The sequence below is a fragment of the Pongo abelii genome, chromosome 11, assembly GCF_028885655.2.
Source record: "Pongo abelii isolate AG06213 chromosome 11, NHGRI_mPonAbe1-v2.0_pri, whole genome shotgun sequence".
Lineage (NCBI taxonomy): Eukaryota > Metazoa > Chordata > Mammalia > Primates > Hominidae > Pongo > Pongo abelii.
The window spans coordinates 5,888,556-5,960,644 of record NC_071996.2 but is presented as its reverse complement, the minus strand read 5'-3'; positions in this window follow the sequence as shown (position 1 = coordinate 5,960,644).

Genomic DNA, 72,089 nt, shown 5'->3' with positions numbered 1-72,089 from the left:
AAGTAATGGAATCTAATGTGGAATGGAATGGAAGGGAATGTGGAAGGGAATGGAATGGAATGGAATGTGGAATTGAATGTGGAATTTAATGGAATGGAAAGTGAAAATGAAAGGCCTGGAATGTAGAACGGAATGGAATGGAATGTCGAATGAAATTGAATGCAATGTGGTATGGAATGTAATGGAATATAGAATGGAATGTGGAGTGGAATGTAGAATGGAATTGAGTGGAATGTGGAATGGAATCTAATGTAATGTAGAATGGAATTTGGAATGGAATATAATGCGGAATGGAATGGAACAGAAGGTGGAATGGAACGTGGAGTGGAAGTTGGAATGGAAAGGAATGGAACGTGGAGTGGAAAGTGGAACAGAACGTGGAATCGAAAGTGAAATGGAAAGGAATGCAATGTGGAATGTAATGAAATGGAAGGTGAAATGCAATGGAATGGAAGGTGGAATGTATAGAAATGGAATGTGGAAGTGAATGGAATGGAATGTGGAATGGAATGAGGAATGGAATGAAATGGAAAGTGGAATAGAGTGTGAAATGGAAAGGAATGGAACCGAGAATGGAATGTGGAATAGAAAGTGGAATGGCATGTGGAATGTAATTTGGAATTGGATGGAATGGAATGTGGAATGCAATGGAGTGGAATGTGGAATGGAATGGAATGGAGAGCAACGTGGAATGGAATGGAATGGAAAGTGGAATGGAATGTGGAATCGAATGTGGAATGCAACATCGAATGGAATGGAATGTAACGTGGAATGGAATGGAATGTAGTGTGGAATGGAATGCAAAGCAATGTGGAATGGAATGGAATGTAATTAAATGGAAATTGAAATGCAATTGAATGGAACGTAGAATCGAATGGAATGGAATGCGGAATGGAATGGAATAGAATGGAAAGTGGAAGGGAAGGGAATGGAATGTGGAACGGAATGTGGGATGGAATGCGGAATGCAAAGTAGAAATGAATGTAGTGGAATGTGGAATGGATTGTTGAATGGAATGGAGTGGAATGTGAAATAGTATGGAATGGAGAGGAATGTGGAAAGGAGTGGAACGGAATGCGGAATAGAATGTGGAATGGAATGGAATGGAATGTGAAATGGAATTAATGGAACGTGGAATGGAACCTGGAAAGGAATGTGGAATGGAATGTGTAATGAATGGAATGGAAAATGGAAACAAAGACGGATGGAATGGAATGGAATGTGGAATGGAATGGAATGGAGTGGAATGTGGAATGGAATGTAGAATGGAATGGAGTGGAATTTGAAATGGAATGTAGAAAGGAATGTGTTATGCAATGTGGAATGGAATGGAATGTGGAATGGATTGGAATGGAATGTGAAGTGGAATGCATTGGAATGTGAAGTGGAATGCATTGGAATGTGGAATGGAATGAAAGGGAATTTGGAACGCAATGGAATGGAAAGGAATGGAATGTGGAATGCAATGGATGGGAAAGTGAAATGGAAAATGGAATGGAATGGAATGGAATGTGGAATGGAAAGGAATGGAATATGGAATGGAATGGAATGTAATATGGAATGGAATCAAATGGAATGGAATGTGTTATGGAATGGAGAGGAATGGAATGCAATGTTGAAAGAAATCTAATTGAATGGAATAGAATGGAATGGAATGGAATGAAATGTGGAATGGAATGGAAAGGAATTTGAAATGCAATGGAATGGAATGTTGAATGGGATGGAATGGAATGCGGACTGGAATGGAATGAAGTCTAAGGTGTAATGGAATGGAATGGAATGTGGAATGGAATTTGTAATGGAATGTGGAATGCAATGAGGAATGGAAAGTGGAATGGAATACAGTGGAATGTGGAATGGAAGGGAAAGGAATGTGGAATGGAATGAAGTGGAATGTGAAACGGAATGTGGAATGGAATGGTGTGGAATGTGGAATGGATTGAAGTGGAACGTGGAATGGAATGTGGAATGCAGTTGAATGGAATGTGGAATGGAATCTGTAATGGAATGGAATGGAACGTGGAAAGAATGTGGAAAGGAATGGAATGGAACGTGGAATGGAACGTGGAATAGAATGTGGAATGGAATGTGGAATGGAGTGGAATGCAGTGTGGAATGGAATGTGGAATGGAATGGAATGGAACGTGGAATGCAAAGTGGAATGAATCGTGGAATGGAAAGCGGACTGGAAAGTGAAATGGAGTGGAATGGAACATGGAATGAAACGTGTAATGGAACGTGTAAAGGAACGTGGAATGGAACATGGAATGGAACCTGGAAGGGAATGTGGAATGGAATGTGGAATGGAATGGATAGGAAAGTGGAATGGAATGTGTAATGGAACGTAGAAGTGAACGTTAAATGGAACGTGGAGTGGAATGGAATGGAATGTAGCGTGGATTGGAAAGTTGAACGGAATGCAATGCAATGTGGAATGGAATGTCGAATAGCAAAGAATGTGAAATGGAATGTGTAATGGAATGGAATAGAATGGAATGTGCAATTGAATGGAATGGAAAAGAATAGAATGGAATGTGGAATGGAATGGAATGGAAAGGAGTGGAATGTTTAATGGAATGAAATGGAAGTTGGAAAGGAAAGGAATGGAATGGAATGTGAAATGGAATGCAATGGAATGTGGAATGAAATGTGGAATGGAAAGGAATGTGGAATGGAATATGGAATAGAATGGAATGGAATGGAAAGGAATGTGGAATGGAATGGAATGGAATGTGGAATGGAATGGAATGGAATACGGAATGGAATGAAATGGAATGGGGAATGGAATGGAATGGGATGTGGAATGGAAAGCAATTGAACGTGGAATGGAATGGAATGGAATTTGAAATGCAATCTGAAATGGATTTGAATGGAATGCGGAATGAAATGTGGAATGGAGTGGACTGCAATTTCGAATGGAAAGTGGAATGGAATGTGGAAAGCAATAGGGAATGGAATGGAAAGCAATGTGGAATGGAATGTGGAATGTAATCTGGAATGGAATGGAATGCAATGCGGTATGTAATGGAAAGTGGAATGGAATGGAATGGATTGTGGAATGGAACGTGGAAGGGAATAGAACGGAAAGTGGAATCTAATGGAATGGAAAGTGGACTGGAATGGAAAGGAATTGAAATGAATGAGAAACAGAATGTAATGTAATGCGGAATGGAATTGAATGGAATGTTGAATGTAATGTGGAATGTAAAGTAAAGAAATGGACGGAAATCGAATGAAGGGAATGTGGAATGGAATATGAAATGGAATGGAATGGAATGTGGAATGGAATGTGGAATGGAATGTGGAATGGAATGTGTAATGTAATGGAATGGAATGGATTGGAATGAAGGGAATGCGGAATTGAATGTGGAATGGAATGGATAGTAATGGCGAATGGAAAGGAATGCAATGTAATGTGGAATGGAATGGAATGGAACGTGGAATGGAATGTGGATTGGAATGGAATGTAATTTGAAAGGAATGAAATGGAATGTGGAATGGAATTGAATGGAATGTGGAATGGAATCTGGAATGGAATATGGAATGGAATGGAATGGAATGGAATGTGGAATCGAATGGAATGCAATGGAATGGAATGGAATGTGGAATGGAAAAGAAGGGTGTGCAGAATGGAAATTGGAATGGAATGGAACGGAATGTTAAATGGAATGGAATGGAAAGTGGAATTGAATGTAATGGAATGTGGAACGGAAATTGGGATGGAATGGAATGGTATTTGGAATTGAATGTGGAATGGAATGCATTGGAACGTGGAACGGATTGTCCAATGGAACCTGGAATGGAAAGTGGAAAGGAATCTGAAATTGAACATGGAATGGATCGTGGAATGGAATGTGGAATGGAATGTGCAATGGAATGGAATGGAATGTGGAATGGAAAGGAATGGAATGGAATGTGGAATGGAATGGAATGGAATGGAATGGAATGCGCAAGAGAATGGAATGAAATGTGGAAGGGAATGGATTGGAATTGAATATGAAATGGAATGGAATGGAATGGAATGTGGAATAGAATGGAATTGAAAGTGGAATGAAATGGAATGGAATTGAATGTGAAATGGATTGGAATGAAACGTGGAATTGAATGGATTGCAATGTGGAATAGAATGGAATGGAATGCATGTGGAAAGGAATGGAAAGGAATGTGTAATGGAATGTGGAATGGAATAGAATGGAAAGAGGAATGGAATGGAATGTGGAATGGAATGTGGAAAGGAATGTAGTGGAATATGGAATGGAGTGTGGAATGGAATGGAGTGGAGTGTACAACTGAATGGAAAGGAATGTGGACTGGAATGGAATGGAATGTGGAACGGAAAGTGGAAAGATATGGAGTAGATTGTGTAATGGAATGAGGAATGGAATGGAACGTGTAATGGAAAGTGGAGTGGAACGTAAAATGGAATGTGGAATGGAATGGAATGGAATGAGGAAGGAGAGGGATTGCATGTGGAATGGAATGGAATGGAATGAGGAATAGAATGGAATGGAACGTGGAATGGAACGTAGAATGGAACATGGAATGGAATGTGGAATGTAATGGAATGAAATGTGGAATGGAATGGAACGGAATGGAATGTGGAATGGAATGGAATGGAATGTGTGATGAAATTGAATGGAATGGAGCGGAATTTGAAAAGGAGTGCAAGGGAATTTGAAATGGAATGGAATGGAATGTGGAATGAAAGGGAATGGAATGTGAAGTGGAATGGAATGTGGAATGGAATGGAATGGAATGTTGAATTTAATGCAATGGAATGGAATGTGGAATGGAAAGTGGAATGTAATGGATTGAAATGTGGAACAGAATGAGGAAGGGAATGGAGTGGAACGTGGAATGGTACGTGGAATGGAACATGGAATGGAATGTGGAATGGAATTTAATGAAATGCAGAATGGAAGGGAATGGAATGGAATGGAATGTGGAATGGAATGTGGAATGGAATTGAATGGAATGGAATGGAATTTGAAATGGAATGGATTGGAATGTGGAATCGAAATGATAGGATTGTGGAATGGAAAGCACAGAAGTGGAGGGTGGAATGGAATGGAATGTGAAATGGAAGTACAATTGGAAGGTGGAAATCAATGTGTAATGGAATGTGGAAAGGATAGCAGTGGAAAGTGGAATGGAAGGGAAAGTAATTGAATGAGGAATGGAATGTGAAATGAATTGGAAGGGAATGTGGAATGGAATGTGGAATGGCACATGGAATGGATCGTATAATGGAACGTGGAATGGAATGAAATTGAATGGAAAGTTGAATGGAATGGATTGGAAAGTGCAATGGAATGGAATTTTAAATGGAATGCAATGGAATGTGGAATGGAATGGAATGGCATGTGGAATGGAATGGAATGGAATTTGGAATGGAATAGAATAGCGTAGAATGTGGAAGGGAATGGAAAGGAATTTGGAATGGAATGTGGAATAGAATGGAGTTCAAAGTGGAATGGAATGGAGAGGAATGTGGAATGTAATGGATTGGAATGTGGAATGGAATGTGGAATGCAATGGAAAGGAATGTAGAATGTGGAAATTAATGGAATGGAACGTTGAGTGGAACCTGAAAAAGAATGTGGAATGGAATGTGGAATGGAGTGGAATGCAATGTGGAATGGATTGTGGACTTGAATGGAATGGAACGTGGAATAGAACGTGCAATGGAATGGAACGGACGTGGAGTGGAAAGTGGAATGTAATGGAATGGTATGTGTAATGGACTGTGGAATAGAAAGAAATATGGAATGGAATGTGGAATGGAATGTGGAATGGAATGTTGAAAGGAATGGAATGGAATGGAATGTGGAATGGAATGGAGTGGAATGGAATGAAATGGAATGTCGAATGGAATGTAATGGAAAGAAATGGAATGCGTAATGCAATGAAATGGAATGTGGAAAGAAATCGAATGGAATGGAATGTGAAATGGAATGGAATGGAATGTGGAATGGAAAGTGGAATAGAAAGGAATGTGGAATGGAAAGTGGAATTGAATGGAATGAAATGCGGAATGGAATGGAATGGAATGCGGAAAGCAATGGAATGGAATGTAGAATGGAACGGAATGGAATGTGGAATGAAATGCAATTTAAGGTGTAATGGAATATAATGTAACGTGCAGTGGAATGTTGAATGAAACGTGGACTAGAACGTGGAATGGAAAGTGGAATGAAACGTGGAAAGGAATGGAATGCAATGTGTATTGGAAGGGAAGGGAAGGTGGAATGGAAAGGAATGGAATGGAATGTGGAATGCAATGTGGAATGGAACGGAATGTGGAATGGAAAGGAATGGATTGAAAAGGAATGTGGAATGGAATGAAATTGTATGTGGAATGGAATGGAACCGAATATGGACTGGAAGAGAATGGAAAGGAATGGAATGTGAAATGGACTGGAATGGAATGTGAAAAGAAATGCTGTGGAATGTGGATTGGAATAGAATGGAAAGTGAAAAGGAATGGAATGGAATGTGGAATGGAATGGAAAGGATTGTGGATTGGAAATTAGAATGGAATGTGGAATGGAATGTGAAATGGAATGGAATGCAATGTGTAATGGAATGTGGAAAGGAATGGAAAGGAACGTGGAATGGAACATTGAATGGAACGTGAAAAGGAACGTGGACTGGAACGTGGAATGGAATGGAATGAAATGAGGAATGGATTGGAATCGAAAGTGGAATGGAACGTGGAATGGTAAGTGGAATGGAACGTGGAATGGAACGTGGAATGAAACGTGGAATGGAATGGAATGTAACGTGTAGTGGAACATTGAATGAAACGTGGAATAGAACGTGGCATGGAATGTGGAATGGAATGGAATGCAATGTGAATTGGAATGGAATGCAAAGGAATGGAATGGAATGTGGAATGGAATGGAATGGATTGGAATGGAATGAGGAATGGAATGGAATGGTATGTGGAATGTAACGGAATGGAATATCGATTGGAATACGAAGGAATGGAATGGAATGTGAAATGGAATGTAATGTAATGTAGAATGCAATTCAATGGAATTTGGAAGGGAATGGAATGGAATGTGGAATGGAAAGCAAAGGAATGTGGAATGGAAAGTGGAATGGAATGGAACGGAACGTGGAATGGAGTGGAATGGACTGTGGAAAGCAATGGAATGGAATGTGCAATGGAATGGAATGGAAACCAATGAAATGGAATGTTGAATGGAATAGAATGGAATGTGGAAAGAAATGGAATGGAATGTGGAATATAATGGAATGGAATCGAATGGAATGTGGAATGGAATGGAATGGAATGTGGAATGAAATGCGCAATGGAATGGAAATGAATGGAATGGAAAGTGGAAAGGAATGGAACGTGTAATGGAAATGAAAGGAATGTGGAATGGAAAGGAATGGAATACAGAATGGAATGTGGAATGGAATGGAATGGAATACAGAATGGAATGTGGAATGGAATGGAATGGAATGGAGTGTAGAAAGGAATGTGGAATGGAATGGAATGGAATGTGGAATAGAATGTGACGTGGAATCGAAAGGAAATTGAAATGGAATGGAATGGATTGTGGAATGGAATGGAATGGAATGGAATATGGAATGGAATGGAATGGAATGGAATGTGGACTGGAATGGAATGGCATGGAATGTGGATTGCAATGGATTGGAATGGAATGGAATGGAATGGAAGGGAATGGAAGGGAAGGGAATGCGGAATGGAATGTGGAATGAATTGGAAAGCAAAGTGGAATGGAATAGAAAGGAATGGAATGTGGAATGGAATGGAATGGAATGTTGAATGGAATGTGGAATGGAATGGAATGGAATGTGAAAAGGAATGGAATGGAATGTGGTATGCAATGGAATGTGAAAAGGAATGGAATGGAATGTGGAATGGAATGGAATGGAATGGAACGTGGAATGGCTCGTGGAATGGAACGTGGAATGGAAAGTGTAAAGGAATGTGTAATCGATCGCGGAATGGACTGTGGAATGGAATGTGGAATGGAATGGAGTGGAATCGAATGGAACGTGGAATGGAATGGAATGGAATGGAATGTGGAATGAAATGTGGAATGGAATGGAATGGAATAATAAATGGAATGGAATGGAATGAGGAATGCAATGTGAAATGGAATGGAATGGAATGGAATGGAATGTGAAATGGAACCGAATGGAATGGAATGTGCAATGGAATGGAGTGCCAGTTGTAATGGAATGGAAAGGAATGGAGTGGAAAGTGGAATGGAATGGAATGGAATGTGGAATTGAATATAGAATGGAATGTGGAATGCAATGTGGAATGGAATGGAATGATATGTGGAATGGAAGGTGTAATGGAAAGGAATGGAATGTGAAATTGAATGGAATAGAATGGAATGTGGAATGGAATGAAATGTAATGTGGAACGGACTGGAATGGCATGTGAAACGGAATGGAATGCAATGGTAAGTGAAATGGAATGGAATGGAAGATGGAATGGAATGGAATGGAGCAGAAAGTGGAATCGAATTCAATGGAATGTGGAATGCAATGCACAATGGAATGGAATGGAAAGTTCAATGTAATGGAATGGAGTGTGGACAGGAATTAAACGGAATGGAATGGAAAGTGCAATGGATTGTAATGGAATGCTGAATGGAATTCAATGGAATTTGGAATGGAATGGAAAGGAATGTTGAACGGAAAGTGGAATGTAATGGAACGGAACGTGTATTGGAAGGGAATGGATTGTGGAATGGAAAGGAATGGAATGGAACGTGGAATGGAATGGAATGGAAAGGAATGGAAGGAGGACTGGAATGGAAAGAATGTGGAAAGGAATGTGGAATGGAATGGAATGGATTGTGGAAAACAATGGAATGGAACGTAATGAAATGTAATGGAATGTGGAATGGAATGGAATGTGGAAGGGAATGTGAAATGGAATGGAATGGAATGGAATGGAATGTGGAATGGAATGGAATGGAACATGGACTGGAAAGGAAAGGAATGGAATGGAATGTTAAACGGAATGGAAAGGAATGTGGAATGGAATTGAATGGAATGTAGAATGGAAAGAAATGGAATGTAGAATGGAATGTGGTAAGGAATGTGGAAAGGAATGTGGAATGGAAATGAATGGAATGTTTAATGGAATGGATTGGAATACAGAATGGAATGTGGAATGGAATGGAATGGAATGTGAAGTGCAATGTGGTATGTAATGGATAGGAAAGTGGAATGGAATGGAATGGATTGTGGAATGGAATGGAATGGAACGGAATGGAATATGGAAAGGAATGGAATGGAATGGAATGTGGAATGGAATGGAATGGAAAGGAGTGTGGAATGCAATGCATTGGAATGGAATGGAATGGAATCGTATCGAATGGAATGGAAGAGAATGTGGAATGGAATGTGGACTGGAATGGAAAGAATGTAGAACGGAATGGAAAGAATGGAATGTGGAAATGAATGGAATGTAATGTGGAATGGATTGTGAAATGGATTGGAATGGAATGTGAAAAGGAATTAAAAGGAATGTGGAATGGAATGGAATGGAATGTGAAAAGGAACAGACTGGAATGTGGAAAGGAATGGCATGGGATGTGGAATGGAATGGAATGGAAAGTGGAATGGAATGTGGAATTTAATGGAAAGGAACGTGGAATGGATCGTGGAATGGAACGTAGAATAGAAAGTGGAAAGGAACGTGGAATGGAACGTGGAATGGACTGTGGAATGGAATGTGGAATTGATTGGAATGGAATCGAATTGAATGTGGAATGGAATGGAAGGGAATGTGGAAAGGAATGGAATGGAATGTGAAATGGAAGGGAATTTAATGTGTAATGGAAAGTGGAATGGAAATGAATCGAATATGAAACGGAATGGAATGGAATGGGAAATGTAATGTGAAATGGAATGGAATGGAATCAAATGAAATGTGGAATGGAAATTGGAATGGAGTGTGGAATGGAATAGAAAGTAATGTGAAACGGAATGGAATGGAGTGGAATGGAATGTGGAATGGAATGGAATGGGATGTGAAATGGAATGGAATGGAAGGCGGAATGGAATGGAATAGAGTGGAAAGTCGAATGGTATGGAATGGAATGTGGAATTGAATGTAGAATGGAATGTGGAAAGGAATGTGGAATGGAAAGTGGAATGGAATGTGGAATGGAATGGAATGTGGTTTATAATGGAATGCAATGTGCACAGGTATGGAATGGAATGGGATGCAACGTGAAATGGAATTGAATGGAATGTGGAATGGAATTCATTGGAATTTGGAATGGAATGGAATCGAAGGGAATGTGGTATGAAATGGAAAGTAACGTGGATTGGAAAGTGGAATGGAATGTGGAATGGAATGGAATGGACTGAGAAATGGAATGGAATGCAATGGAATGTGGAGTGGAATGCAATGGAATGTGGAATGGAATGGAGTGGAAGTTGGATTGGAATGAAGTGGAAATTGGATTGGAACGGAATGGAATGGAATGGAATGGAATGGAGTGGAATGGAATGCGGAATGGAATGGAATGGAATGCAACGTGTAAAGGAATGTAATGGAAAACAATGGAATGGAATGGAATGTGGAATGAAATGGAATGGAAATTGGAATAGAATGCAACGGAATGTGGAACGGAATGAGGAATGGAAAGGAGTGGAATGCGGAATGGAAAGGAATATAATAGAATGTGGAATGGAATGGAATGGAATGTGCAATGGAAAGCAGAAGAGAATAGATTCGATCGGAAATGGAATGGAATGGAATGAGGAATGGAATGGAATTGGATGTGAAATTGAATGGAATGGGAGGTGGAATGGAATGGAATGGAGTGGAAAGTGCAATGGAATGGAATGGAATGTGGAATGTAATGTAGAATGGAATGTGGAATCGCAAGTGGAATGGAATGAAATGTGGAATGGAATGGAATGGAAAGGAATGGAATAGAATGTGGAATTGAATGGAATGGAAAGTGTAATGGAATGGAATGGAATGTGGAGTGGAATGGAATTTAATGAAATGTGCAATGGAATGGAATGGATTGGAATGTGGAATGGAATGAAATAAAATGGAATGTAGAATGGAGTGGAATGGAATGGAATGTGGAATTCAAAGGAATCGAATGGAGTGGAATGGAAGGGAATGCGGAATGTAATGTGGAATGGAATGGAAAGGAATATGTAATGTAATGGAATGGAAAGGAATGTGTAATGTAATGGAATTGAATGTGGAAAGGAATGGAATGGAATGTGGAATGGAATGGAATGTGAAATGGAATGTGGAATGGAAATTGGATTGGAATGTGGAAAGGAATGGAATGGAATGGAATGGAATGTGGAATGGAATGGAACGGAATGTGGAATGGAACGTGGAATGCAATGGAACAGAATGGAATGTGGAATGGAATGTGGAATGGAACGTGGAATGGAAATGAAAGCAATGGATCGTGGAATGGAATGCAACGGAATGGAATGTGGAATACAATGTAATGTAATGGAATATGGAATGGAATGGAATGGAATGGAATGGAAAGTGGAATGGAATGGAAAGGAATGTGGAATGGAAAATGGAATGGAATGGAACGGAACGTGGAATGGAATGGAGTGGAACTTGGAATGGAATGGAAGAGAACGTGTAATGAATTGGAATGGAATGTGGAATGTGATGGAATTGAAAGTGAAATCCAATGGAATGGAATGTGGAATGGAATGGAATGGCATGTAATGTGGAATGGAATGTGGAATGGAATGGCATGTAATGTGGAATGGAATGGAATGGAATGTGGAATGGAATGGAATGTTAAATGTCATGGAATGGAATGTAGAATGGTATGTTTAATGGAATGGAATGTGGAATGGAATAAAATGGAATTTGGAATGGAATGTGGAATGGAACGGAATGGAATATAGAATGGAATGGAATGTTGAATGGAATGGAATGGAACGTTGAATGGAATGTGGAATTTAATGTGGAATGGAACGTGAAATGAAAAGTGCAAAGGAATGCGGAATGGAATGTAATGGAATGTGTAATGGAATGTTTAATGTAGTGTGGATTGAAATGGAATGGAATGGAATGTGTAATGGAATGTGGAATGGAATGGAACGGAATGGAATGGAATGTGGAATGGAATGGAATGTAACATGGAATGGAAGGTGGAATTGAATGGAATGGAATGTGGAATGGAATGGAATATAACATGGAATGGAATGTGGAATTGAATGGAATGGAATGTGGAATGGAATGGGATATGGAATGGAATAGAATGAAATTTTCAATGGAATTGAATGGAAGGTGGAATGGAATAGAATGGAGCTTGGAATGGAATGTGGAATGGAATGGAATGGAATGGAATTTTGAATGGAATAGAATGGAACGTGTAATGGAAAATGTAATTTAACGTGGAATGGAACGTGAAATGGAACTGGCAATGGAATGCGGAATGGAATGGAATGGAAAGTTGAATGTAATTTGGAATGGAATGGAATGGAATAGAATGTTGAATTAAATGTGGAATGGAATGGAATGGAAAGGAATTTGAAATGAAATGGAATGGAATGCGGAATGGATTGGAACGGAAAGTGGAATGGAAAGGAATCTAATGGAATATGGAATGGATTGGAATTGAATGGGGAATGGAATGGAATGGAATGTGGAATGGAGGAATGGAATGGAATGTGTAATGGAGGAAAGAAATTTAATGTGGAATGGAATGAAAAATGGAGGAATGGAATGGAATGCAGAAACGAATGTGGAATGGAATGGAATGGAATGTGGAAAGAAATGTGGAATGGAATGAAATAGAATGAGGAATGGAAGATGAAATGGAATGGAAAGGAATCTGGAATGCAATGGAATGGAATAGAATGGAACGTGGAAGAGAATGTGGAATGTAATGGAATGGAATGGAATGGAATGCAGAGTCGAATGTGGAATGTAACGTGGAATGGAAGGGAACAGAAAGTGGGATGGAATGGAAAGGAAAGTGCAATGGAATATAATGGAATTTGGAATGGAACGGAATGCAGTGTGGAATGGAATGGAATGGAAAGTGAAATGTAATTGAGTAGAATGTGGACTGGAAAGTAATTGACTGTGGAATGGAGTATGCAATGGAATGTGGAATGGAACTGAATGGAATGTGGAATGCAATGTGGAATGGAATTGAATGTAATGAGGAATGGAATGGAATGGAAAGGAATGGAATATGGAATGGAATGGAATGGAAAGGACTGAAATGCAAAATGGATACGCGAATGGACAAGAATGCAACGCGGAATGGAATGTGGAATGCAATGTGGAATGGAATGCAATGGAATCTGGAATGCAAAGGAATGGTATGTGGAATGTAATGGAATGGAATGTGGAATGGAATGGAATAGAAAGGAATGTGGAAGGGAATGGTATCGAATGGAATGAGGAAAGGAATGCAATGGAATATGGAAAGAAACGTGAAATGGGATGGAATGGAATGCAAAGTGAAATGGAATGGAATGGAATGGAATGTGAAATGGAATCGAAAGGAATGTGGAATGGAAAGTGGAATGGAGTGGAATGGAAGATGGAATTGAATGGATCGGAACGCGGAATGGAATGGAATGGAATGGAATGTGTAATGGAACGGAATGGAAAAGAATGCAATGGAATGTGGAATGAAATGCAATGGAATGTGGAATGTATTTGAATGTAACGTGGAGTGGAATGGAATGGAATGTGGAAAGGAAAGGAATGGAAGAACTGGAATGTCGAATGGAAAGTGGAAAGGAAAAGAATGCAACGTCAAATGGAATGTGGAAAGGAATGCAATGGAATGTGGAATTGAAAGGAATGGAATGTGGAATTGTGTGGAATGGAATGTGGAACGGAATGGAATGGAATGGAATGTGGAATGGAATGGAATTGAATGGAATGAGGAATGGAATGGAATGGAGTGTGGAATCGAATACAATGCAATGTGGAATGGAATGTGAAATTGAATGGAATGGAATGGAATGTGAAATGGAATGGAATTAAATTGAATGTGGAATGGCATGGAATAGAATGTGGAATGGAACTTGGAATGGAATGTGGAATGGAATGAAACGGAAGGTGGAGTGTAAAGTGGAATGGAACGTGGAATGGAACGTGGAATGAAGTGGAATGCAATGTGGAATGGAATGGAATGAAAGGTGTAATGGAACAGAATGGAATGTGGGATGGAATGGATTGTAATTGATTGGAAAGTGGAATGTAATGGAATGGAATATTTAATGGAATGGAATGGAATTTGGAATGGAATGTGGAATGGAATGGAATGGAATGTGGAATGGAATGAAATGGAATGTGGAATGCAATGTGGAATGGAATGCAAAGGAAGGTGGTATGGAATGGAAAGGAATGCAGAATGGAATGGAATGGTATGTGGAATGGAATGTGGAATGGAATGGAATGTAATGTGGAATGGATTGTGGAATCAAATGGAATATGGAATGGATTGTGGAATGGAATGGAATGGATTGTAGAATGGAATGGAATGGAATGGAAAATGGAAGAGAATGGAATGGAATATGGAATGGAATGGAATGCAATGGAACGGAATGTGGAATTGAATGAAATTGAATGGAATGTGGAATGCAATGGAATGGAATGGAATGAAATGGAATGGAAGGGAATGGAGAATGGAATGAGGAATGGAGTGGAAAGGAATGTGGAATGGAATGGAATGGAAAGCAATGTGGAAAGGAATTGAATGGAATGGAATGTGGAATGGAATGGAATGGAATGTGGAATGGAATGTGAAATGGAATTGAGTGGAAGGTGAAAAGTAATGGAATAGAATGTGGAATGGAATGGAAAGGAATGTGATATGGAATGGAATGGAATACGGAATGGAATGGGGAATGGAATGGAATGGAAAGTGAAAAGGAACAGAATGGAAGGTGGAATGGAATGGAATTGAATGTGGAATGGAATGTAATGAAATATGGAATGGAATGGAATTAAATGAAGATTTTAACGTGGAATGGAATGGAATGGAATGTGAAATGCAATGTGGAATGGAATTGAATGGAATGTGGAATGGAATGGAATGGAATGTGGAATGGAATGTGAAATGGAATTTAGTGGAATGTGAAAAGGAATGGAATAGAATCTGGAATGGAATGGAAAGGAATTTGATGTGGAATGGAATGGAATATGGAATGGAATGTGGAATGTAATGGAATGGAAAGTGAAAAGGAATGGAATGGATGGTGGAATGGAATGGAACAGAATGTGGAATGGAATGTAATGAAATATGGAATGGAATGGAATTAAATGAAGATTTTAACGTGGAATGGAATGGAATGGAATGTGGAATGCACAGAAATTGAATGTAGAATGGAATATGCAAGAGAATGTAATGGAATGTGGAATGGAATGTGGTATGGAAAGGAATGGAAGATGAAATGGAATGGAATGGAATGTGGAATGGAATGCAACAGAATGTGGAAAGTAATGGAATGGAATTAAATGGAAATTGAAATAGAATGGAATGGAAATTCGAATGAAATGGAATGTAATGAAATGTGGAATGGAACGGAATGGAAAGTGGAATGGAATGTGGAAAGTAATGAAGTGGAATGTGGAATGGAATCGAGTGGAATGTGGAATGGTATGGAATGGAGAGGAATGTGGAAAGGAATGGAATCGAATGTGGAATGGAAGGTGGAATGTAATGGAACGGAATGTGCAATGGAATGGAATGGAATGTCGAGTGGAATGGAATTGAATGAGGATTCGAAAGTGGAATGGAATGAAATGGAATGTGGAAGGGCATGGAATGGAATGTAGAATTGAATGAGTAATGGAATGTGAAATGGAATTGAATGGAATGTGGATTGGAATGGAATGGAATGTAGATTGGAATGTGGAATGGAATGTGCAATGGAATTTAACGGAATGTGGAATGGAATGGAATGGAAAGTAGAATGGAATGTGCAATGGCATGGAAAGGAATGTGGAATGGAATGTGGTATGGAATGGAATGGAATGTGGAATGGAATGGAATGGAAGGGAATTCAGAATGCAATGTGGAATGGAATGTAACAGAATGTGGAATGGAATGCAATGGAATGGAATGTGAAAAGGAATGGAATGGAATGTGAAATGGAGTGGAATGGAATGTGGAATAGAATTGAATGGAATGTGGAATGGAATGGAATGGCATGTGGAATGGGATGGAATGGAAAATAGAATGGAACAGAACGCAATGGAATGGAATGTGGAGTGGAATGGAATGGAATGGAATGTGGAATGCAAAGTGGAATGGAATGGAAAGGATTGGAATGGAATGTGGTATGGAATGGAATGGAATGGAATAGTATGTGGAATGGTATGGAATGGGATGTGAAATTTAATGGAATGGAATTTGGAAAGCAATGGAATGGAGTGGAAAGTAAATGGAATTTAATAGAGTGTGGAATGGAATGCAAAAGGGAATGTGAAAAGGAATGTGGAATGGAATGAGGAATGTAATGGAATGGCAAGGAATGGAATGGATTTGAATGTGGAATGGAATGAAATGGATTGCAGAATGGAATGGAATTGAAAGGAATATGGAATGGAATGGAAAGGAATATTGAATGGAATGTGCAGAATGGAATGGAATGGAAAGGAATATTGAATGGAATGTGCAGAATGGAATGGAAAGGAATAGAATATGGAATGGAATGGAATGAAATGGAATGGAATGGAATGGAATGGTATGTGGAATGGTATTGAATGGAATGTGGAATGTAATGGAATGGACTGTAGAATGGGAACGTGGAATGAAATGTAATGGAATGTGGAAGGGAACTGAATGGAATCTAGAAAGTAACGTGGAATGGAATGTGGAATGGAACTGAATGGAATGTGGAATGGAATGTGGAATGGAATGGAATGGAATGTGGAATTTAATGAAATGGAATGTGTAATGCAATGTGGAATGGAATGCAAAGGAAGGTGGTATGGAATGGAAAGGAATGCAGAATGGCATGGAATGGAATGAGGAATGGAATGTGGAATGGAATGGAATGGAATTTCTAATGGATTGTGGATTGGAATGGAATATGGAATGGATTGTGGAATGGAATGGAATGGATTGTAGAATGGAATGGAATGGAATGGAAAATGGAAGAGAATGGAATGGAATATGGAATGGAATGGAATGCAATGGAACGGAATGTGGAATTGAATGAAATGGAATGGAATGTGGAATGCAATGGAATGGAATGCAATGGAATGAAATGGAAAGGAATGGAGAATGGAATGAGGAATGGAGTGGAAAGAAATGTGGAATGGAATGGAATGGAAAGCAATGTGGAATGGAATTGAATTTAATGGAATGTGGAATGGAAAGGAATGGAATGTGGAATGGAAAGGAATGGAATGTGGAATGGAATGGAATGGAATGTGGAATGGAATGTGAAATGGAATAGAGTGAAATGTGAAAAGGAATGGAATGGAATGTGGAATGGAATGGAAAGGAATGTGATATGGAATGGAATGGAATACGGAATGGAATGTGGAATGGAATGGAATGGAAAGTGAAAAGGAATGGAATGGAAGGTGGAATGGAATGGAATAGAATGTGGAATGGAATGTAATGAAATATGGAATGGAATGGAATTAAATGAAGATTTTAACGTGGAATGGAATGGAATGGAATGTGAAATGGAATGTGGAATGGAATTGAATGGAATGTGGAATGCAAAGAAATTGAATGTAGAATGGAATATGCAATAGAATGTAACGGAATGTGGAATGGAATGTGGTATGGAATGGAATGGAAAATGAAATGGAATGGAATGGAAAGTAGAATGGAATGCAACAGAATGTGGAAAGTAATGGAATGGAATTAAATGGCAATTGAAATAGAATGGAATGGAAATTGGAATGAAATGGAATGTAATGAAATGTGGAATGGAACGGAATGGAAAGTGGAATGGAATGTGGAAAGTAATGAAGTGGAATGTGGAAAGGAATCGAGTGGAATGTGGAATGGTATGGAATGGAGAGGAATGTGGAAAGGAATGGAATCGAATGTGGAATGGAAGGTGGAATGTAATGGAACGGAATGTGCAATGGAATGGAATGGAATGTCGAGTGGAATAGAATTGAATGAGGATTGGAAAGTGGAATGGAATGAAATGGAAAGTGGAAGGGCATGGAATGGAATGTAGAATCGAATGTGGAATGGAATGTGGAATGGAATTGAAAGGAATGTGGATTGGAATGGAATGGAATGTAGATTGTAATGTGGAATGGAATGTGCAATGGAATTTAACGGAATGTGGAATGGAATGGAATGGAAAGTAGAATGGAATGCGCAATGGCATGGAAAGGAATGTGGAATGGAATGTGATATGGAATGGAATGGAATGTGGAATGGAATGGAATGGAAGGGAATTCAGAATGCCATGTGGAATGGAATGTAACGGAATGTGGAATGGAATGCAATGGAATGCAATGTGGAAAGGAATGGAATGGAATGTGAAATGGAATGGAATGGAATGTGGAATCGAATTGAATGGAATGTGGAATGGAATGGAATGGCATGTGGAATGGGATGGAATGGAAAGTAGAATGGAATAGAATGCAATGGAATGGAATGTGGAATGGAATGGAATGGAAAGGAATGTGGAATGCAAAGTGGAATGGAATGGAATGGAAAGGAATGTGGAATGCAAAGTGGAATGGAATGGAATGGATTGGAATGGAATGTGGTATGGAAAGGAATGGAATGGAATGAAATAGTATGTGGAATGGTATGGAATGGGATGTGAAATTTAATGGAATGGAATTTGGAGAGCAATGGAATGGAGTGGAAAGTGAATGGAATTTAATGGAATGTGGAATGGAATGCAGAAGGGAATGTGAAAAGGAATGTGGAATGGAATGAGGAATGTAATGGAATGGCAAGGAATGAAATGGAATTGAATGTGGAATGGAATGGAATGGATTGCAGAATGGAATGGAATGGAAAGGAATATTGAATGGAATGTGCAGAATGGAATGGAAAGGAATAGAATATGGAATGGAATGGAATGAAATGGAATGGAATGGTATGTGGAATGGTACTGAATGGTATGTGGAATGCAATGGAATGGAATGTAGAATGGGAAAGTGGAATGAAATGGAATGGAATGTGGAACGGAACTGAATGGAATCTAGAAAGTAACGTGGAATGGAATGTGGAATGGAACTGAATGGAATGTGGAATGGAATCTGGAATGGAATGGAATGGAATGTGGAATGGAATGAAATGGAATGTGGAATGCAATGAGGAATGGAATGCAAAGGAAGTTGGTATGGAATGGAAAGGAATGCAGAATGGAATGGAATGGAATGTGGAATGGAATGTGGAATGAAATGGAATGGAATGTGGAATGGATTGTGGAATGGAATGGAATATGGAATGGATTGTGGAATGGAATGGAATGGATTGTAGAATGGAATGGAATGGAATGGAAAATGGAAGATAATTGAATGGAATAGGGAATTGAATGGAATGCAATGGAACGGAATGTGGAATTGAATGAAATGGAATGGAGTGTGGAATGCAATGGAATGGAATGGAATGGAATGGAATGGAAAGGAATGGAGAATGGAAAGAGGAATGGAGTGGAAAGGAATGTGGAATGGAATGGAATGGAAAGCAATGTGGAATGGAATTGAATTTAATGGAATGTGGAATGGAAAGGAATGGAATGTGGAATGGAAAGGAATGGAATGTGGAATGGAATGGAATGGAATGTGGAATGGAAAGTGAAATGGAATAGAGTGGAATGTGAAAAGGAATGGAATGGAATGTGGAATGGAATGGAAATGCATGTGATATGGAATGGAATGGAATACGGAATGGAATGTGGAATGGAATGGAATGGAAAGTGAAAAGGAATGGAATGGAAGGTGGAATGGAATGGAATAGAAGGTGGAATGGAATGTAATGAAATATGGAATGGAATGGAATTAAATGAAGATTTTCACGTGGAATGGAATGGAATGGAATGTGAAATGGAAGGTGGAATGGAATTGAATGGAATGTGGAATGCAAAGAAATTGAATGTAGAATGGAATATGTAATAGAATGTAATGGAATGTAGAATGGAATGTGGTATGGAATGGAATGGAAAATGAAATGGAATGGAATGGAATGTGGAATGGAATGCAACAGAATGTGGAAAGTAATGGAATGGAATTAAATGTCAATTGAAATAGAATGGAATGGAAATTGGAATGAAATGGAATGTAATGAAATGTGGAATGGAACGGAATGGAAAGTGGAATGGAATGTGGAAAGTAATGAAGTGGAATGTGGAATGGAAACGAGTGGAATGTGGAACGGTATGGAATGGAGAGGAATGTGGAAAGGAATGGAACTGAATGTGGAATGGAAGGTGGAATATAATGGAACGGAATGTGCAATGGAATGGAATGGAATGTCGAGTGGAATGGAATTGAAAGTGGATTGGAAAGTGGAATGGAATGAAATGGAATGTGGAAGGGCATGGAATGGAATGTAGAATCGAATGTGGAATGGAATGTGGAATGGAATTGAATGGAATGTGGATTGGAATGGAATGGAATGTAGATTGTAATGTGGAATGGAATGTGCAATGGAATTTAACGGAATGTGGAATGGAATGGAATGGAAAGTAGAATGGAATGTGCAATGGCATGGAAAGGAATGTGGAATGGAATGTGGTATGGAATGGAATGGAATGTGGAATGGAATGGAATGGAAGGGAATTCAGAATGCAATGTGGAATGCAATGTAACGTAATGTGGAATGGAATGTGAAAAGGAATGGAATGGAATTTGAAATGGAATGGAATGGAATGTGGAATCGAATTGAATGGAATGTGGAATGGAATGGAATGGCATGTGGAATGGGATGGAATGGAAAATAGAAAGGAATAGAATTCAATGGAATTGAATTTGGAATGGAATGGAATGGAATGGAATGTGGAATGCAAAGTGGAATGAAATGGAATGGATTGGAATGGAATGTGGTATGGAATGGAATGGAATGGAATGGAATACTATGTGGAATGGTATGGAATGGGATGTGAAATTTAATGGAATGGAATTTGGAAAGCAATGGAATGGAGTGGAAAGTGAATGGAATTTAACGGAATGTGGAATGGAATGCAAAAGGGAATGTGAAAAGGAATGTGGAATGGAATGAGGAATGTAATGGAATGGCAAGGAATGGAATGGAATTGAATGTGGAATGTAATTGAATGGATTGCAGAATGGAATGGAATGGAAAGGAATATTGAATGGAATGTGCAGAATGGAATGGAATGGAATGGAATATGGAATGGAATGGAATGAAATGGAACGGAATGAAATGGAATGGTATGTGGAATGGTATTGAATGGATTGTGGAATGTAATGGAATGGAATGTAGAATGGGAACGTGGAATGAAATGGAATGGAATGTGGAATGGAAGTCAATGGAATCTAGAAAGTAACGTGGAATGGAATGTGGAATGGAACTGAATGGAATGTGGAATGGAATGGAATTGAATGTAGAATGGAATCTGGAATGGAATGGAATGGACTGTGGAATGGAATGTGGTATGGAATGGAATGAAATGTGGAATGGAATGTGGTATGGAATGGAATGAAATGTCGAATGGATTGGAATGGAATGGAATGGAAGGGAGTGCACAATGGAATGTGGAGTGTAATTAAAAGGAATGTGGAATGGAATGGAATGGAATGTGGATAGGAATGCCATGTAACGTAGAATGGAATGAGGAATGGAATGTGGAATGGAATGGAATGGAACGTAAAAGGGAACGTGGAATGGAACGTGGAATGCAAAGTGGAATGGAAAGTGGAATGAAATGGAATGCAGCTTGGAATTGAATGTGGAATGAAACGTGGAGTGGAACGTGGAATAGAATGTGGAACGGAATGGAAAGAATGCGGAATGAAATGTAATGGAATGTGGAATGGAATTGAATGGAATGTGGAATGGAAATGAATGGAATGTTGAATGGAAGGGAATGGAATGTGAAATCGAATGGAATGGAAAGTGCAATGGAAAGGATTGGAATGTGGAATGGAATGGAATGTGGAATGGAATATGGAATGGAATATTGAATGTTATGTGGTACGGAATGCAATGGAATGTTCAATGGAATGTGGAATTGAAAGGAATGGAATTTGCAATGGAATGAAGTATGGAATGGAATGGGATGTGGAATGGCATAAAGAGGAATGTGGAATGGAAGGGAAGGTAATGGGAAATGGAATGAAATGGAATGTTTAATCGAATTTGGAAAGGAATGGAAGGGAATTTGGAGAGGAAAGTGGAACGGAATTGAATGGAATGTGGAATGGAATGTGGAATGGAATGGAATGGAATTTGGAATGGAATGTAGAAAGGAATGGAATGGAATGAGGAATGGAATGTGGAATAGAATGAAATTGAACGTGGAATGTAAAGTGGAATGCAACGTGGAATAGAATGTGGAATGAAATGTAATGCAATGTGGAATGGAATGGAATGGAATGAAAGGTGTAATGGAACGGAATGGAATGTGGAATGGAATGGAATGGAATGGCTTGGAACGTGGAATATAATGGAATGGAATCTGGAAGGGAATGGAATGGAATTTGGAATGGAATGTGGAATGGAATGGAAGGGAATGTGGAATGGAATGTGGAATGGGACATGGAATGAAATGGAATAGAATGAGGAATGCAATGGAATGGAATGTGGAGTTGAACGTGGAATGTAATTGTATAGAGTGTGGAATGGAATGTGGCATGCATGGAATGTGCAACGCAATGTAGAATGGAATGTGGAATGGTATGTGGAATGGAATGGAATGGAATGTGGAATGGAATGTTAAATGGAATGTGGAATGGAATGTGGAATGGAATGGAATGGAATGTGGAATGGATTGTAGAATATAATGGAAAGGAAAGTGTAATGGAATGGAATTGAATGGAATGTGGAATGGAATGGAATAGAATTTGGAATGGAATGTAGAATGGAATGGAATGGAATGAGGAATGGAATGTGGAATAGAATGAAATGGAACGTGGAGTGTAGAGTGGAATGCAACGTGGAATAGAATGTGGAATGAAATGGAATGCAATGTGGAATGGAATGGAATGAAAGGTGTAATGGAACGGAATGGAATGGAAAGGAATGTGGAATGGAAAGGAATGGAATGCAATGTGGACTGGAATGGAATGGAATTGAATATGGACTGGAATGAAGTTGAATTCAATGGACTGTGGAATGGAACGGAGTGTGGAATGGCAAGGAATGGGATATGGAATGGAATGGAATGTGGAATGGAAAGGAATGGTATGTTGAATGGAATGTGGAACGGAATGGAATATGGAATGGAATTTAAAATGCAATGGAATGGAATTCGGAATACAATGAAATGGAACTGAATGTGGACTGGAATGGAATGGAAAGTGGAATTCAACGGAATGCAATGGAATGTGGAATGGAAAGGCATGGAATGTGGAATGCATTGGAAAGGAAATTGGAATGGAATGGAATGGAATGGAATGTGGACTGGAATGGAATGGAGTGTGGAATGGAATTGAATGGAATGTGGAATGGCATGGAATGGAATGTAGAATGGAAAGTTGAATGGAATGCAATGGAATGGAATGTGGAATGGAATGGAATATGGAATGGAATGGAACGTGGAATGGAATTGAAAGGAATGTACAAAGTAATGTGGTATGGAGTGAAAGGGAATGTGGAATGGAATGGAATGGAAAGTGGAAAGGAATGCGGAGGGAAATGGAATGGAATGTGGAATGGAATGGAATTGAATGTGGAATGAAATGGAATGGAGCGTGGAATGGAACGTGGCATGGAACGTGCAATGGAACGTGGAATGAAAAGGATTGCGAAATGGAATGGAATGTGGATTGGAATGTGGAATGGAATGAAATGGAATGCAATATGGAATGGAATGTGGAATGTAATGTGGAACAGAATGGAATGTAATGTGGAATCGAATGGAATGGATTGTGGAATGGAATGTGTAATGGAATGGAATGGAATGTCGAATGGAATTTAATGGAATGTGGAATGGAATAGAATCGAATGTGTTATGGAATGGAAAGGAAAGGAATGTGGAATGGAAGGGAATTGATTGTGGAATGGAATGGAATGGAATGTGGAAAAGAACGTGTAAAGGAATGTGGAATGAACTGGAATGGAATAGAATTTGCTACAGAATGGAATGGAATGGAATTTAATGTGGAATTTAATGGAATGTAATGTGGATTGGAATTAAATGGAATGGAATAAAATGTGCAATGGAATGGAATGGAATGTGGAATGCAATGTGGAATGGAATGGAATGGAAAGTGGAATTGAATGTTGAATGGAATGGAATGGAATTTGGAATAGAATCTGGATTGGAATGCAATGGACAAAGGAATGGCATGTGGAATGCAATGGAATGGAATGTGGAATGGAATGCTGAATGGAATGGAATGGAAATTTGAATTTAATGTGGAATGGAATGGAATGGAATATGGAATGGAATGGAATGGAATGTGGAATAGAATGTGGAATTGAATGGAATGCGAAACAGAATGGAATGGAACGTGGAATTCAATGGAAAGGAACGTGGAATACAATGGAATGGAACGCGGAATGGAATGGAACGGAATGTGGACTGGAATGGAATGGAAACTGGAATGGAAAGGAAAGGAATGGAATGTGGAGTGGAATGATGTGTAATGTGGAATGGAATGTGGAATGGAATGCAGTGGAAAGTGAAAAGGAATGTGGAATGGGACGTGGAATGGAATGAAATGGAATGTGGAATGGATTGCGTATTGGAATGCAATGTAATGTGGAATGGAATGGAATGGAATATGGACTGGAATGAGGAATGCAATGGAATGGAAAATAGAATGGAACGGGAAATGGAACGTGGAATGGAAAATGGAGTGGAATGTTTAATGGAATGAAATGGAATGTGGAATGGAATGGAATAGAATGTGCAATGTAATGTAATGGAATGTGGAATGGAATGTTGAATTGAATGGAATGTGGAATGGAAAGTGGAATGCAACCTGGAAAGGAACATGGAACGGAAAGTGGAAGGGAACGTGGAATGGAATGTGGAATGGATCGTGGAGTGGAATGTAATGTGGAATGGAATGTGGAATGCAACGTGGAATGGAATGTGTAATGGAAAGTGGAAGGAAAACTGGAACGGAACGTGGAAAGTAAGGTGAAATGGAATGGAATGGAACGTGGAATGGAAGGGAATGGAATGGAATTTTATGTGTAATGGAATGTAGTGGAATGTGGAATGGAAGGCAATGGAATGGAATGGAATGTGTAATGGACTGGAATGGAATATGGAATGGAATGTGGAAAGGAATACAGAATGCAATGTGGAATGTAATGGAATGGAGTATGGAATGGAACCTGGAATTGAATAGAATGGAATTTGGAATGGAATGGAAGGGAATGTGGAATGGAACGTGGAATGGAATGGAATGGAACGTGGAATGGAATGGAATGCAATGTGGAATGGAATGGAATGGGATGTGGAATGGAATGGAATGGGATGCGGAATGAAATAGAATGGACCTTGGAGTGGAATGGAATGGAATGTGGAATGGAATGGAATGGAATGGAATGTGGAATGAAATGGAATCGAATCTGGAATGGAATTTGGAATGTAATGGAATGGAATGTGGAATGGAATGAGGAATGGAACGTGGAAAGGAAAGTGGAACAGAAGCTGGAATTAAATGGAATGGAAACTGGAATGGATTGCAATGGAACGTGCAATGGAATTGAACTAAATGTGGAAAGCAATGGAATCGAATGTGCAATGGAATGGAAGTGAATGTGGAATGGAATATTATCTGGAATGGAATGTGGAATGGAATGGAATGGAATGTGGAGTGGAATAGAATGGTATGTGGAATGGAATGTGGAAAGGAATGGAATGGAATGTGGAATGGAATGGAATGGAATGTGGAATGGAACGGAATGTGGAATGGAACGCGGAATGGAATGGAATGGAATGTTGAATGAAATGGAATGGAAAGTGGAATAGAACGTAATGGAATGTGGAGTGGAAAGGAATGGAACGTGGAAAGCAATATGGAACGGAATGGAATGGAATGTGGAATAAAATCTGGAATGGAGTGGAATGCAACGTATAATGGAACCTGGATTGGAACATGGAAGGCAATGTGCAATGGATTGGAATGGAATGTGGAATTGAATTTGAAACGCAATGGACTGGAACGGAATGGAATTGAATGGAATTGAATGGAATGGAATAGAATTGAGTGGAATGGAATGGAATTTGAAATGGAACATGGAATGGATTGGAATGGAATGTGGAATGAAATTGAATGGAATGGAATGTGGAATAGAAAGGAAAGAAGAGGAAATTGGAATGGAATGGAATGGAATGTGGAATGGAAAGTGGAATGGAATGGAATGGAATATGGAATAAAATGGAATGTAATGGAATTTCGAATGGAATGTGGAATGGATTGCAATAAAATCTGAAATGGAATGTGGAATGGAGCGTGGAAAGTAATGGAATGGAATGTGTAATGGAATTTGGAATAGAACGTGAAATTGAAACTGGAGTGGAAGGTGGAGTGGAATGGAATCGAATGAAAAGTGGAATGGAATGGAATGGAATGTGGAATGGAATGTGGAATGGAAAGTGGAATGGAACGTGGGAAGGAACATGGAATGGAACGTGGAATGGAACGTGGAACGGAATGTCGAATGGAATGTGTAATGGAATGCAATGGAATGTGGAATGGAATGTGGAATGGAAAGTGGAATGGAAGGGGGAAAGGAACATGGAATGGAACGTAGAATGCAACGTGGAATGGAATGTGGAATGGAATGCGGAATGGAATGCAATGAAATTTGAAATGGAATGTCGAATGGAATGGAAGGTGGAATGCAATGTAGAACGAAATATGCAATGGAATGTGGAATGTAATGGAACGGAATGTGGAAAGGAATACGGAATGGAATGTGGAATGGAATGGAATGGAATGTGCAATGCAATGTGGAGTATAATGGAATATGTAACGGACTGTAGAATGGAATGTGGAATGGAATGTGGAATGCAATGGAGTGGATTCTGGAATGGAATGTGGAATGCAATTGAATGGAATGTGGAATGGAATGGAATGGAATGTGCAATGGAATGTGGAATGGAATGAAATGGAATGTGGAATGGAATGTGGAATGGAATGGAATGGAATATGGAATTTTATGTGGAATGGAAACAAATGGAATGTGGAAAGGAATGCGGGATGGAATGGAATGGAATGTGGAATGGAATGGAATGGAATGTGGAATGGAATGTGGAAGGAATGAAATTTAATGTGGAACGGAATGGAATAGAATATGCAATGGAATGGGATGGAATGTGGAAAGGAATGTGGAATGGAATGAAGAATGGAATCGCATGGAATGTGGAATGGAATTGAATTGAATTTTGAATGGAATGTGGAATGAAAGGGAATGCAAAGTAAAGTGGAATGGAATGCAATGTGTAATGGAATAGAATGGAATGTGGAATGGATTGGAATGGAATCTGGAACGGAATGTGGAATGGATGGTAGGGATCTGGAATGGAATGTGGACTGGAATGGAATGTGCAATAGAATGAAACGTGGAATGGAATGGAATGGAAATGAGTTTGATATGGAAGGAAATGTAATGTGGAACGGAATGTGGAATGCAATGGAATGTGGAATACAATGTGGAATGGAAAGGAATGGAATGAAATGGAATGTGGAAAAGTATGGAATTTAATGGAGTGTGGAATGGAATGGAATGGAACGTGGAATGGAACGTTTAGTGGAAAGTGGAAAGGAATGTGGTATTGAATTGAATGGAATGGAATGTGGAAGTGAATGTAAGGAAAGTTAGAAAATATTGTGGAATGGAATGGAAGGGAATTTGGAATGGGATATGGAATGGAATGGAATGGAATGTGGAATGGAATGTAACTGAATTTGGATTGAAATAGAATGAAATTGAATGTGGAATTGAATGGAATGGAATGTGATTTGGAAGGTAATGGAATGTAATGGAATGTGGAATGGAATGGAGTGGAATGGAACTGATGTGGAATGGAATGGAATCGAATGGAATGGAATGTGGAATGAAATGTGGAATGGAATGTAAAATGGAATGGAGTGGAATGTCGAATGGAATGTGGAATGGAATGAAATGGAACATGGAAAGGAATGGAATGGAACGTGGAATGGAATGTGGAATGGAATGGAATGGAATGTGGAATGAAATGAGGAATGGAATGGAATGGAACGTGGAATGGAACCTAGAATGGAACAAAGAATGCAATATACAACGGAATGGAATGGAATGTGGAATGGAATTTGGAATGTAATGTAATCTAATGAAATGGAATCTGGAAAGCATTGGAATGGAATGTGGAACGGAATTGAATGGAATGGAATGGAATTTGAAATGGAATGTGGAATTGATTGGAATGGAATGTGGAATGGAATTGAACGGAATGGAATGGAAATTGAAATGGAATGGAATGGAATGTGGAATGGAATGGAATGATGAGGAGGGTGGAATGGAATGCAGTGGAATGTGGAATAGAATGTAGAATGGAATGGAGTGGAAAGTGGAATGGAACAGAATGGAAAGCAATTTCGTATGGAATGTGGAATGGATTGCATTGAATTGTGGAATGGATTGTGGAATGAAGCGTTGAATGGAATGGAATGGAATGTGTAATGGAACGTGGAATAGATAGTGGAATGGAACGTGGAATGGAAGGTGGAATGGAATGGAATAGAATGGAATGTGGCATGGAATGGAATGGAATGTGGAATAGAATTAAATGTGGAATGGAATAGAATATGAAATGGAATGGAATTCAATGTGGAATGGAATGGAGTGCCATGCGGAATGGAATGGAATTGAGTGGAATGTGGGATGGAATGGAATGGAATGTGGAAAGGAATGTAGAATGGAATATGGAATGGAATGGAGTGGAATGTGGACGGGAATGTGGAATGGAATGGAGTGGAATGAGGAATGGAATGTGGAATGGAATGTGGAATGAAATGAGGAATGGAATGGAATGGAACGTGGAAAGGAACCTAGAATGGAACAAGGAATGCAATATGCAACGGAATGGAATGGAATGTGAAATGGAATTTGGAATGTAACGTAATGAAATGGAATGGAATCTGGAATGGATTGGAATGGAATGCGGAACGGAATTGAATGGAATGGAATGGAATTTGAAATGGAATGTGGAATTGATTGGAATGGAATGTGGAATGGAATTGAACAGAATGGAATGGAAATTGAAATGGAATGGAATGGAAAGTGGAATGGAATGGAATGATGAGGAGAGTGTAATGGAATGCAATGGAATGTGGAATAGAATGTGGAATGGAACGTGGAATGGAATGGAGTGGAAAGTGGAATGGAATGGAATGGAATGTGGAAAGAAATGAGGAATGGAATATGGAATGGAATGGAGTGCAATGCAGACGGGAATGTGGAATGGAATGGAGTGGAATGTGGAATGGAATGTGGAATGGAATGGAATGGAATGTGGAATGCAATGCAATTTAACGTTTAATGGAATGTGGAATGGTATGGAATGGAACGTGGAATGGAACGTTTAATGTAAGGTGGAAAGGAAAGTGGAATTATGTGCAATGGAATGTGGAATGAAATGTCGAATGGCATGCAATGGAACATGGAATGGAGCGTGGAATGGAACGTGGAAAGGAACGTGGAATGGAAGGTGGAATGGAACGTGGAAAGGAATGTCCAATGAAATGTGGAATGGAATGCAATGGAATGTGGAATGGATTGTGGAATGGAATGGAATGTGGAATTGAAAGTAAAATGGAATATGGAATGGAATGTGCAATGGAATGGAATGGAATATGGAATGGAATCTGGATTCGAAGGTAATGTAGCATGGAATGTAGAATGGAATGTGGAATGGAATGTGGAACGGAATGTGGAATGGAATGGAATGGAATGTAGAATGGAATATGGAATGGAATGTGAAATGGAATGGAATGGAATGTGCAATGGAATGTTGAATGGAATGGAATGTGGAATGGATTGTTGAATGGAATGTGGAATGGAATGCGGAATGGAATGGAGTGTATTGTGGAATGGAATGTGCAATGCAATGGAATGGAATGTGGAATGGAATGGAATGGAATGCAATGTGGAATGGAATGTGGAATGGAATGGAATAGAATGTGGAATGCAATGCAATTTAACGTTTAATGGAATGTGGAATGGTATGGAATGGAACGTGGAAAGGGACGTTTAATGTAAGGTGGAAAGCAATGTGGAATTATGTGCAATGGAATGTGGAATGAAATGTCGAATGGCATGCAATGGAACATGGAATGGAGCGTGGAATGGAACGTGGAAAGGAACGTGGAATGTAAGGTTAAATGGAACGTGGAAAGGAATGTCGAATGCAATGTGGAATGGAATGCAATGGAATGTGGAATGGATTGTGGAATGGAATGGATTGTGGAATTGAAAGTAAAATTGAATATGGAATGGAATGTGCAATGGAATGGAACGGAATATGGAATGGAAACTGGATTCGAAGGTAATGTAGCATGGAATGTAGAATGGAATGTGGAATGGAATGTGCAACGGAATGTGGAATGGAATGGAATGGAATGTAGAATGGAACATGGAATGGAATGTGAAATGGAATGGAATGGAATGTGCAATGGAATGTTGAATGGAATGGAATGTGGAATGGATTGTTGCATGGAATGTGGAATGGAATGCGGAATGGAATGGAGTGTATTGTGGAATGTAATGTGCAATGCAATGGAATGGAATGTGGAATGGAATGTGGAATGGAATGGAATGGAATGCAATGTGGAATGGAATGTGGAATGGAATGGAACATAATGTGGAATGCAATGTGGAATGGAATGGAATGGAATGTTGAAAGGAATGTGGAATGAAGTGGAGTGGAATGTGGAACGGTATGTGGAATGCAATGGAATGGAATTTGTAAAGGAATCTGGAATGGAATGGAAAGGAATGTGGAATTGAATGGAATGGAATATGGAATGGAATGTGGAATGGAATGTGGAATGCAATGGAAAGAATGTGGAAAAGAATGTGGAATGCAATATGGAATGGAATGCGGAATGGAATGGAATGATATGTGGAATGAAAAGTGGAATTGAATGGAATGGAATGGAATGTGGAATGGATTGGAATGGAATGGAGTGTTGACTGGAATGGAATGGAAGGGAATGTGCAGTGAACTGCGGAATGGAATGGAATGGAAATTGGAATGGAATGTGAAATGGAATGGAAAAGAATGTGGAATGGAAGGTGGAATGGAATGGAGTGGAATATGGAATGGAATGGAATGGAATGTGGAATGGAATGTGGAATGGGATGTGGAATGGGATGTGGAATGGGATGTGGAATGGGATGTGTAAAGGAATGGAGTGGAATGTGGAATGGAATGTGGAATGGAATGAAATTGAACGTGGAAAGCAATGGAGTGGAATGTGGAATGGAATGTGGCATGGATTGGAATGGAATGTGGAAAGGAATGTGGAATGGAATGGAATGGAACGTGGATTGGAACGCGGAATGGAATGGAACGTGGATTGGAACGTGGAATGGAAAATGGAACGCAATGTGCAGTGGAATGGAATGGATTGTGGAATGGAATTTGGATTGGAATGGAATCGAATGGATTTTAATGGAATGCGGAATGGAATGAAACGGAATGTTGAATGGGATTGAATGGAATGGAACGGAATGTGGAATGGATTGGAATGAAATCTGGAATGGAATGTGAAATGTAATGGAATGGAATTTGGAATGGAATGTGGAATGGAATGTGGAATCGAATGTGGAAAGGAATGGAATGAAATGTGCAATGGAATGGAATGTGATTTGGAATGGAATGTGGAATTGAATGGAATGAAATGTGAAATGGAATGGAATGTGGACTGGAATGGAAAGGAATGGAATGGAATATGAAATGCAATGGATTGGAATGTGGAATGGAATAGAATTGAATGTGGAATGTAATGGAAAGGATTGTGGAATGGAATGCGGAATGGAATGGAATGTAGAATGATATGTGGAATGGAATGGAATGGAATGTGGAAAGGAATGTGGTATAGAATTGAATGGAATATGGAAAGGAATGGAATGGGTTGTAGAATGGAATGGAATGGAATAGAATAGAATATGAAATTTTATGGAATGGAATATGGAACGGAATGGAAAGGAATGGAATGTGGAATGGAATGGAATGGAAAGGAATGTGGCACGCAATGGAATCAAATGGAATGGAATGGAATGGAAAGAATGAGGAATGCAAAAGAATCGAATGTAATGGGACGGAATGGAAGGGAATGGAGAATGGAATGTGGAATGGATTCGAAAGAAATGCGGAATGGAATGGAATGGAATGGAATGTGGAATGGAATGGAATGGAATGTGGAATGAAAAGTGGAATGCATTGGAATGGAAAGTGAAAAGGAATGGAATGGAATGGATTGTGGAATTGAGTGGAATGGAATGGATTGGAATATGGAATGGAATGGAATGGAATGGAATGGAATGGATTGTTGCATGGAATGTAATGGAATGGAAAGAGTAATGCAATGGAATGGAATGGAATGGAAGGGAACGGAGAATGGAATGTGGAATGGAATGCAAAGGAATGTGGAATGGAATGGAATGTGGAATGGAATGTGGAGAGGAATGGAATGTGAAAAAGAATGGAATGAATTGTGGAAAGGAATGGAAAGAAATGTGGAATGGAATGGAATGTGGAATAGAATGTGGAATTTATTGCAATGGAAAGTGAAAATGAATGGCACGGAATGTGGAATGGAATGTGGAATGGAATGGAATGGAATTGAATGAGAATTGGAAAGTGGAATGCAATGGAATGGAATGTGGAATGGAATGGAATTTGGAATGGAAATGAATGCAATGTAGTATGGAATGGAATGAAATGTAGAATGGAATGTGGAATGGAATGTGGAATGCAATTGAATGGAATGTGGAATGGAATGTGGAATGGAATTTGGAATGGAAAGTGGAATGGAATGTGGAATGGAATTGGATGGAAGGTGGAATAGAATGGAATGGAATGTAGAATGGAATGTGGAATGGAATGGAATGGAATGTGGTATGGAATGGAATAGAATATGGAATGAATTGGAATGGATTTCAGAATGCAATGGAATGGAATAGAATGGAATATGGAATGGAATGGAGTGGAATATGCAATGGAATGGAATGGAATTAAATGTGGTGTGGAATGGAATGGAAATTAATGAGGAATGCAATGAAATCGAATGGAGAGGAAGCGAATGGATAATGAAATGGGGAATGGAATGCAAAGGAATGTGGAATGGAATGGAATGGAATGTGGAATGGAAAGTGGAATGAAGTGGAATGGAAAATGAAAAGGAATGGAATGGAATGTGGAATGGAATGGAATGGATTGCAGAAATTAATGGAATGGAATGGAAAGGAATATTGAATGGAATGAAATGGAATAGATTGTGGAATGGAATGGAATGGAATGGAATGTGTAATGCCATGTAATGGAATGGAATGGAATGGAATGGAAGGGAATGGAGAATGGAATGTGGAATGGAATGCAACGGATTGTAGAATGGAATGGAATGTGGAATGGAATGGAATGGAATGTGAAAAGTAATGGAATCTAATGTGGAATGGAATGGAAGGGAATGTGGAAGGGAATGGAATGGAATGGAATGTGGAATTGAATGTGGAATTTAATGGAATGGAAAGTGAAAATGAAAGGCCTGGAATGTAGAACGGAATGGAATGGAATGTCGAATGAAATTGAATGCAATGTGGTATGGAATGTAATGGAATATAGAATGGAATGTGGAGTGGAATGTAGAATGGAATTGAGTGGAATGTGGAATGGAATCTAATGTAATGTAGAATGGAATTTGGAATGGAATATAATGCGGAATGGAATGGAACAGAAGGTGGAATGGAACGTGGAGTGGAAGTTGGAATGGAAAGGAATGGAACGTGGAGTGGAAAGTGGAACAGAACGTGGAATCGAAAGTGAAATGGAAAGGAATGCAATGTGGAATGTAATGAAATGGAAGGTGAAATGCAATGGAATGGAAGGTGGAATGTATAGAAATGGAATGTGGAAGTGAATGGAATGGAATGTGGAATGGAATGAGGAATGGAATGAAATGGAAAGTGGAATAGAGTGTGAAATGGAAAGGAATGGAACCGAGAATGGAATGTGGAATAGAAAGTGGAATGGCATGTGGAATGTAATTTGGAATTGGATGGAATGGAATGTGGAATGCAATGGAGTGGAATGTGGAATGGAATGGAATGGAGAGCAACGTGGAATGGAATGGAATGGAAAGTGGAATGGAATGTGGAATCGAATGTGGAATGCAACATCGAATGGAATGGAATGTAACGTGGAATGGAATGGAATGTAGTGTGGAATGGAATGCAAAGCAATGTGGAATGGAATGGAATGTAATTAAATGGAAATTGAAATGCAATTGAATGGAACGTAGAATCGAATGGAATGGAATGCGGAATGGAATGGAATAGAATGGAAAGTGGAAGGGAAGGGAATGGAATGTGGAACGGAATGTGGGATGGAATGCGGAATGCAAAGTAGAAATGAATGTAGTGGAATGTGGAATGGATTGTTGAATGGAATGGAGTGGAATGTGAAATAGTATGGAATGGAGAGGAATGTGGAAAGGAGTGGAACGGAATGCGGAATAGAATGTGGAATGGAATGGAATGGAATGTGAAATGGAATTAATGGAACGTGGAATGGAACCTGGAAAGGAATGTGGAATGGAATGTGTAATGAATGGAATGGAAAATGGAAACAAAGACGGATGGAATGGAATGGAATGTGGAATGGAATGGAATGGAGTGGAATGTGGAATGGAATGTAGAATGGAATGGAGTGGAATTTGAAATGGAATGTAGAAAGGAATGTGTTATGCAATGTGGAATGGAATGGAATGTGGAATGGAAAGTGGAGTGGAATGCAATGGAATGGAATGGAATGTGGAATGGAATTTGGAATGGAATGTAATGGAACGGATTGGAATGGAATGTGGAATGGAATGGAATTTAAAGAAATGAAATGTGTAATGGAATGACACGGAATGTGGAAAAGAATAGAATGGAATAGAATGTGGAATTGAACGTAATGGAATGGAAAGTAATTCGGAATGGAATCGAATGTAATACGGAATGGAATGGAATGGAATATGGAATGGAATGTGAAAAGGAATAAAATGAGATGCGGAATGGAATGTTGAATGGAATGGAAAGGAATTTGGAATGGAATTTGGAACGGAATGCGGAATGGAATGTGGAATCGAATGTGGAAAGGAAATTAATGCCATGTCTAATATAATGTTGAATGGAGTGTGCAATGGATTAGAATGGAATGTGGAATGGAATGGAATGTAGGGTGAAATGGAATGGAATGGAATGTGCAATGGAATGTGAAATGGAATAGAATGTGGAACGGAATGGAATGTGGAATGGAATGGAATGGAATGTGAATTGCAATGGAAACGAATGGAATGGAATTTGAAATGGAATATGGAATGGAATATGGAATGGAGTTGAGTGGAATGTGGAATGGAAAGGAATGGAAAGTCGAATGGAATGTGGAATGGAATGGAATGGAATGTGGAAAGAAATGTGGCATGGAATGTAATGGAATGTGGAATGGAATGGAATGGATTGTGGAATGGAATGGAATGGAATGGAATGGAACGGAATAAGGAATGGAATAGAATGGAATGGAATATAATGTGGAATGGAAAGGAATGCAATCTAATGTGGAATTCAATGGAAAGGAAGGGAACGGAATGGAATGGAATGGAATGGAATTCAACGGACGGGAACATGGAATGGAATGTAAAGTTATGTGGAATTGAAAGTGGAATGGAATGCAAAGGAATGGGAAAACGAATGGAATTGAATGTGGAATGGAATAGAATGGAATGTGCAATGGAATGGAATGGAATGTGGAATGGAATGTAAAATGGAATAGAATGTGGAATGGAATGGAATGGAATGTGGAATGGAATGGAATGGAAAGTGGAAAGGAATGGAAACGAATGGATTGCAATTTGAAATGGAATGGAATGGAAGGGAATGGAATGTGGAATGGAATGGAGTGGATTGCAGAATATAATGGAAGGGAATGGAATCTGGAATGGAATGGAATGGAATTTAATGGAATGGAATCTGGAATGGAATCGAATGGAATTGAATGGAGTGGAATGGAATGTGGAATGGAATGGAATGGAATGGAATGTGGAATTTAATGTAATGGAATGGAATTGAATGCAACGTGGAATGGAATGGACTGGAATACGGAATGCAATGTGAAATGGAAAGCAATGGAACGTGGAATGGAATGGAAGGCAATGTGGAATGGAATGTGGAATGGAATGGAAAGGAATATGAAACGGAATGCAATCGAATGTGGAATGGAATGGAAGGAGGAATGGAAAGTAATGGAATGTGTAACGGAATGGAATGGAAAGGAATGCATTGGAATGTGGTATGGAATGGAATGGAATGTTGAATGGAATGGAAGGGAATTTGGAAAGGAATGGAATGGAAAGGAAGGGAATATGGAATGGAATGGAATGGAATGCAATGTGGAATGGAATGGAATGGAACAGAATGTGGAATGGAATGCAATGGAATGGAATTAAATGGAATATGGAATGGAATGTGGAATGGAATGGAATATGGAATGGAATGGAATATGGAATGGAATGGAATATAGAATGGAATGGAATGCACTGTGGAATCTAATGGAATGAAATGGAATGGAACGTGGAATGGAATGTGGAAAGGAATGGAATGGAATACAATGGTATGGAATGTGGAATGGAATGGAATGGAATATGGAATTGGATGGTATGGAATGTGGAATGGAATGGAATGGAATATGAAATGGACTGGAATGGATTGTGGAATCTAATGGAATGGAATGGAATGGAACTTGGAATGGAACGTGGAAAGGAATGGAATGAAATAGAATGGAATGGAATGTGGAATGGAATGGAATGGAATGTGGAATTGAATGTTATCTCTAATGGAAAGTGGAATGGAATGGAATGGAATGTGGAATGGAATGAAATGGAATTTAATGTGGAATGGAATGTGGAATGGAATAGAATAGAATGTGGAAAGGAATGTGGAATTGAATGGAATGGAATGTGGACTTTAAAGGAATGGATTGTGGAATGGAATGGAATGGAGTGTGGAATGGAAAGCAGAATTAAATGGAATGGAATGTGAAATCGAAAGGAATGTAATGTGGAATGGAACGTGGAAAGGAATGGAATGGAATGTGGAAGGGAAAGTGGAATGGAATGTGGAATGAGACGTGGAATGGAATGGAATATGGAAAGGAATTTGGAATGGAATGAGGAAAGGAATGGAATGGCAAGTAGAATGGAATGTGGAATGGAATGGAATGGAATGTGGAATGGAATGTGGAATTAAATGAGGAAAGGAAAGTGGTATGGAATTGAATGTGGAATGGAATGTAAATTGGAATGAAATGGAATGGTATGTGGAAAGGAATGGAATGGAATTTGGAATGGAATGGAATGGAATGGAATGTGGAATGGAATGGAAATTGGAAAGGAATGGAACGTGGAATGGAATGTGGAATGGAAGGGAATGGAATGTGGAATGAAATGTGGAATGGAATGAGGAATGGAAAGTGGAATAGACCGTTGAGTAGAACGTGGAATGGAACGTGGAATGGAATGTGGAATACAAAGGAAAGGAATATGGAACGGGATGGAATGGAATGTTATGTGAAATGAAATGGAATGGAAAGCAGATTTGAATGGAATGGAATGTGGAATGGAATGTAATGAAATGTGGAATAGAATGTCAACTGGAATGTGGAATGGAATGGAATGGAATGAAATGGAATGTGGAATGCAATGTGGAATGGAATGGAATGGAATGTGGCATGGAAAGGAATGGAAACTGGAATGGAATGGAATCGAATGGAATGTGGAATTGAATGGAATGGAATGGGAAAAGGAATGGAATGTGGAATGTAATGTAATGTTGAATGTAATGGAGTGGAATGTGAAATGCAATGGAATGGCATGTGCAATGCAATGGAATGGAAAGCGGAATGGAATGTGAAAGGAATGGAATGGAATGGAATAAAATGTGGAATGGAACGTGGAATTGAACGTGGAATGGAACGTGGAATGGAACGTGGAAAGGAATGTGGAATGGAAGGGAATTGAATGGAATGGAATGTGGAATGCAATGTGGAATGGAATGGGATTGAATGTGGAATGAAATGTGGAATGGAATTTGCAATGGAATGTAGAGTGGAAAGGAATGGAATATGTAATAGAATGTTGAATGGAATGTGTAATGGATCGTGGAGTGGATCATGGAATGGAATGTGGAATGGAATGGAATGGAATGTGAAATTTCATGGAATGCAATGTGGAATGGAACGTGGAACGGAATGGAATTTAATGGAATGTGGAATGGAATGGAAAGTAGAATGGAATGGAATGTGGAATGGAAGGGAATGGAATGTGGAATTTTATGTGGAAGGGAATGAGGAATGGAAAGTGGAATGGACCGTTGAGTAGAACGTTGAATGGAACATGTAATTGAATGTGGAATGGAAAGGAATGGAATATGGAATGGAATGGTAAGTGAAATTAAATGGAATGGAAAGTGTATTTGAATGGAATGCAATGTGGAATGGAATGGAATGATATGTGGAGTAGAATGTCGAATGGAATGGGAATGGAACAGAATGGAATGAAATGGAATGTGGAATGCAATATGGAATGGAATGGAATGGAATGTGGAATGGAAAGGAATGGAAACTTTAATGGAATGGAATCGAATGGAATGGAATGGGGAAAGGAATGGAATGTGGAATGTAATGTAATGTTGAATGCAATGGAATGGAATGTGAAATGGAGTGGAATGCAACGTGTAATGCAATGGAATGGAAAGAGGAATGGAATGTGAAAGGAATGGAATTGAATGGAATGAAATGTGGAAAGGAAAGGGGAATGGAACGTGGAATGGAAAGTGGAATGGAATGTGGAATGGATGGGAAAGGAATGGAATGGTATGTGGAATGGAATGTGGAATGGAATGGGATTGAATGTGGAATGGAATGTGGAACAGAATTTGCAATGGAATGTAGAGTGGAATGGAGTGGAATATGTAATCGAATGTGGAATGGAATGTGTAATGGATCGTGGAGTGGATCATGGAATGGAATGTGGAATGGAACGTGGAATGGAAAGTGGAATTGAATGCAATGGAACGTGGAATTAAACATTGAATAGAATATGAAATGGAATGGAATGGAATGTGGAATGGAATGGAAACGAAAGGACTGTGGATTGGAATGTAACGGAATGGAATGTGAAATAGAATGTGGACTTGAAAGGAATGGAATGGAATCGAAAGTGGAATTGAATGGAATCAAACGTGGAATTGAATGGAATGCAATTTGGACTTGAATGGAATGGAATAGAATGGAATGTGGAATTGAATGTAATCGAATGTGAAATTGAACGGAATGGAGTGTGGATTAGAACGGAATGGAATGTGGAATAGAATGTGGAATGGAATGTGCAAAGGAATGAAGTGTAAGGTGGAACTGAATGTGTAATGGAAATTAGTGGAATGAGGAATGCTATGGAATGGAGAAGAATACGGAAAGGAATGGAATGGAATGTGTAATGGAAAGTGGAATTTAATGGAATGGAATGTGGAATGGAATAGGGAATAGAATTTATTGGAGCTTGGAATGCAATGTGGAATGGAACGTGGAATGAAATGCGCAATGAATGAAATGGAATATGGAAAGAAATGTGGAATGGAATGGAATGGAATGGAATGTCCAACGGAATGGATTGGAGTGGAATGTGGAATGCAATGTAGAATGGAATGTGGAATGCAATGTGGAATCGAATGGAATCTGGAATGGAAAGTGGAGTAAAATGGAATGGAATGGAATGGAATGTGGAATGAAATTAGGAACAGAATAGAATGGAATGGAATGGAATGTGGAATGGAATGGAAAGGAAATGAATGGGATGGAAAGTGGAATGGAATGCAATGCAATGTGGAATGGAATGGAATGGACTGCAATGTGGAAAGGAAAGGAATTGAAAGGAATGCAAAGTGCAAAGGAATGGATTGTAATGTGGAAAATTATGTGGAATGGAATGGAATGGAATGTGGAAAGGAAATGAATGGAATGTGGAAAGGAATGGACTGGAATGTGGAATGGAACGTGGAATGGAATGGAATGGAATGTGGAAAGGAACAGAATGGATTGTGGAATGGAACGGAATGGAATGTTGAATGGAATGGAATGGAATGAGGAATGGAATGGAATTGAATGGAATGTGGACTGGAATGGAATGGAATGTGGTATGGAATGTGGAAAGCAATGGAAGGGAATGGAACGTGGAATGGAATGGAATGCATTGTGGAATGGAATGGAATGGAATGCGGAACAGAATGGAGTGGAATGTGCAATGGAACATGAAATGGAATGTAATGGCATGTATAAAGGAATGAAATGGAATGCGGACTGGAATGGAGTGGAATGTGGAATATAAAGAGGAATGGAATGGAAGGGAATATGGAATGGAATGGAATGGAATTGAATGGAATTTGGAATGGAATGTAATGGAGTGGAACGTGGAATGGAATGGAATGGAATGTGGAATGGAAGGTAGAATGGAATGTGGAACGCAATGTGGAATGTAATTTGGAATATAAAGCAATGGCATATGAAATATATTGGAATTGAATGTGAGTTGGAAAGGAATGGAATTTAATGGAAAGTGAAATGGAATGGAATGTGCAGCGGAATTCAATGGAATTTGGAATGCAATGGAATAGAACATGGAATGGAAAGGAAAGGAATGTAAAATGGAAAGGAATGTAAAGTGGAATAGTATGGAATCGACAGTGGAATGGAATGGAATGGATTACGGAATGTAATTGAATGGAATGGAATGTGGAATGGAATGCAATGGAAACGAATGGAATGGAATGCGGAATAAAATGCATTGGAATGTGGAATGGAATGGAATGGAACATGGTATGGAAAGAAATGGAATGTGGAAAGCAATGTGGAATGGAAAGGAATGGAACGTGGAATGGAATGTGGAATGGAATGTGGAATTAAATGGAATGGAATGTGGAATTAAATGGAATGGAATGTGGAATGCAAAGGAATGGAATGTGGAATGGATCAGAATGGACTATGGAAAGGAATGGAATGTGGAATGGAATGGGATGGAGTGGAATGTGGAAAGGAAAGTAATGTAATTGAATGGAATGGAATGGAATGTGGAATGGAATGGAATTGAATGTGGAAGGGAATAGAATGGAATTTGGAATGGAATGGAATGGAAAGGAATGGAATGTGAAATGGAATGTGGAATGGAAAGAAATGGAACGTGTAATGGAAAGTGGAATGGAATGTGAAATTGAATGGAATGGAATGTGGAATGCAAAGTGAAATAGAATGGAATGGAATGTCAGAAGGAATGGAATGGAATGTGGAATGGAAGGGAATGCAATGCAAAAAGGAATGGAATAGAATGTGGAAAGTTTGGAATGGAATAGAAAGTGGAATGGAATGGAACTCAGTCAGGAATGGAACGTGGAATGGAAAGGAAAGGAATGTAGAATGGAAATGAATGGAAAGTGGAAAGGAATGAAAGGGAATGTAGAATGGAATGTGGAATGGAATGTGGAATGGAATTGAATAGAATGTGGAATGGAATGGAACGAAATGTAGAATGGATTGTGGAATGGAATGTTGTATGGAATGGAATGGAATTTGGAATGGAATGGAATGCAATAGAATGTTTAATGGAATGGAAAGGAGTTTAATGGAATGGAAAGGAATAGAATGGAATGGAATGGAATGGAATGGAATGGAATGGAATGGAACGGAATGGAATGGAAGGGAATGCGGAATGGAAAGTGGAATGTAATGGAAATGAATGTGGAATGGAATGGAATGGAATGGAATGTGGAATGGAATGGAATTGAATGTGGAATGGAATGTGGAATGGAATGGAAGGGAATGTGAAAAGTAATGGAAGGGAATGTGGAATGGAAACTGGAATGGAATGGAATGGAACGTGTAAGAGAACATGGAATGGAATGTGGAATGGAATGGAATGGAATGGAATATGGAAAGTAATGTGGAATGGAATTGAAAGGAATGCGAAAAGGAATGGAATGGAAGGTGGAATGAAATGGAATGGAATGTGGAATGGAATGGAATGGAATTTAAAATGCAATGGAATGGAATGTGGAATGGAATGGAAAGGAACGTGGAATGGAACGGGGTATAAAACGTGGAATGGAATGGAAAGGAATGTGGAATGGAATGGAACGGAATGTGGAATGGAACGGAATGTTATGGAATGGACTTTGAAATGGAATGGAATGGAATGGAATGGAATGGAATGTGGAATGGAATGGAGTGCATTGATGAATGGAAGGGAAAGGAAGGGAATGTGGAATGGAAAGTAATGGAAAGGAATGGAAAGGAATTGAATGGAATGTGGAATGGAATGGAATGGAATGTGGAGTGGAATGTGGAATGGAATGGAATGGAATATGGAACGGATTTTGGAATATAATTGAATGGAATGTGAAACGGAATGGAAAGGAATATGGATTGCAATGAGAAATGGAAATGAATGGAATGTGGAATGGAATGCAATGCAAAGTGGAATGGAATGCGGAAAGGAATGGAGTGGAATATGAAATGGAGTGGAATGGAATGTGGAATGGAATGGTATGAAATGGAATGAGGAATGGAGAGGGATGGATTTTGGAAAGGAATGTAATGGAATGGAATGTGGAATGGAATGGTATGTAATGGAATTGATTGGAATGTGGTATGGACTGGAATTGAATGTGTAATGGAATGGAATGGAATTTGTAATGGAATGGAATGGAATGTGGATTTGAATGGAATGGAGTGGAATGGAATGTGGAATGGAATGGAAACGAATGTGGAATGTAAAATGGAAGGGAATGGAATGGTATGTGATATGGAATGGAAAGAAATCTGGAATGGAATGGAGTGTAATTGAATGTGGAATGGAATGCAATGGAATAAAATGTGGAATGGAATGGAAAGGAATGGAAAAGAATGGGATATGGAATGGAATGGAAGGGAATGTGAAATGGAATGGAATGGAATGTGGAATGGAATGGAATGGAATGTGGAATGGAATGGAATGGAATACGGAATGGAAATTGGAATGGAATGGAAAGGAATGAATGGAATTGAATGTGGAATTGAATGTAGAATGCAATGCAACGGAATGTGAAATGTCATGGAAAGGAATCTTGAATGGAATGGAATGGAATGGAATGTGGAGTGGAATGGAATGTAGTGGAAGGTGGAATAGAATGGAATGGAACTTGAAATGGAATGGAATGGAATGTGTAATGGAATTTGGAATGGAATGGAGTGGATTGAGGAATGGAACGGAATGGAATGGAATGTGGAATGGAATGGAAAGGAATGGAATGGAATGTAGAATGAAACGTGGAATCGAACGTGGAGTGGAACGTGGAAGGGAACGTGGAATGGACCGTGTAAAGGAATGTGGAATGCAACGTTGAAGGGAACGTGGAATGGAAAGAGGAATGGAACATAAAATTGAACATGGAATGGAATGTAATGGAACGTGGAGTGGAAAGTGGAATGGAACGTGGAGTGGAAAATGGAATGGAAAGTGGAATGGAACGTAGAATGGAATGGAATGGAATGTGGAATGGGATGGAATGGAAAGTGGAATGGAGTGGAATTGAATGTGTAATGTAATGGAATGGAATATGAAATGTAATGGAATGGAATATGGAATATAATGGAATGGAATGTGGAATGGAATGGAATGGAACTTGGAATGGAATGTGGAATGCAATGGCTTGAAATGTGGAATGGAATGTGGAATGGAATGGAATGGAAAGTGGAAGGTAATGTGTAATGAAACGTGGAATAGAATGGAATGGAAGGTGGAATAAAATGGAATGGAATATGGAATTCTATGCAACGGAATGTGGAACGGAATGGAAGGGAATGTTGTTTGGAATTGAATGGAGTGGAATCTGGAATGGAACGGAATGGAATGTGGCAAGGATTGTGGAATTGAATGTGGAAATGAATGAAGTGGAAGGTGGAATGGAATGTTGAATGCAATGGAGTGGAATGTGGAATGGTATGGAATGGAGAGTACTGTGGAAAGGAATGCAATGGAATGTGCAATGGAATGTGGAACGGAAAAGAATCGAATGTGGAGTGGAATGGAATGGAATGAGGAAAGGAACGTGGAATTGAATGAGGAATGGAATGGAATGGAATGTGGAATGGAATGGAAAGGAGGGCAATGTGGAATGGAAGGGTGTGGGATGTGGAATGGAATGGAATGGAATGGAATGTGGAATGGAATGGAATGGAGTGGAATGTGGAATGGAATTGAATGTAATGAGGAATGGAATGTGGAATGGAATGGAGTGGAATGCGGAATGGAATGTGGAATGGAAAGGAATGGAATGTGGAATTGAATAGAATGGAATGTGGAATGGAATGGAATGGAATGTGGAATGGATTGTGGAATAAAATGTGGAATGTAATGTGGAATGGAGTGGAGTGGAAAGGAATGGAATGGAATGAGTAAAGGATTGTGGAATGGAATGCAATGAAATATGGAATGGAATGTGAAATGGAATTAAATGGAATGCAATGGAATGTGTAATGGAATTGAATGGAATGTGGAATGGAATGGAATGAAATGGAACGGAATTGAATGTGGAATGGATTTTGGAATGGAATGTGGAATGGAATGTGTAATGGAATGGAGGGGAATGCAATGGAATGTGTCATGGAATGGAATGGAATGGAATGCAATGAAATGTGGAACGGATTTTGGAATGGAATGGAATGGAAACTGGAATGGAATGTGGAATGGAATGGAATGAAATGTAATATGGAATAAAAGGAAATGGAATTTGGAATGGAATGGAATGGAATTTGGTATGCAATGTGTAATGGAATGAGGAATGGAAAGTGGAATGGAACGTGAAATGGAAAGTGGAATGGAACAGAATGGAATGGAATGTGGAAAGGATTAGAATGGAATGGAAAGGAATGTGGAATGGAATGGAATGGAATGTGGAATGAATGAAATGGAATGGGGAATGGAATGGAATGAGGAATGGAATAGAATGGAATGTTGAATTAAATGTAATGCAATGTGGAATGGAATGGAATGGAACGTGGAATGGAACGTGTAATGGAATGTTATGGAATTTGGAATGAAATGTGGAATGGAATGGAATGGAACGTGCAATGGAATGTGGAATGGAAAGGATTGGAATTTGGACAGGAATGTAGAATGGAGTGTGGAATATAATAGAATGGAAAGTGGTATGGAATGTGGAATGGAATGTGGAATGGAATGGAATGGAATGTGGAATGGAAGGGAATGGAATGGAATGGAGTGTGGAATGGAACGTGAAATGGAATGGAATCGAACATGCATTGGAATGGAATGGAATGGAATCGAACATGCATTGGAATGGAATGGAATGGAATGGAATGTGGAATTGAATGGAATTGAATGTGAAAAGGAATGGAATGGAAAGCAACGGAATGTAGAATGGAATGTGGAATGGAATGTGGAATGGAAAGGAATGGAATGGAATGCAATGCAGAATGGAATGGATTGGAACGGAATGTGAAATGGAATGGAATGGAATGTAATGGAATGGAATGGAATGGAATATGGAATGTAAAGCAATGGAATGTGGAGTGGAATGGATTGGAATGTGGAATGGAATGGAATGGAATGGAATGTGAAATGTAAAGGAAAGGAAGGTGGACTGGAATGGAATGGAATATAGACTGGAATGGAATTGAATGGAATGTGAAATGGAATGGAATGTGGAATGGAATTGAATGGAATAAGGAATGCAACGGAATGGAATGCAGAATGGAATGTCAAAAGGAATGGAGAGGAATGTGTAATGGAATTTGGATTGGAATGTGGAATGGAATGGAAAGAAACGTGGAATGGAACGTGGAATGGAACGTGGAATGGAATGGAATGGAATGTGGAATGGAATGGAATGGAAGGGAATGTGGAATGGAAGGGAATTGAACGTGGAATGGAATGTAATGGAATGTAATGGAAAGTGGAATGGAATGTGCATTGGAATGGAATGGAATGGAACGTGAAATGGAATATGAAATTGAACAGAATGAAATGTGGAATGGAACGTGGAAAGGAACGTGGAAAGGATCGTGGAAAGAAATGTGGAATGGAACGTGGAAAGGAATGGAATACAATGTGGCATGAAATGGAATGCAATGTGGAACAGAATGGAATGGAATGTGGAATGGAACGGATTGGAATGTGAAATGGAATGTGGAGTGGAATGGAATGGAACGTGGAATGGAACGTGGAATGGAAAGTGGAAAGGAATGGAATGTAATGAGGAATGAATGCAATGCAATATGGAATAGAATTTAATGGAATGTGGAAAGGAATGGAATGGAATATGAAATGGAATGTAGAATGGAATGGAATGGAATTTGTAATGGAATGAGTAATGGAATGGAATGGGAAGTTAAAAGGAATGGAATGGAATGTGGAATGGAATGGAATGGAAGGTGGAATGGAATGTGGAATGGAATTTGTGATGAAATTGAATGGAACGTGGGATGGAATGGAATGCAACGTGGAATGGAATGTGTAATGGAATGCTAAGGAATTTGGAATGTAATGTGTGATGGAATTGAATGGAATGTGGAATGGAATAGAATGGAATTTGAAATGTTATGTGTGATGGAAGGCAATGGAATGTGGAATAGAATGGAACGGAAAGTGGAATGGAATGGAATGGATTGTTGAATAGAATGTGGAATGGAATTGAATGGAAAGGAATGTGGAATGGAATGTGGAATGCAATGTATTGGAATGTGGAGTGGAATGCAATGTATTCGAATGTGGAATGGAATGGAATGGAACGTGGAATGCAATGTGGAAGGGAATGGAATGGAATGTAGAATGGAATAGAATAGAATGTGGAATGGAATGCAATGGAAAGTGGAATGGAATTGAATGGAACGTGGAATGTAAAGTGGTATGCAATGGAATGGAATGTGGAATGGAATGTGGAATAGAAAGTGGAATGGAAAGTGGAATGGAAAGTGGAATGGAACGTGGAATGGAATGGAAGGGAATGCAATGTGGATTGGAAACGAGTGGAATGTGCAATTGAAAGTGAAATGCAATGGAATAGAATGTGGATTGTAATGGAATGGAATGTGGAATGGAATGGAATGCAATGTGGTATGCAAAGTGTAATGGAATGGATTGGAATGTATAATGGAATATGGAATGAAATGGAATGGAATGTGGAATGGAACGTGGAATGTAAAATGGAGTGGAAAGTAGAATGGAACGGGGAATGGCACGTGAAATAGAATGTGGAATGGTATGTGGAATGGAAGGGAATGGAATGGAATGGAATGTGGAATGGAATGGAATGGAAGGTGGAACGGAATGAAATGGAATGTGGAACTGAATGGAATGGAACGGAATGTGGAAATGAATGCAGATTGGAATGCAATGGAATGTGGAATGGAATGAAATGGATTGAAGTACGGAATCTGGAATAGGATGTGGAATTGAATGGAATGGAATGTGGATTGGAATGGAATGGAATGTGTAAGGAATGGAAGGGAATGTGGAATGGAATGTGGAATGGAGTGTAGAATGGAATGGAATGCAATGGGAAATGGCATGAGGAATGGAAAGGAATATGGAATGGAATGGAATGGAATGTGGAATGGAATGAAATGGATTGTGGAATGGAATGTGTAATGGAATGTGGAATGGAATGTAATGTAACGTGAAATCGAATGTGGAATGGAATGGAATGGAATGTGGTATGGAAGGTTAAGAGTGGAATGGAATGGAATGGAATGTGAAATAGAATGAAATGGAATCTGGATTGGAAAGGAATGGAATGTGGTATGCAATTGAAGGGAATGTGGAATGGAATGTGGAATGGAATGTAGAATGGAATGGAATGCAATGTGGAATGGCATGAGGAAAGGAATGCAATGTGGAATGGAACGGAGTGGAATGTTGAATGTAAGGAAATGGAATGGAATTTGGAATGGAACTTGGAATATGATGGAATGGAACAGAGAATAGAATGGGAAATTGAATGGAAGGGAACGTGGAATGGAATGTGGAATGGAATTTAATGGAACGTGGAATGGAACGTAGAATGGGATGTAATTGAAAGTGGAAGGCAACGTGGAATGAACTGGAATGGAATCTTGAATGGAACGTGGAATGGAATATGGAATGTGCAATGTAATGGAATGGAATGTGGAATGGAATGTAGAATGGAATGGAATGGGATGTGGAATGGAATGTGGAATGGAATAGCATGAAATGTGGAAAGGAAAGTGGAATGGAATGGAAAGCAATGTGGAATGGAATGTTGAATGGAAAGGAATGGAATGAAAAGGAAAGTGGAATGGAATGTAATGAAATGTGGAATGCAAAAGAATGGAATGTGTAATGTAATGTAATGGAATTGGATGGAATGGAAAGTGAAATGAAATGCAATGGAAAATGGATTGGAATTTAATGCAATGTGGAATGGAAATAAACGGAATGTGGAATGGAACATAGAATGGAATGGAAAGCATTGTAGAATGGAATGTGGAATGGAATTTAAAGGAATGTGGAATGGAATGTAGAATGGAATGGAATGCATTGCTGAATGGAAAGTGGAATGTCGTGGAATAGAAAGAGGAATGTAACATGGAATAGAATTGAATGGAATGTGGGATGGAATAGAATGGAATGGAATGTGGGACGGGATGGAATGGAATGGAATATGGACTGGAATGCAATGGAATGGAATGGAAAGTTTAATGGAATGTGGAATGGAATTTAATGGAATATGGAATGGAATGTAGAATGGAATGGAGTAGAATTGAATGTGGAATGCAATGTGGAATTGAATGGAATGGAATGTAGTATGGAATGGAATGGAAATGGGAATGGAATGGAATGGAACATGGAACGGAATGGAATTGTACATGGAATGGAATGGAAAGCAAGGGTTTGGAATGGAATGGAATGAGGAATGGAATGGAATGTGGAATGGAATGGAATGGAATGTGGAATGGAATGGAATGCAATCTGGAATGGAATGGAATGGAATGTGGAATGGAATGGAATGGAATGGAATGTGGAACGGAATGGAATGGAATGGAAGGTGGAATGGAATAGAGTTGAATGTGTGAAGGAAAGAAATGTAATATGGAATGGAATGTGGAATGGAATGGAATGGAATGGAATGGAATGGAATGTGGAATGGAATGGAATCGAATGTGGAATGCAATGGAATAGAATGTGGAAAGGAATGGAAGGGAATGTGGAATGGAATGGAAGTGAATGCGGAATGGAAAGGAATGGAACGGAAAGAAATGTGGAATGAAATGGCATGGAAAGTGGAAAGGAATGGTATGTAATGTGGAAAGGTATGGAATGGAATGTGCAATGCTATGTGGAATGGAACGGAAAGGAATGGAATGGAAATGTATATGGAATGGAATGGAAGGGAATGTGGAATGGAATGGAAGGGAATGCGGAATGGAATGTAAAGGAATATGGAATGGAGTGGAATGGAATGTGGAATGAAATCGAATGGAATGGAATGTGGAATGCAATGTAGTAGGGATTGTGTTATGTAATGGAATGGAACGTGGAATGGAATGTGGCATGGAAAGGAATAGAACGTGGAATGGAATTTGAAATGGAAAGGAACGGAATGTGGAATGGAACATGGAATGTGGAATGGAATGTGGAAAGGAATGGGACAGAATGTGGAATGGAATGTGGAAGGGAATGCAAGGGAAGGTGGAATTAAATGCAGTGGAATGTGGAATGGAATGTGGAATGGAATGGAATGGAACGTGGGATAGAACGTAGAATGGAAAGTGGAATGGAACGTGGAGTGGAACGTGGAATGGAAAGTGGAATGGAACATGGAATGGAACGTTGAATGGAAAGTGTAATGTGGAATGAAATGGAATAGAATGTGGAATGGAATGGAATGTGGAAAGGAATGGGATGGAATGGAATGAGGAATGGAATGGAAGCGAATATGGAATGGAATGGAATGGAATGGCATGGAAAATGGAATGGAATGGAATGGAATGTGGAAAAGAATGGAATGGAATGTGCAATGCAATGTGGAATGCAACGGAATGGAATGGAATGTAATGGAATGTGGAATGGAATGGAATGGAATGTGGAATGGAATGCAAAGTAATATGGAATGGAATGTGGAATGGAATGCATGGGAAGGTGGGATGGAATACTATGAAATGTGGAATGAAATGCGGAATGGATTGGAATGGAATGTGGGATAGAACGTAGAATGGAATGGAATGGAATGTGGAGTGGAATGGAAAGGAATGCGGAATGCAATGGAATGGAATAAAGAATGCAATGCAATGGAATGGAATGTGGACTGGAATGTATTAGAATGGAATGGAATTTGGAATGAAATGGAATGGAAAGTGGAATGGAATGTGCAATGGCATGGAAAGGAATGTGGAATGGAATAGAATGGAATGTGTAATGGAAGGGAATGGAATGGAAATTGTAATAGAAAGTTGCATGGAATTGAATGGAATTTGGAACAGAATGGAATGAGGAATGGAATGGAACGGAATGTGGAATGAAATGGAATGTAGAATCGAATGGAATGTAATTGGTAATGCAGTGGAATGGAATGTGGAATGGAATGCAACGTAATTGGTAATGGAATGGAATTTGGAATGCAATGTGGAATGGAATGAAATGGAAAGTGTAATGGAATGTGGAATGGAATGTGGAATGGAATGGAGTGGAATGTGGAATGGAATGAAATGGAATTTGGAAAGGAATACGGAATGGAATGGAATGAAAGTTGGAATGGAATGAAATGGAATGGAATGTTTAATTGAGTGGAATGTGGTATGGAATGGAATGTGGAATGGATTGGAATGCAATGTGAAATTGAATGGAAGGGATTGAGGAAAGGAATGTGGAATGGAATGGAATGGAATGCAGAATGGAATGGAATAGAATGGAACATTGAATATAATGGAATGGAATGTGGAATGGAATTAAATGTGGAAAGGAATGTGTAATGAAACAGAATGGAATGTGGAATGGAACAGAGTAGAATGAAACGTGGAATATAATGGAATGGAAAGTGGAATGGAATGGAATGGAAGGTGGAATGGAATGAAATGGAAAATGGAAAGGAATGGAATTGAATGGAATGTGTAATGAAATGTGGAATGGCATGGAATAGAATTTGGAATGGTATGGAATGAAATGTGGAATGGAATGGAATGGAATGTGGAATAGAATGGAATGTAATGTGGAATGGAATGGAATGGAATGCAATGTGGAATGCAATGTTCTGGAATGTGGAATGGAATGGAATGGAATATGGAATGGAATGGAATGGAATGTGGGATGGAATGGAATGGAATGTGGAATGGAATGTGGAATGGAATGGAATGGAATGGAATGAAATAGAAAGTGGAATGAAATGGAATGTGGAATGGAATGCAATACAAACTGGAATGGAATGGATTGTGGAATGGAATGGAATCCAATGTGGAATGGAATGGAAGGGAATGTGGAATGGAATGGAATGAAATGTGGAATGGAATGGAAGGGAATGTGGAATGGAATGGAATGGATTGGAATGAAATGTGGAATAGAATAGCATGGAAAGTGGAATGGAATTTAATGGAATGTGGAAAGGAATGGAATGGAATGTGGAATGCTATGTGGAATGGAATGGAATGGAATGGAATGTGGAATAGAATAGCAAGGAAAGTGGAATGGAATGTAATGGAATTTGGAAAGGAATGGAATGGAATTTGGAATGCTATGTGGAATGGAATGGAGCACAATGGAATGGAATGGAATGTGGAATGGAATGCAATGTGGAATGGAATGTATAGTAATATGTACCGGAATGGTATGGAATTTGGAATGGAATCAAATGGCATGGAATGTGGAATGGAATGTGGAAAGGAATGTGTTATGCAATAGAATGTAAAGTGGAATGGAATGTGGAATGGAAAGGAATGAATCGTGGAACAGAATGTTAAACGTAAAGGAACGGTATGTGGAATGGAATGTCGAATGGAATGGAATGGAATCTGGAATGGAATGTGGAAAGGAATGGAACGCAATGTGGAATGGAATGTGGAATGCAATGCAAGGGAAGGTGGAATGGAATGCAATGGAATGTGGAATGGAATGTGGAACGGAATGTAATGGAACGTGGGATGGAAAGTAGAATGGAAAGGAATGGAATGTGGAATGGAACGTGAAATGCAAAGTGGAATGGAAAGAAGAATGGAAAGTGTAATGTGGAACGGAATGGAATGTGGAATGGAATGGAATGGAAAGTGGAATGGAATGTGGTATGGAATGGAATGGAATGTGGAATGGATAGTGGAATGGAATAGAATGGAAAGTGAAATGGGATGCAGAATGGAATGGAATGGAATGTGGACTGGAATGTGGAATGGAATGGAAAGGAATGTGGAATGGAATGGAATGAAATGTGCATATGAATGGAAAGGAACGTGGAATGGAATTCAAAGGAACATGGAATGGAACGTGGAATGGAATGGAATGGAACGTGGACGGGAATGGAATGGAAGGTGGACAGGAATGTAATGGAACTTGTATTAGAATGGAATGGAATGGAATGTGAGTGGAATGGAAGGTGGAATGGAATGGGTTGGGGAATGGAATGGAATGGAATGTGGAATGGAACGGAATGGAATGAGGAATGGACTGTGGAATGGAATGGAATGGATTGTGGAAATGAATGTGTAAAGGAATGGAATGTGGAAGGGAATAGAATAGAATGGAACATGGAATATAATGGAATAGAATGTGGAAAGGAATGTGGAATTGAATGGAATGGAATGTGGAAGGGAAGGGAATGGACGGTGGAATATAATGGAATGGAACATGGAATGGAATGGAATGGAAGGTGGATTCGAATGGAATGGAACGTGGAATGGGATGAAATGGAACGGAAGGTGGAGTGGAATGGAATGTGGAATGGAATGGAATACGGAATGGAATGGAATGCAATGTGGAATGGGATGGAAAGTGGAATGGAATTGAATGGAATGCAATATGGAATGGAATGGAATGTGGAATGGAATGCAATGTAGAACGGAATGGAAAGTGGAATGGAATGGAATGGAATGTGGTACGGAATGGAATGGAATGGAATGTGGAATTGAATTGAATGCGGAAAGGAATAGAATGTGGAATGGAATGGAATCTGGAATGGAATGGAAAGTGGAATGGAATGGAATGTGGAATGGAATGGAATGGAAAGGAATCGAATGTGGAACGGAATGGAATGGAAAGTTTAATGGAATGGAATGGAATGTGGAATGAAATGGAATGTGGAATGGAATGGTATGCAATCTGGAATGGAATGGAATGTGAAATGGAATGGAATGGAATGTGGACTGTAATAGAATGAATGTGGAATGTAATGGAACGGAATGTGTAATGAAATGGAATGGAATGTGGAATGGAATGTGGATTGAAATGGAATGCAAAGTGGAATGGAATGGAATGGAATGTGGAATGGAATGTGGAAATGGAATGGAATGGAAATTGCAATGGAATGTGGTATTGAATGGAATGGAATGTGGAATGGAAAGTGGAATGGAATAGAATGGAACGTCGAATGGGATGCGGAATGTGATGGAATGGAATGTGGAATGGAATATGGAAAGGAACGTGGAATGGAATGGAATTTAACGTGGAATGGGATTAAATGGGATGTGGAATGGAATGTTCAATGGAATGGAATGGAACATGGAACGGAACGTGGAATGGAATGTGGAATGGAATCTGTAATGGAATATGCAATGCAACGTGGAATGGAACGTGGATAGGAAAGGAATGGAAAGTTGATTGGAACGTGGAATGGAATGGAAAGGAACGTAGAAAGGAATGTGGAATGGAATGCGGAATGGAACGTGAAATGGAACATGGAATACTTTGGAATGGAATGTGTAATGGAGTGTGGAGTGGAATGTGGAATGGATTGCAAGGTAATGTGGAATGGAATGTGGAATCGAATGGAATGGATTGTGGAATGTAGTGGAATGCAATGTGGAATAGAATGTGAAATGGAATGGAAAGGAATCAGGATTGGAATGGAATGGAGTGATATGGAAAGTGGAATGGAATGGAATGGAAAGTGGAATGGAAAGTGGAATGGAACATGGAATGGAATGTGGAATGGAATAGAATCGCAGGTAGAATGAAAGGAAATGGAATGTGGAATGGAATGTGGAATGGAATGTGGAATGGAAAGAATTGGAATAGAGTGGAATGTGGAATGAAATGGAATGGAATGGAATGTGGAATTTAATTTAATGGAATATAGAATGGAATGGAATGGATTGGAATATGGAATGGAATGTAATGGAATGGAATGAGGAAAGGTATGGAATGGAATATGGAATTTAATGCAGAGGAATGGAATGTAATGGAATAGTATGCAATGTGGAATTGAATGGAAAGGGAAGTGGAATGGAATGGAATGGAATGTGGAATGGATAGGAATGGAATGGAATGGAAGGTGGAATGGAATGTGAAATGGAATGTGGAATGGAACGAGGAATGGAATGAAATGGAACGTGGAATGGAAACTGGAATGGAATGAAATGGAAAGTGGAATTGAATGGAATGGAACGTGGAATGGAATGGAATGGAACATGGAATGGAAAGTGGAATGGAACATGGAATGTAATGGAATGGAACGTGGAATGCAATGGAATGGAATGTGGAAAGGAACGTGGAATGGAATGGAATGTAACGGGAATAGAAAGTGGAATGGAACGTCCAATGGAAAGTGGAATTGAATGTGGAATTGAATGGAATGGAACATGTAATGGAAGTTGGAATGGAATGTGGACTGTAATGGAATGGAATGTGGAATGGAATGGAGTGGAATGTGGCCTCGAATGTGGAATGGAATTTAATAGAATTAGGAAGGGAATGTGGAATGGAATGCAGAATGGAATGTGGAATGGAACGTGGAATGGAACGTGGAATGGAACGTGGAGTGGAATGGGGAATGAAATGTGGAAAGGAAACAAATGGAATGTGGAATGGAATGGAATGGAACTTGCAATGGAATGGAATGGAAAGTGGAATAGAATGTGGAATGGAATGGAATGGAATCCAGAAAGAAATGGAATGGAATGGTATGGAATGTGGAATGGAATGGACTGGATCGTGTAATGGAACGTGGAATGGAAAGTGGAATGGAATGTGGAATGAAATGGAATGGAATGTGGAATAGAAAGGAATGGAATGTGGAATGTGGAATGGATTCAGAATGTAATGCAATAGGGAATGTGGAATGGAATTCAGAATGTAATGGAATGGAATGTGGAATGGAATGGAATGGGATGTGAAAAGGAATATGGAATGGAATGAAAAGGAATGTGGAATGGTATGTGGAGTGGAATGTGGAATGGAATGGAAAGGAATGGAAAGTGGAATGGAATGTGGAATGGAATGGAAAGGAATGGAATGTGGAATGGAATGGAATGGAATGTGAAATGGAATGGAATGGAATGAGGTATGGAATGCAGTGGAATGTAAACGAATTTAGAATGGAAATGCATGGAATGTGGAATTCAATGTGCCATTGAATACAAAGGAATGTGCAATTGAATGGAATGGAATGTGGAATGAAATGGAACGGAATGTGGAATGGAATGCAATGGAATGTGGAATGGAATGGAATGTGGAATCAAATTGAATGGAATGTGGAATGCAATGCGTAATGGAATGGAATGCGCAAAGGAATGTGGAATGTAATGGAATGGAATCTGGAATGGAATGTGGAATGGAATGTGGAATGGAACGAAATGTAATATGCAATGGAATGTGGAATGGAATGATGAATGGAATGTGGAATGGAATGTGGAATGGAAGGTGAAATGGAATGGAATGGAATGTGGAATGGAATGTGGAATGGAATCAAATGGTACCGGGAATGGAATGTGAAGTGGAAAGGAATGGAATAGATTGTAATGTGGAATGGAATGGAATGGAATGTGGAATGGAATGTGGAACGGAACTCGGAATGGAATGCTAAAGAATGTGGAAGGGAATGTGGAATGGAATGTGGAATGGAAAGTGGAATGGAATTGAATGCAATGTGGAATGTTATGTGCAATGGAATGTGGAGTGGAATGTTGAAAGGAATGGAATGGAATGCAATGTGGAATGGAAAGTGGAAAGAATGTGGAATGGAATGTGGAATAAACCGAATGTAATGTGCAATGGAATGTGGAATGGAAAATAGAAAGGTATGTATTGGAATGTGGAATGGAATGTGAAATGGACAATGGAATGGAATGTGGAATGGAAAGTTATGGAATGTGGAATGCGATGTGTAATGGAATGTGGAATGGAAAGTGCAATGGAATGGAATGGAATGTGGAATGGAACATGGAAAGGAATGGAATGGAAAGTGGAATGGAATTTGGATTGAAAGTTGGAATGGAAAATGGAATAGAATGTGGAAAGGAAGGTGGAATGGAATGTGGAATGGAATATGGAATGGAAGGTGGAATGGAATGTGGAATGGAACGTGAAATGGAATGGAATGGAAAGTGGAATGGAATGTGTAATGGAATGGAATGGAACGTGTAATGGAATGTGGAATGTATCGTGGTATGGAACATTTAATGGAATGGAATGGAACGTGCATTGAAATGTTGAATGGAATATGGAATAGAAAGTGGAATGAAATGTGGAATGGAATGTGGAATGGAATGGAATGGAATATTGACTGAAATGGTATGGAAAGGAAAGGAATGTGGAATGGATGTTTTAATGGAACGTGTAATGGAATGCAATGGAACGTCAAATGGAAAGTGGAATGGAATGTTTAATGGATGGTGGAATGAAACGTGGAATGGAATGGAATAGAACGTGGAATGGAATTTGGAATGGAATGGAATGCAATAGAATGGAAGTTGGAATGTAATGTGAAATGGAATGTGGAATGGAAGGCAAAACAGAATGGAATGAAACATGGAATCGAACGTGGAATGGAATGGAATGGAATGTGGAATGCAATCTGGAATGAAACATGGAATGAAAAGTGGAATTGTACGTGGAATGGAATGGAATGGAATGTTGAATAGAATGCAATGGATTGTGGAATGGAATGGAATGAAACGTGGAATGGAACGGAATGGAATGAGGAATGCAATTTGGAATGGTAAGGAATGGAATATGGAATGGAAAGTAGAATGGAAATGAAAGGAATGTGTAATGGAATGTGAAATGGAATGGAGTGGAATGTGGAATGGGATGTGGAATGGCATGGAACGGAATGTCTAACGGAAAGTAGAATGGAAAGTGGAATGGAATGGAATGGAATGTGGAAGGGAGTGTGTAATGGAATGTGGAATGGATTGGAATGTAATGCTGTTTGAAATGTGGAATGGAATGGAATGGCATGTGGATTGGAATGTGTAATGGAATGTGAAATGGAATGGAATGGAATTTGGAATGGAATGTGGAATGGAATGGAATGGAATGAGGAAGGTAATGTGGAATGGAATGCGGAATGCAATGTGGAATGTAATGGAATGGAATGTGGAACGAAATGTGGAATGGAATGGAATGGAATGGAATGTCCAGGGGAATGTGAAATGGAATGGAATGGAATGTGGAATGCAATGTGGAATGGAATGTGGAATTGAATGGAATGGAATTTTGAATGGAATGTGGAATGGAATGGAATGCAATGTGGATGGGAATTTGGAATGGAATGTGGAATGCAATGTGGAATGGTATGTGGAATAGAATGTAGAATGGAATGAAATGGAATGTGGAATGGAAAGTGGAATGGAATGGAATGTGGACTGGAATGTGGAAAAGAATGTGGAATAGAATGTGGAATGGAATGTGGAGTGGCATGTTGAATAGAACGGAATGGAAAGCGGAATGTAATGGAATGGAATGTGGAGTGGAATGGAATGCAATGGAATGGAAGGTGGAATGGAATGTGAAATGTAATGTGGAATGGGAAGTGTAATGGAATGTAATGCAACGTGGAATGGAATGGAATGGGACGTGGAATGGAATGGAATGGAACGTGGAATGGAAAGTGGAATGGAATGGAATGGAACGTGGAATGGAATGTGGATTGGAACGCAGAATGGAACGTGGAATGGCACGTGGAATGGAATGGAATGGTATGTTGACTGGAATGGAATGGAATGTGGAATGGAATAGAATGGAATATGGAATTTAAAGTGGAATGGAATGGATTGGAACGTGGAATGGAACGTGGAATGGAACCTCTAACGGAACGAAGACTGGAACGTGGAATGGAACGGAACGGAAGGTCTAATGGAAAGTAGAATGGAAGGTAAAATGGAATTGAACGGAAAGTGGAATGGAATGGAATGGAAAGTAGAATGGAACATGGAATGGAACGTAGAATGGAAAGTGGAATGGAATGTGGAATGGAAGGTGGAATGGAAAGTGGAATGTAATGTGGAATGGAAAGGAACGGAATGTGGAATGCAATGGAATGGAATATGGAATGGAATGGAATAGAATGTCGAATGTAATTTGAATGAAAAGAAAGGAATTCAGAATTGAATGGAATGGAATAGAATGGAATTGAATAGGATGTATAATGGAACGTGGAATGCAACGTGGAATGGAATGTGGAATGGAATAGAATGGAATGTGGAATGGAAGGGAAGGGAATGTGGAAAGGAATGTGGAATGGAATGGTTTGAAATGGAATGGAATGTGTAATGGAATGGAGTGGAATATGGAATGGAAATTGGATTGGATTGTGCAACGGAATGGAATGCTATGGAATGTGGAATGGAATGGAATGGAATGGAATGAGGAATGGAATGGAATGGAATGTGGAATGGAATGTAATAGAATGTGGTACGGAATGGAATGGAATGGAATGCGGAATGGTATGGAATGGAATGTGGAATGCAAGGGAAAGGAATGGAATGCAATGTGGAATAGAATGGAATGGAAAGTGGAATGGAATGGAATGGAATGTGGAATGGAATGTGGAATGGAATGTGGAATGGAATGGAATGGAACGTGGAATGCAACATGGAACGGAACGTGGAATGGAACGTGGTATGGAACGTGGAATGGAATGGAATGGAACGTGTAATGGAATGTGGAATGGAATGTGGAATGGAATGGAACGTGGAAAGGAATGTAATGGAATGTGGTACGGAATATAGAATGGAATGGAATGGAATGTGGAATGGATTGTGGTATGGGATGTAGAATGGAATGTGGTATGGGACGTGGAATGGAATGTGGAACGAAATGGAATGGAATGTGGAATGGAATGTGGAAAGGAAAGGATTGGAATGTGGAATGGAATGTGGAATGGAATGGAATGGAATGTGGAACAGAAGGTGGAATGGAATGTGGAATGGAATGTTTTATGAATTGGAATGGAATGTGGAATGGAATGTGTAGTGCAATGGAATGAAATGGGGAATGGAATGTGGAATGGAATGTGGAATGGAACGTGGAATGGAATGGAATGGAATATGGAATGGAACATGGAATGGAACGTGGAATGGAACATGGAATGGAAAGTGGAATGGAACGTCGAATGGAATGTGTATTGGAAAGTGGAATGGAATGTTCAATGGAATGCAATGGAATGTGGAAAGGAGTGTGGACTGCAATGGTATGCACTGTGCAAAGGAATGGAAAGGAAAGTGGAATGGAATGTTTAATGGAATGTGGAATGAAATGTGGAGTGGAACGTGGAATGGAACGGAATGGATCGTGGAATGGACGTGGAATGGAACGTGGAATGGAAGGTGGAATGGAAGGTGGAACAGAATGGGATGGAATATGGAATGGAATGGATTGGAATGTGGAATGGAATGCAGAATGGAACGGAATGTAACGTGGAATGCAATGTGGAATGTAATGGAAAGGAATGTGGAATGGAATGTGGAATGGAGTGCAATGGAATGTGGAATGGAATGGAATGTGGAATGGAATGGAATGGAATGTGGACTGGAATGTGGAATGGATTGGAATTTAATGTGGGATAGATCATGGAATGGAACGGAATGGAATGCGGAATGGAATGGAATGGAAAGTTTTGTAATGTGGAATGGAATGGAATGGAATGTGGATTGGAACGTGGAATGGAATAGAATGGAACATCGAATGGAATGTGGAATGGAGTATGGAATGTAGTGGAATGGAATGTGGAATAGAATGGAATGGAATGGAATGTGGAATGGAATGTGTAATGGAATGTGTAATGGAATGGAATGGAATGTGGGACGGAATGGAATGGAATGTGGAATGGAATGTGGAATGCAATGGAATGGATTGTTTAAATGGAATGGAATGGAATGTGGAATGGAACGTGGACTGTAATGGAATGCAATGTGGAATGAACGTGGACTGTAATGGAATGCAATGTGGAATGGAACTTGGAGTGGAATGCAATGGGATGTGGAATGGAATGAGAAATGGCACGTGGAGTGGAACGCAATGGAATGTGGAATGGAATGTGGAATGGAATGTGGAATGGAAAGGGCAATGGAATGAAATGGAATGTGGAATGGAAAGTGGTATGGAAAGAATGGAACGTGTAAAGGAACTTGGAATGGAAAGTGAAAAGGAACGTGGAATGGAATGTGGAATGGAACGTGGAATGGAATGTGGAGTGGAATGTGGAATGGAACATGGAATGGAATGGTATGGAACGTGGAATGGAACTTGGAATGCTATGTGCAATGGAATGTTAAATGGATCGTGGAATGGAACGTTCAATGGAATGGAATGGAATGTGCAAAGGAATGTGGAATGGAATGGAACGGAATGTGGAATGGAATGGAATGTGGAGTGGAATATTTAATGGAATGAAATGGAAAGTGGAATGGAATGGAATGTGGAATGGAATGTGGAATAGAATGTGGAATGAAATGGATTCTGGAATGGAATAGAATGTGGAATGGAGTGAATTGGAATGAAATCTAGAATTGAATGGAAAAGAATGTGGAATGGAACGGAATGGAATGGAATGTAATGTGTTATGGAATGGAACGGAATGTGGACTGGAATAGGAAGTGGAAGGAAATGGAAAGGAACGGAATGCGGAATGTAATGGAATGTATTGTTATGGAATGTGGAATGGAATGAAATGGGATGTGGAATGCAACAGAATGTGGAATGCAATGAAATGAAATGGAATGTGAAATGGAATGGAATGGAATTTGGAATGGAATGGAATGGCATGTGGAATGGAATGGAATGGAATGGAATGGAATGCGAACTGGGATGTGGAATGGAATGTGGACTGCAATGTGGAATGGATTGGAATGGAATGGTTAATGGAACGTGGAATGGAATGGAATGGCATGTGGAATAGAACGTGGAATGGAATGTGGAATGGAACGTGGAATGGAAAGTGTAATGGATTAGAATGAAACGTGGAATGCAATGGAATGGAATGTGAAATGGAATGGAATGGAATGTGGAATGGTATGTGGTATGGAATGGAATGCGGAATGGAATGTGGAATGATATGTGGAATGGAATGGAATGCAGAATGGAATGTGGAATAGAATGGAATGCGGAATGAAATGTGGAAATGAATGAAATGGATAGGAATGATGAATGGAATGAGGAATGGAATGTGGAATGAAATGTGGACTGGAATGGAATGGAATCTGGTATGGAAAGTGGAATGTAATTGAATGGAATGGAATGAGGAATGGAAAGGAATGGAATGTGGAATGGAATGTGGAGTGGAATGGAATGGAATGGAGTGGAATGGAATGGAATGTGGAATGGAATTTAATTGAATGTATAATGGAATGTGGAATGGAATCGAATGGAATGTGAAATGGAATGGAATGGAATGGAATGGAATGTGGAATGGAATGTGGAATGGAATGTGGAGTGGAATGGAATGTGGAATGGAATTGGGTATGGAATGGAATGGAATGTATAACGGACTGTGCAATGCAATCGAATGGAATATGAAATGGAATGGAATGGAATGTGGAATGGAATGGAAAGGAATGGAATGTGGAATGGAATGTAATGGAATGGAATGTGGAATGCACTCATCACAAAGAAATTTTTATGTGAAGATATTTTGTAGACAGGAGCATTCTCAGAAACTTCTTTGTCTTTTGGGGATTGAACTCATAGAGTTGAACATTCCTTTTCATTGGGCCGTTCTGCAACCCTCTTGTTGTGGAAACTGCAAGTGGATATTTGGTGCAATTGCGGCATCTAGCAGAAAAGGAAATATATTCAGATAAAAACTAGATTGAACCGTTCTGAGAAACTTCTTTGTGATGTGTGCATTCTACTCACAGGGTTGAACCTTCCTTTTGCTAGAAGAGTTTTGAAACTCTCTTTTTGTGGAATCTGCAAATGGATATTTGTAGCGCTTTGAAGCCTCTGGTGGAAAAGGAAACATTTTCACATAAAAACTAGATAGAAGCATTCTCAGAAACTTCTTTGAGATGCGCGCATTCAACTCACAGAGTTGAAGCTTCATTTTGATACAGCTCTTTTGAAACACTCTTTCAGTAGAATCTGCAAGTGGATATTTGGACTGCTAAGAGGCCAACACTAGAAAGGGAAATATCTTCACATAAAAACTAGATGGGAGCACTCTCAGAAACTTCCCTGTGCTTTATGCATTCAAGTCACAGAGAGGAACCTTTCTTTTGAAAGCGTAGTTTTGAAACACTCTTTTTGTAGAATTTGCTAGTGGATGTTTGGAGCGATTTGAGGCCTATGCTGGAAAACGAAATATCTTCCCATAAAAACTGGACAGAAGCGTTCTCAGAAACTTCTTTGTGATGAGTGCATTCAACTCACACACTTGAACCTTCATTTTGAAAGAGCAGTTTTGAAACAGTCTTTTTGTAGAATATGCAAGTGGATATTTTGAGGGTCTTGAGGCCTTTACTGGGAAATGAAATATCTTCACCTGAAAACTACACAGAAGCAGTCTCAGAAACTTCTTTGTGATGTGTGCATTCAACTCACAGAGTTGAACCTGCCTTTTGATATAGCAGTTTGGAAACAGCCTTTTTGTAAAATCTGCAAGTGGATATTTGGAGCTATTTGAGGCCTATGCTGCAAAAGGAAATATCTTCACAGAAACCTTAGACAGTCTCAGGAACTTCTGCGTGATGAGTGCATTCAACTCACGGACTTGAATCTTCCTTTTGATAGAACAGTTTTGAAACACTCCTTTTGTAGAAACTGCAAGTGTTTATTTGGAGCTCTTTGAGGCCTATGATGGAAAAGGAAATTCTTCACAGAAAAACGAGACAGAAGCATTCTCAGAAACTTCTGTGTGATGAGTGCATTCAACTCACACGCTTGAAATTTCCTTTTGATAGAGCAGTTTTGAAGCACTCTTTTGGTAGCATCTGTAAGTGAATATTTGGAGGGCTTTTATGCCAATGCTGGAAAACGAAATATCATCACATAAAATCTAGGCAGAAGCATTCTCACAAACTTCTTCGTGATGAGTGCATTCAACTCACAGAGTTGAACGTTCCGTTTGATAGAAGAGTTTTGAAGGACTTCTTTTGTAGGATCTGCAGCTGTTTATTTGGAGGGCTTTGAGGCCTATGTTGGAAAAGGAAATATCTTCACATAAAAACTAGACAGAAGCATTCTCAGAAACCTCCCTGTGTTTCTGCATTCAACTCACATAGTTGAACGTTCCTTTTGATAGAACAGTTTTGAAAATCTCTTTTCCTAGAATCTGCAAGTCGACATTTGGAACGCTTTGAGGCCTATGCTGGAAAAGGAAATATCTTCACATAAAAACTAGATAGAAGCATTCTCAGAAACTTCTCTGTGATGTGTGCATTCAACTCACAGAGTTGAAGCTTCCTTTTGATATAGCTGTTTTGAAACACTCTTTTAGTAGAATCTTCAAGTGGATATTTGGAGTGTTAAGAGGCCAACAGTGGAAAAGGAAATATCTTCACATAAAAACTAGGTGGAAGCATTCTCAGAAACTTCCCTTTACTTTATGCACTTAAGTCACGGAGAAGAACCTTCCTTTTGAAAGCGCAGTTTTGAAACACTTGTTTTGTAGAATTTGCTAGCGGATGTTTGGAGTGATTTGAGTCCTATGCTGGAAAACGAAATATCTTCCCATAAAAACTAGATAGAAGCATTCTCAGAAACTTCTTTGTGATGAGTGCATTCAACTCACAGACTTCAACCTTCATTTTGAAAGAGCAGTTTTGAAACAGTCTTTTTGTAGAATATGCAAGTTGATATTTTGAGCGTCTTGAGGCCTTTACTGGGAAATGAAATATCTTCACCTGAAAACTACACAGAACCATTCTCAGAAACTTCTTTGTGATGTGTGCATTCAACTCACAGAGTTGAACCTGCCTTTTGATACAGCAGTTTGGAAACAGCCTTTTTGTAAAATCTGCAAGTGGATAATTGGAGCTATTTCAGGCCTATGCTGCAAAAGGAAATATCTTCACAGAAACCCTAAACAGTCTCAGGAACTTCTGTGTGATGAGTGCATTCAACTCACGGACTTGAATCTTCCTTTTGATAGAACAGTTTTGAAACACTCCTTTTGTAGAAACTGCAAGTGTTTATTTGGAGCTCTTTGAAGCCTATGATGGAAAAGGAAATTCTTCACAGAAAAACGAGACAGAAGCATTCTCAGAAACTTCTGTGTGATGAGTGCATTCAACTCACACACTTGAAATTTCCTTTTGATAGAGCAGTTTTGAAACACTCTTTTGGTAGCATCTGTAAGTGGATATTTGGAGGGCTTTTATGCCAATGCTGATAAATGAAATATCATCACATAAAATCTAGGCAGAAGCATTCTCACAAACCTCTTTGTGATGAGTGCATTCAACTTACAGAGTTGAAAGTTACATTTGATAGAACAGTTTTGAAAGACTTCTTTTGTAGGATCTACAGCTGTTTATTTGGAGGGCTTTGAGGCCTATGTTGGAAAAGGAAATATCTTCACATAAAAACTAGACAGAAGCATTCTCAGAAACCTCCCTGTGTTTCTGCATTCAACTCACATAGTTGAACGTTCCTTTTGATAGAACGGTTTTGAAAATCTCTTTTCCTAGAATCTGCAAGTCGACATTTGGAACGCTTTGAGGCCTATGCTGGAAAAGGAAATGTCTTCATGTAAAAACTAGATAGAAGCATTCTCAGAAACTTCTCTGTGATGTGCACACTCAACTCACAGAGTTGAAGCCTCCTTTTTATATAGCTGTTTTGAAACACTCTTTTAGTAGAATCTTCAAGTGGACATTTGTAGTGTTAAGAGGCCAACACTGGAAAAGGAAATATCTTCACATAAAAACTAGGTGGAAGCATTCTAAGAAACTTCCCTTTGCTTTATGCATTTAAGTCACGGAGAGAAACCTTCCTTTTGAAAGCGCAGTTTTGAAACACTCGTTTTGTAGAATTTGCTAGTGGTTGTTTGGAGCGATTTGAGGCCTATGCTGGAAAACGAAATATCTTCCCATAAAAACTAGACAGAAGGATTATCAGAAACTTCTTTGTGATGAGTGCATTCAACTCACAGACTTGAACCTTCATTTTGAAAGAGCAGTTTTGAAACACTCTTTTTGTAGAATCTGCAAGTGGATTTTCTGAGCGTTTTGAGGCCTTTGCTGGGAAATGAAATAGCGTCACCTGAAAACTACACAGAAGCATTCTCAGAAACTTGTTTTTGATGTGTGCATTCAACTCATAGAGTTAAACCTGCCTTTTGATAGAGCAGTTTGGAAACAGCCTTTTTTTAAAATCTGCAAGTGGATATTTGGAGCGATTTGAGGCCTATGCTGCAAAAGGAAATATCTTCACAGAAACCCTAGACAGAAGCATTCTCAGGAACTTTTGTGTGATGAGTGCATTCAACTCACGGACTTGAACCTTCCTTCTGATAGAACAGTTATGAAACACTCCTTTTGTAGAATCTGAAAGTGTTTATTTGGAGCGCTTTGAGGCCTATGATGGAAAAGGAAATATCTTCCCACCAAAACGAGACAGAAGCATTCTCAGAAACTTCTGTGTGATGAGTGCATTCAGTTCACACACTTGAACTTTCCTTTTGATATAGTAGTTTTGAAACACTCTTTTTGTAGCATCTGTAAGTGGATATTTGGACATCTTTTGTGCCAATGCTGGAAAACTAAATATTATCACATAAAAACTAGGCAGAAGCATTCTCAGAAACTTCTTCCTGATGAGTGCATTCAACTCACAGACTTGAACGTTCCTTTTGATAGAACAGTTTTGAAACACTCCTTTTGTACGATCTGCAGCTGTTTATTTGGAGCGTTTTGAGGCCTATGTTGGAAAAGGAAATGTCTTCACAGAAAAACTAGACAGAAGCATTCTCAGAAACTTTCCTGTGCTTTCTGCATTCAACCCACATAGTTGAACCATCCTTTTGATAGAACAGTTTTGAAAATCTGTTTTCATAGAATCTGTAAGTCGACATTTGGAACGGTTTGAGGCCTATGCTGGAAAAGGAAATATCTTCACATAAAAACTAGATAGAAGCATTCCCAGAAACTTCTTTGTGATGTGCACATTCAACTCACAAGGTTGAAGCTTCCTTTTGATATAGCTGTTTTGAAACACTCTTTTAGTAGAATCTTCAAGTGGATATTTGGAGTGTTAAGAGGCCAACACTGGAAAAGGAAATATCTTCACATAAAAACTAGACGGAAGCATTCTCAGAAACTTCCCTGTGCTTTATACATTCAAGTCACAGAGAGGAACCTTCCTTATGAAAGCACAGTTTTGAAACACTCTTTTTGTAGAATTTGCTAGTGGATGTTTGGAGCGATTTGAGGCCTATGCTGGAAAACAAAATATCTTCCCATAAAAACTAGACAGAAGTATTCTCAGAAAGTTCTTTATGCTGTGTGCATTCAACTCACAGAGTTGAACCTGCCTTTTGATAGAGTAGTTTGGAGACAGCCTTTTTGTAATATCTGCAAGTAGATATTTGGAGTGATTTGAGACCTATGCTGCAAAAAGCAATATCTTCACATAAACCCTAGATAGATAGAAGCATTCTCAGAAACTTCTTTGTCATTTGGGGATTGAACTCACAGAGTTGGACCTTCCTTTTCATAGAGCAGTTCTGCAACACTCTTGTTGTGGAAACTGCAAGTGGACATTTGGTGCGTTTGCTGCATCTAGTGGAAAAGCAAATACATTCAGATGAAAACCATATAGATTTGTTCTGAGAAACTTTTTTGATGTGTGCATTCTACTCACGGAGTTGAAGCTTCCTTTTGATATAGCTGTTTTGAAACACTTTTTGTGGAGTCTGCAAGTGGATATTGGGAGGGCTTTGAAGCCTATGCTGGAAAGGGAAATATCTTAACATAAAAACTAGATAGAAGCATTCCCAGAAATTTCTTTGCAATGTGCGGATTGAACTCACAGAGTTGAAGCTTCTTTTTGATATAGCTGTTTTGAAACACTCTTTTAGTAGAATCTTCAAGTGGATATTTGGAGTGTTAAGAGGCCAACACTGGAAAAGGAAATATCTTCACATAAAAACTAGACAGAAGAATTCTCAGAAACTTCCCTGTGCTTTATGCACTCAAGTCACAGAGAGGAACCTTCCCTTTGAAAGTGCAGTTTTGAAACACTCTTTTGGTAGAATTTGCTAGTGGATGTTTGGAGCGATTTGAGGCCTATGCTGGAAAACGAAATAGCTTCCCATAAAAACTAGACAGAAGGATTATCAGAAACTTCTTTGTGCTGTGTGCATTCAACTCACAGACTTGAACCTTCATTTTGAAAGAGCAGTTGTGAAACACTCTTTTTGTAGAATCTGCAAGTCTACATTTTGAGCGTTTTGAGGCCTTTGCTGGGAAATGAAATATCTTCACGTGAAAACTACACAGAAGCATTCTGAGAAACTTCTTTGTGATGTGTGCATTCAACTCACAGAGATGAACCTGCCTTTTGATAGAGCAGTTTGGAAAAAGCCTTTTTGTAAAATCTGCAAGTGGATATTTGGAGCGATTTGAGGCCTATGCTGCAAAAGGAAATATCTTCGCAGAAACCCTAGACAGAAGCCTTCTCAGGAACTTCTGTGTGATGAGTGCATTCAACTCACAGACTTGAACCTTCCTTTTGATATAACAGTTTTGAAACACTCCTTTTGTAGTATCTGCAAGTGTTTATTTGGAGTGCTTTGAGGCCTATGATGGAAGAGGAAATATCTTCATATTAAAACGAGACAGAAGCATTCTCAGAAACTTCTGTGTGATGAGTGCATTCAACTCACACACTTGAACTTTCCTTTTGATAGAGCAGTTTTGTAACACTCTTTTAGTAGCATCTGTAAATGGATATTTGGAGAGATTTTTTGCCATTTCTGGAAAACGAAATATCATCACATAAAAACTAGGCAGAAGAATTCTCAGAAACTTCTTCCTGATGAGTGCATTCAACTCACAGACTTGAACGTTCGTTTTGATAGAACAGTTTTGAAACACTCCTTTTGCAGGATTTGCAACTGTTTATTTGGAGCATTTTGAGGCCTATGTTGGAAAAGGTAATATCTTCACGTTAAAACTAGACAGAAGCATTCTCAGAAACTTCCCTGTGCTTTCTGCATTCAAATCACATAGTTGAACCTTCCTTTTGATACAACAGTTGTGAAACAATCTTTTCGTAGAATCTGCAAGTCGACATTTGGAACGTTTTGAAGCCTAAGCTGGAAAAGGAAATATCTTCACATAAAAACTAGATGGAAGCATTCTCAGAAACGTCTTTGTGATGTGCCCATTCAACTCACAGAGTTGAAGCTCCCTTTTGATATAGCTGTTTTGAAACACTCTTTTAGTAGAATCTTCAAGTGGATATTTGGAGAGCTAAGAGGCCAACACTGGAAAAGGAAATATCTTCACATAAAAACTAGACAGATACATTCTCAGAAACTTCCCTGTGTTTACGCATTCAAGTCACAGAGAGGAACCTTCCCATTGAAAGCGCAGTTTTGAAACACTCTTCTTGTAGAATTTGCTAGTGGATGTTTGGAGCGATTTGAGTCCTATGCTGGAAAACGAAATATCTTCCCATAAAAACTAGACAGAAGCATTCTTAGAAACTTCTTTGTGATGAGTGCATTCAACTCACAGACTTGAACCTTCATTTTGAAAGAGCAGTTTTGAAACACTCTTTTTGTAGAATCTGCAAGTGGATATTCTGAGCGTTTTGAGGCCTTTGCTGGGAAATGAAATAGCTTCACCTGAAAACTACACAGAAGCATTCTCAGAAACTTGTTTTTGATGTGTGCATTCAACTCATAGAGTTAAACGTGCCTTTTGATAGAGCAGTTTGGAAACAGCCTTTTTTTAAAATCTGCAAGTGGATATTTGGAGCGATTTGAAGCCTATGCTGCAAAAGGAAATATCTTCACAGAAACCCTAGACAGAAGCATTCTCAGGAACTTTTGTGTGATGAGTGCATTCAACTCACGGACTTGAACCTTCCTTCTGATAGAACAGTTATGAAACACTCCTTTTGTAGAATCTGCAAGTGTTTATTTGGAGCACTTTGAGGCCTAGGAGGGAAAAGGAAATATCTTCACATTAAAAACTAGACAGAAGCATTCTTAGAAACTTCTGTGTGATCAGTGCATTCAACTCACACACTTGAACTTTCCTTTTGATAGAGCAGTTTTGAAACACTCTTTTAGTAGCATCTGTAAGTGGATATTTGGAGGGCTTTTATGCCAATGCTGGAAAACTAAATATTATCACATAAAAACTAGGCAGAAGCATTTTCAGAAACTTCTTCGTGATGAGTGCATTCAACTCACAAAGTTGAACATTCCTTTTGATAGAACAGTTTTGAAACACTCCTTTTGTAGGATCTGCAACTGTTTATTTGGAGCGCCTTGAGGCCTATGTTGGAAAAGGAAATATCTTCACTTAAAAACCAGACAGAAGCATTCTCAGAGACTTCCCTGTGCTTTCTGCATTCATCCCACATAGTTGAACCTTCCTTTTGATAGAACAGTTTTGAAAATCTCTTTTCGTACATTCTGCAAGTTGACATTTGGAACGCTTTGAGGCCTATGCTGGAAAAGGAAATATCTTCACATAAAAACTAGATAGAAGCATTCTCAGAAACTTCTTTGTGATGTGCGCATTCAACTCACAGAGTTGCAGCTTCCTTTCGATATAGCTGTTTTGAAACACTCTTTCAGTAGAATCTGCAAGTGGATATTCAGAGGGCTAAGAGGCCAACACTGGAAAAGGAAATATCTTCACATAAAAACTATACGGAAGCATTCTCAGGAACTTCCCTGTGCTTTCTGCATTCAAGTCACAGAGAGGAACCTTCCTTTTGAAAGCGCAGTTTTGAAATACTCTTTTTGTAGAATTTGGTAGTGGATGTTTGGAGCGATTTGAGGCCTATGCTGGAAAACGAAATATCTTCCCATAGAAACTAGATAGAAGCATTCTCAGAAACTTATTTGTGCTGTGTGCATTCAACTCACGGAGTTGAACCTGCCTTTTGATAGAGTAGTTTGGAGACAGCCTTTTTGTAAAATCTGCAAGTGGATATTTGGAGCGATTTGAGAACTCTGGTGCAAAAGAAATATCTCCACATAAACCCTAGAAAGAAGCATTTTCAGAAACTTCTTTGTCATTTGGGGATGGAAGTCAAAGGGTTGAACCTTCCCTTTCATAGAGCAGTTTTGCAACACTCTTGTTGTGGAAACTGCAAGTGGTTATTTGGTGCGATTGTGGCATCCAGTGGAAAATGAAATACATTCAGATGAAAACTAGATAGAACCGTTCTCAGAAACTCCTTTATGATGTGTGCATTCTACTCACAGAGTTGAACCTTCGTTTTGATAGAACAGTTTTGAAACACTCTTTTTGTGGAGTCTGCAAGTGGATATTTGGAGCGCTTTGAAGCCTATGCTGGAAAGGGAAACATCTTCACATAAAAACTAGATAGAAGCATTCTCAGAAACTTCTTTGAGATGTGCGCATTCAACTCACAGAGTTGAAGCTTCCTTTTGATATAGTTGTCTTGAAACACTCTTTCAGGAGCATCTGCATGGGGATATTTGGAGTGCTAAGAGGCCAACACTGGAAAAGGAAATATCTTGACATAAAAACTAGAAGGAAGCATTCTCAGAAACTTCCCTATGCTTTATGCATTCAAGTCACAGAGCGGAACCTTCCTTTTGAAAGCACAGTTTTGAAACACTCTTTTTGTGGAACTTGCTAGTGGATGTTTGAAGCGATTTGAGGCCTATGCTGGAAAACGAAATAGCTTCCCATAAAAACTAGAGAGAAGCATTCTCAGAAAGTTCTTTGTGATAAGTGCATTCAACTCACAGACTTGAACCTTCATTTTGAAAGAGCAATTTGAAACACTCTTTTTGTAGAATCTGCAAGTGGATATTTTGAGCGTTTTGAGGCCTTTGCTGGGAAATGAAATATCTTCACCTGAAAAGTAAACAGAAGCATTCTCAGAAATTTCTTTGTGATGTGTGCATTCAACTCACAGAGTTGAACCTGCCTTTTCATAGAGCAGTTTGGGAACAGCGTTTTTGTAAAATCTGCAAGTGGATATTTGGAGCGATTTGAGGCCTATGCTGCAAAAGGAAATATCTTCACAGAAACCCTAGTCAGAAGTATGCTCAGGAACTTCTGTGTGATGAGTACATTCAACGCACGGACTTGAACCTTCG